The sequence below is a fragment of the Diaphorina citri genome, unplaced genomic scaffold (assembly GCF_000475195.1).
Source record: "Diaphorina citri unplaced genomic scaffold, Diaci psyllid genome assembly version 1.1 scaffold805, whole genome shotgun sequence".
NCBI lineage: Eukaryota > Metazoa > Arthropoda > Insecta > Hemiptera > Psyllidae > Diaphorina > Diaphorina citri.
Window position 1 is genome coordinate 72,538 of NW_007378237.1, and position 62,611 is coordinate 135,148.

At 37.8% G+C, this 62,611-nt stretch overlaps 5 protein-coding genes across 6 annotated transcripts in view; 1 reads left to right on the forward strand and 4 right to left on the reverse strand.

Moving 5' to 3' along the window:
* Window positions 1-2,828, reverse strand: part of LOC103512178 (Bardet-Biedl syndrome 7 protein homolog) — a 13,586-nt gene extending 10,758 nt beyond the window's left edge. Inside the window, exons 1-4 of the mRNA XM_026825741.1 lie at window positions 2,712-2,828; window positions 2,052-2,166; window positions 1,159-1,288; window positions 382-578 (exon numbers count right to left, since the gene is read on the reverse strand). Of these exons, the coding sequence (XP_026681542.1) occupies window positions 382-578; window positions 1,159-1,288; window positions 2,052-2,166; window positions 2,712-2,757 (488 nt within the window). The 5' untranslated portion in view covers window positions 2,758-2,828. The remainder of the gene's footprint in view (window positions 1-381; window positions 579-1,158; window positions 1,289-2,051; window positions 2,167-2,711) is intronic.
* Window positions 2,829-5,862: 3,034 nt separating this feature from the next.
* Window positions 5,863-10,384, reverse strand: LOC103512179. The gene is made up of 7 exons (XM_026825738.1): window positions 10,332-10,384; window positions 9,859-9,976; window positions 9,269-9,450; window positions 8,891-9,035; window positions 8,315-8,496; window positions 7,292-7,594; window positions 5,863-6,558 (listed from the first exon to the last, which is right to left on the reverse strand). Exons 2-7 carry the CDS (start codon window positions 9,973-9,975, stop codon window positions 6,465-6,467), a joined length of 1,023 nt encoding a protein of 340 aa, XP_026681539.1. The 5' UTR covers window position 9,976; window positions 10,332-10,384; the 3' UTR covers window positions 5,863-6,464.
* Window positions 10,385-15,265: 4,881 nt separating this feature from the next.
* Window positions 15,266-16,412, forward strand: LOC113468655 (adenine phosphoribosyltransferase 3-like). Its single transcript, XM_026825739.1, has 3 exons — window positions 15,266-15,281; window positions 15,594-15,728; window positions 15,957-16,412. The coding sequence occupies exons 1-3, from the start codon at window positions 15,266-15,268 to the stop codon at window positions 16,091-16,093; spliced, it is 288 nt and encodes a 95-aa protein (XP_026681540.1). The 3' UTR covers window positions 16,094-16,412.
* Window positions 16,413-26,364: 9,952 nt separating this feature from the next.
* LOC103512182 (protein turtle) lies at window positions 26,365-56,228 on the reverse strand. Of its 2 annotated transcripts, none has more exons than XR_003392326.1 (3): window positions 44,689-45,118; window positions 27,316-29,100; window positions 26,365-27,136 (listed from the first exon to the last, which is right to left on the reverse strand). XR_003392326.1 is itself a non-coding variant. In XM_026825742.1 (3 exons), exons 2-3 carry the CDS (start codon window positions 44,808-44,810, stop codon window positions 28,131-28,133), a joined length of 1,092 nt encoding a protein of 363 aa, XP_026681543.1. In that variant the 5' UTR covers window positions 44,811-45,022; window positions 55,479-56,228; the 3' UTR covers window positions 27,152-28,130. The 2 variants fall into 2 exon arrangements, 1 of the variants encoding a protein (XP_026681543.1); XM_026825742.1 differs by lacking the exon at window positions 26,365-27,136 and adding an exon at window positions 55,479-56,228 and having other exon boundaries at window positions 27,152-29,100; window positions 44,689-45,022.
* Window positions 56,229-57,248: 1,020 nt separating this feature from the next.
* Window positions 57,249-59,201, reverse strand: LOC113468656 (protein turtle-like; the record flags this gene model as incomplete). The annotated part of the gene is made up of 5 exons (XM_026825740.1): window positions 57,249-57,430; window positions 57,556-57,635; window positions 58,059-58,244; window positions 58,662-58,742; window positions 59,109-59,201. Coding segments are annotated over 5 exons (596 nt in total), but the record flags the coding sequence as incomplete, so codon positions are not given.
* Window positions 59,202-62,611: the final 3,410 nt, after the last annotated feature.

The following is a 62,611-nucleotide window of genomic DNA, read 5'->3' on the forward strand; positions in this document are numbered from 1 at the left end:
GCAAAATCACCTGTTATTTCACCACATCTAGAATTCTAGAACATCTTAGGAATGTTCCTACCAAATTTCAGCTTTTCAGTGTTGAGGTTCTGGAGATTGAGCGATCAGTGTGTGAATGATTGAATGGATCTCTCTCTTAAATCTTCTTTTACTGCACCTTATCCCTATCTTATTTGGGCTCTTGCTTTTATAAACATAATAGTAAAGAAAAATAATTTAGTAGGTAGTAAACATCAGATAAGATAAAAGTTGAACACCCTGTTTTGTGAGATGAGTGTTTCACCGCCGTATATTTCGGAGCAATGAAACAACTGCTACATTAGACGCATGTGGTCTGTGTCGTAGCATGCCCATCCCGTATAAAAAGACCATTTTACTTACTGAGATATCTGATACAGGGTGACATCCCCATGCATGCTACCAACAAGCAGCAAATCCCCAGTTACGCCGCCATCATTGTTGAACAAATGTAAACACGTAGGTACGCCACCAAGCGGAATAGTCTGAGTAACTTCGGACCTTCTCAGAACTTTCAGCGTTTTGTCTTGGCACGCTACGATAGGAATGAGGAACATCAGCTGAAAAGTGATCCAGAAATGCCAATTGGTAAATATTTAAGCTGAAAATGAATCCAGAAATACTTATCAGTAAATAATTAAACCTGAAATCAATCAGTAAATTCAACTGAACATTAATCCAATAATAAAGGAAGGACGGGCTAATAAATGTATTTAAAAAAGTAAAATTGAAATACGCCAGCGGGAATAGCACGTTGAAGGTCGAGGCTGAGTGATTTCAATGTAAGTAGGCAGGTAGCTTGTAGTCGAATGATGGGCAAAACTCCCATTACTAAAGACCTTACCAGTTATAGAGTGCATTCATAAAGTCCCCCCCCCACCTTAATTTTTGAACCGATGAATTTAGAAACCTGAAATTTTGTATATGAGCCTATCTTTAACTCTAGTTTCTTACAGGCTATGTAAAAATTCAAGGACTTTTTCAGGGCCGGCCCCTGGGGAGCCAACTTTAAAATTCAGGTTTCTAAATTCATCGGTTCAAAAATTAGGGTGGGGGGGGGGACTTTATGAATGCATTGTATGATTTGTATGTACGAGATCGACTTGTATTCTTAGATCGACAAATCCATTGTACACATACCTTGAGTGAGTTAAGTGCGATGATTCCAGTGATGACGTCCGGACACACATAACTACTTCCATCCTTACAGTCGTGGAAATGAGTAAGCACATGATCTCCTGCTATCAATAGGTCACTCCCACTTACATGCCTGAGGAAGTAAGGAAGCATTGGGGTTTGTTAGAATTTAACTTGGTGTGGCCCAGCTTTTGGACCTTCATGGCCTGTATAACCGGATTATAAGTTGACCTCCCTGAAATAAAGACCTGAGGAAGTAAGGAAGCATTGGGGTTTGTTAGAATTTAACTTGGTGTGCCTCAGCTTTTGGACCTTCATGGCCTGTATAACCGGATTAAAGGTTGGCCTCCCCGAAATAAAGTGGGTTTTGGCAATCCAATCGATTGTCATTTAATTAAGGGACTGACCTGATGCTCAAATCGAACCTTATTTAATCCTCTTAGAAGGTTCTATAGTATTCGGAAGGTTCTATATTTATTGTAAAGCCTATGTATACCCTTAAAAATAGTATTCACCACCGGTATTCAAACCCACGCCCTCCAGCTTACCAAACGAGCGATTTGACCAATACGCTAAAGAGACAAGTACTTATTTCATAGCATTTGATGCTCAAATCGAACTTTATTAAAGAGATATCCTCTTAGAAGGTTCTATATTTATTGTAAAGCCTATATGTATAGCCTTAAAAATAGTACCTATTCACTACCGCAGTTGGTATTCAAACCCACGCCCTCCAGCTTACCAAACGAGCGATTTGACCAATACGCTAAAGAGACAAGTACTTATTTCATAGCATTTGAACTCACATGAACTTGATGGGATCGGTAGAACATGTATCAAAATTGAGAAACATTTTGCCTCTAGACAAGTACTTATTTCATAGCATTTGAACTCACATGAACTTGATGGGATCGGTAGAACATGTATCAAAATTGAGAAACATTTTGCCTTTCTTGGTAAATCCGCGGACTTCACTTTTGGAGGCCACGAAGATTTTGTCCTGAATTGTTTCTGTAAAAAATGATTAGAATTGGGAAATGAGATAATTCTGGTTCGAGTTAACTTTGATGGGGCTTTTATATTAATTTGTCATTGACTCACTCGTCACTAAAAACTTTAGTTGCTGTAGAGTCAAGTTGGTTCGAGTTAACTTTGATGGGGCTTTTATATTAATTTGTCATTGACTCACTCGTCACTAAAAACTTTAGTTGCTGTAGAGTCAAGTGACTTTAAACACTGGCTGCCAATGGCATTATTCGGCATTTTAAAAGATAAGTGGGTACAACTGGCCTCAGTCTTCAAACACTGGCTGCCAATGGCATTATTCGGCATTTTAAAAGATGAGTGGGTACAACTGGCCTCAGTCTTGATTGGGTTAGGTGTTTGTCCAAATTATAACCTGATTTGGTTAAATCACCAGTTCTTACTTCAAACTTTGCACCGTCTGCTTCGCGTGCAGCAAAAAATTGACAAACAAAAGGAGTTTTCTTTTTTGACGAGTAGGTATTGAGATTACTAAGTCCTTCTTAGAATAGATCTCTAGTGATATAACTTACCCAAAGCGCCGCCCAGAGTAATACAGGTGATTGTTTTACATGGCATGGACCGGAAGATGTTGACTACTTCTCCTTTCTTGATACTGAACACTTGCAGCAGTCCATCCAAATCTCCAACCACGATGTAGTCAATGTACTCGTCTGAGCTGCTATCATTATCATCTTCATTCATGACCATGATTCACTTTGGACTGATTGAGTAGTTACTGGTAATAAAATTAACAAATAATATATTTGTTTGTTTGTTTGTTACGTTTAACGAGCTATTTAATTACTTGATTTTGAGCTCAAAATAAAGGTTCAGAGATTATGCTTGTCTATTTGCTTAATATTTTAGTTTAGATTTGAGATAGTTTGTTTTTGGCACTGGCACTTAACAAATAATATAAGTAAAAAAAAAAAAAAAAAAAATGACCTTGCAAGTTGTCAGCCTACTGGAGTTCTGACCTTGCAAATGGTCAGACTACTGGAGTTCTGACCTTGCAAGTTGTCAACCTACTGGAGTTCTGACCTTGCAAGTTGTCAACCTACTGGAGTTCTGATCTTGCAAGTTGTCAGCTTGTTGGAGTTCTGACCTCCTTGCAAGTTGTCAGCCTACTGGCCTTGTAAGTTGTTAGCTTACTGAAATTCTGGAGAGTATTTTTGTTCCTAAATATGGTGGGTGTTAAAATATCAACTTTTTTCTAAAAAACCTCAACTGGTCCAAAGTTATTCAATAGGTATTGGAAAAGTTCCACTAATAGTCCAAGTATACGTATGTAAGTTCACACGTTCTTAATTTTGATTGGGTGGCGCACAAAGTTAACATTCCCAAATGGTTCAATCAAAATTGAGACTGAGTTAAAATACTACGTACAAAATACATAATGTCTATAATGAGCTGAAATCAGTGGATAAAATGGAAGGTTAAATATTGAGGAAGTTTAAATATGCATTTGGAACCTTAAATATATGTATTTGCACGCTTAAAATATGCATTTTGAAATATTGGACAAAGTGTTACGCTAACTGTCTTAAAAGCAAAAAAAAGAAACATTTATTGAAAGAACAAAGTGAATTTAAGTTCTAACTCGACGATTATTCATTTAATCAATTTCTTCCATGATATGATAACTCTCGAATAGTCAGCTTCAGAGACCCCAAAGGAATCTTTTTCTGGAAGAGGTCTAGAGTTCATTGAACTGTTTTTTCTTCTTTTTTTTTAATATTCCATCTTGAAAATTTCCTTGTTCTAAGTATCTAAGTGGATGTTTGTTTGTTTGTTTCAACGTTCAACGATTCTTTGTGGTATACTTTTTCTTTTTTCCTCTTCTCCTTCTTTTCTTATTAGCTCATTTCTACCTCTCCTTCCCTTATACCTTTCTCTCTTACGTTTGTCCTTTCATTGTCTTACCTATTTTACTTCCTTAAGTGTTCATACTGCTCATTCACAAAAAGTCTACTCCGAGGCTTAGGTATAGGGGCAAACAGCACCAAAAGATGGGTTAAGCTTATAAGGATTTGGGTTCCTTAAGTACATAGGGTACTTACTTACTTTATTTTCCTAATACCTAGAGTACATTTACTACTGATTTCATGTCTCTTACCTTTCTGTTACTTACCTTTTGTTGTTCTCTAGGTTGATTCGCGGTAGGCAGAGAAGGGGAGGGCAGTATCTTCATACAGTTAGAAGAACAAAGGCTGATGAGTGTATAGTCCACTCTGGAGAGCTCCAACATGACTAGGGTGTTCTTACCGAATATTGTATCAGTAGATTAGTTTGATGAGATATTTACTAAACTCGTGCCACCTTGTTTAAGTTATTTGCTCCCAAAAAGTCCAAGAATTAAAATCATTACCCCACGGAAGGCAGGAAAAAACCAAGTGGAAATTTAAGTAGGTGATTTAAAATTTTAAATCACAAATAAAAAAATCCGGCATTACCAACGTAGACTTTGTTTTTAAACACTTTCGGCTTCAGAATTTTACCAACAAACACCACTCACATAATCGTTTTTCATAGAATAACTAAACAAACAAAAATGTAATGACACAGAACAAAATAATCTACCCTATCACATGGTAAAGCTCCATACGTGTTTGTATTGTGTAACAAATGTTACTATGACAACGGCAAACATAGGTAAGGAGATATACACAAGTACGTACATAGGTAGGTAATTATGTACTTCGGTAGGTATGCATAAGGTAATTACTTAGGTAGGTAGGTATGCAAGTAAGTAGGTAATTACTTATGTAGGTGAACGAGAGTGACCCTTACTAATTCATAGGCAAGATTTAGATCGTCTACCTACTTTTTTGTGATTTGTGAGTTCAGATTGTGGTTTGCGGTCTTGTAATTTAAGAGTTAACATTTTCACAACAGGAAACTATCTACTTACACAGTTAAATACTGTGCTACTTTAGGAAAAAAAAGACCATTTTTTTTACATACAAAATCGAAATATTTACAATTTGTTGTATTTACACTAATTTACAGTATGTAATAAATATCATTATTTCTAGAAAACCTTACATTAGCTCATCTTAGTAATGGAATAAAAGCAAGTAAAGTACCTACCCGTAACCTTTCAAGGTGGTTGGAACAAACATTTGAAGTTGAACACACCTTCTTGAAAGTTCAAGATAGAATGTAAAAAAGAAGCCAGCCTTATTAGTTTGGCGGGTAGCGGCGCGCTTGCCACTTAGAAAAGCGCTATGTTTCGGGTTCGATTCCCACCCGGGGTGAACTTATTCCTAAACACATAAGGTGTGTTTCCAGGACCACTGGGTTTCGCCCATCTCAGTGGCGTAGTAGTCAAGACGCTTGCCTGGTAAACAGGAGGGCGTGGGTTCGATCCCAGCCGAGGCATGGAATTTTATCCTCATTTATTTGAGAATTTGACTACTTATGTAGGTAAACAAGAATGACCCTTCTAATCCGTAGGCAAGATTTAGATCGTGTACTTACTTTTTTGTGATTTGTGAGTTTAGAATTTTAGATTGTGGTTTGTGGTCTTGTAATTTAAGAGTTGGGGACCATTTTTTAGACCATTTTTTTACATAGAAAATCGAAATATTTACAATTTATTGTATTTACACTAATTTACAGTAGGTAATAAATATCATCCTTATTTTTACAAAAACTTAAATTAGCGGGAAAATCTCAGTATTTTTAGTAATGGAATAAATGCAAGTAAAGTACCTTTTCAAGCTAGTTGGCACAAACATTTGACACGCCATCTTGAAAGTTCAATTCTCAAAAAAGAAGCCAGCCTAGTAAGCTTGGAGGGTAGGGCGCTTGCCGCTTAGAAAAGCGCTATGTCGCGGGTTCGATTCCCACCCGGGGGGGGAAATTTATCCTAATCCAAGCATTTACAACTTCCATGTGTATGCAGGCCACATGCTACATTGGCAGGTACAGGTGTCGTGGGCCACATACACAGGTTAGGAGGCCTGTATCCAGGATTTTCTTGGGGGCGGGGGATGGATGCTCTACATTTTCGGAGTACACCCCATAGTAAAAAGAAAAAAATGAAGCCCCATGAGGCCCACCCAAAAAGCTTCGCGGGCCACAAAAATGGCCTGGTGGACCACATGTGGCCCATGGGCCGCTAGTTGGAAATCACTGTCGGAAACAGATAGGGTCTATTTTTAGAACCTTTGGGTTTCACCTAGCCTGTCCTTCTCCTTTTTGATTTCGGACAATAAGCCCTCAGTAGGTACAGTTCCCGCGACAAAAAAATCCCATCGAGTTGATCCTGGTTATCATCTTTATCCCAGAGGCCGAGGTCCTGGGATCATATCCTCCACATTGTCCTCTAGGAATGAAGCTGTGCTTACTCCATCATACACTTCATTGCTCTCGCTGAAACAATTGCATCCTTGGTGGTTACTTTGTCCTTTCCATTATTTTTCTTTTTCCTCCCATTTTTAACACCCCATATTACGAACAAAATACTGGCTCTCAAGTAGCACTGAATTCCAAACATTTGATTGGTCAAAATTGACTTCAGTCTGACTTGAGAACGATATTTTTTTATTCATAAGTTTGGGCGTTTAATGAGTTAGATTTAGATCCTAAAGATTCTAACTAACTCCCTGTACCCATAGGTAGGTATAGGATAGGCTATAGGGAGTTACTTAGTTGAAGAGCAGAGTGGTTTAAATGTTCTAGAATCCGACTCATTGACTGAGTTGTCCACTGGAAAGAGTAGTTCTTTTTTAGAACTCTCTAACAAATTAGGAACGACCGACATTTATGACAAGCATTAATGCTTAACTTCTTCTTCTTCTTCTTCTTCTTCACCTTTTCCCGTGTACAGACGGGGTCGGCGTTTTTCGTCAGCCTCTCAAATCAGCCCAATCTAGGGTGATTGCTTTGGGCTGACATTTGATTTAGGCTACAAATTTTATGAGTGGATGCCTGCGCACTCAACCTTCGCTATTGATATAGCATAAGGAAATTTGGACTAGTCTATTCCCAGTCCCTATTTGTAGTCCCCTAGTTAGACGCTGATCTACTCTCTGTTTATAGTCCCTCAGCCAGACAGAAGCATTAATGCTCAACATAGAGAAAATTAAAATTATATTTCACTTACCTATCAAGTGAAGGTTCAGCATGGAACATCTCTGGTCTAGCCCCAGGATGTCTCTGCCGTGTGGACTCCAAATGCCTCTCTACCTCCTCTGGAGTCATGTGCCCATCCAGTGAACTCTGCCGTTGAGTGATGGGTTTAACCACAGGCGTTGTAGTAGGGGGCAGATCCTCAGTGGTTTTAGATCTATGAGTGCTGGGAGATTGACTAGAGGAGGGTTTCTTCTTCTTACTGCCACTGGAACTGCTGGGGGTGGAAGGTTTGCTGACCTGCGTGGAAGATGAGGAGGAACTGGAGGACTTTTTCCTGTGGGAAGAGTTATTATTTTAGATTAGATTCATATAAGCTTAACTCAACCTGCGGGCTGTAAGTCCCTTCACCTAAACCTTGGATTTTTTATTTATTTATTAACTATCAAGCTACTAGAAGTGATGTTTTAAGTTATAATATTGTTTTAAGTTATAATGTACCTATGAAGTTAGCCTTTTTGAGTGAGAAAAATTTAACAGGGAACAAGGTACACAATAGGGCTGCCTGGAAGGGACTGAAACACCAACCCTATGTTATAGGTAAGTAGAAAAAGGCTGGGAAGAAGAAAAACCTACTTACCATATTCAGGCCGTGGTTATGAACAGGGCCATCGTAGGCCATCGTCGGCCTTTTTGCGTCTAAAAATGGCGGGAAATTCGAATTTTTGATTTTTTTTTCCGCAACTTGTACAATCTGAATTCATTTTTTACTTTTTATCTTTAGTTGCACGTTTATATTATACTTTTCATTTATATTAGCTATTAAAAACAAGCAAATTACAAAGCAAACAAAAATAAATATAAAATGAATTTTAAAAATTGCCGCCGGGACAGCTATCCACGTTGTCCGAGCTCATCTCAGCCCTGTTCATAAACACACCCTCAGTTAAATTGGAATTATTGTATGAAAATGCCAAGGTACACAGTGCTTTGGAACACATTAGCTTACCCAATTTAATTTATTTACAATTTTGTTAATTAAACTCTTCTCACTAACCGTTTCAAATCAACACGTTTATGTTCTTCATCCGAGGACTCTGTGGCTTCTCCGTCACTTGAATCAGACCATACAGGTTTCTCATACTCCAGCAAGCGGTCCAAGAGAAATGATTTGTCCCGTGAAGCCTTGAGTAACTTCCTCTGACTGCTTTTGAGAACACTTTGGAAACACTCATTTTCCTGAAAGATAAACAACAGAGTCATTTTAGTATTTCATGCTAAATTTACTTATATTGACAACAATTTCATTTAATTTAAAATTGTTTTAGGACTTTTAGGTAAGCTGGCAGCCCCTGGGCCCCTGTAAGACCTTTATTAGCCCAGGAGGTCCCACACTGCAAACATCTGTGTGGGTGATTTTGAATAAATAAATAAATATCTAATTATTCATTTCTTGTACCTATGTAGATACTTACGGTGATAAGGGCTTTCAGCTTCCTCTTGAGAGTTTTATATTGAGCCTTGTAGTCAAGGACCTTTATTAGCCCAGGAGGTCCCACACTGCAAACATCTGTGTGGGTGATTTTGAATAAATATCTAAACATTCATTTCTTGTACCTATGTAGATACTTACGGTGATAAGGGCTTTCAGCTTCCTCTTGAGAGTTTTATATTGAGCCTTGTAGTCAATAGAGAATAGGATAGAATTGATAGAATACACCTTGTATTGGCCTAACATCTGAGGACAGAAGGATAGGTGCTTTAATTTGTACGAAGTGCTTTAAAGTAAAGGTGCTTTAATGCGAAGGTAGTACTTTAAAGTAAAGGTGCTTTAATTCGAAGGTAGTACTTTAAAGTAAGGGTACTTTAATGACTTGTTCTTTGTACGGAAAAGGTCCGTTCCCACTTGTCGTTAGTTTCATTCGATTTTTTCCGAATGTCCTTTAGGCAATGTAATTTAAATGAGAGTATTCCCACTACACTAGTGTCCATTACAATGTTGTCAACTTACCTATAGGTAGCCAATACAGCGTTGCCACTAGCAGGATCACACTCACTCAGGCTAAGGACAGCTGTGTTCTTGTCTACATCTAGCAACTCTATATTGACATCAGATTGTACCAGTACATTATCAATGGGCACGTCTACTTCCATACTGAGTAGATAGGCTTTGTCCTCGACGTCTATAATGAGCTGAAATCAGTGGATAAAATGGAAGGTTAAATATTGAGGAAGTTTAAATATGCATTTGGAAGCTTAAAAATATGTATTTGCACGCTTAAAATATGCATTTTGAAATATTGGACAAAGTCTTACGCTAACTGTCTAAAAGCGAAAAAAAGAAGCACTTATTGAAAGAACGAAGTGAATTAAAGTTTTTATTCGAAGATTATTCAATCAATTTCTTCCATGATATGATAACTCTCGAATAGTCAGCTTCAGAGACCCCAAAGGAACCTTCTTCTGGAAGAGGTCTAGAGTTCATTGAACTGATTTTTTATTTTAATTTTATATTCCATCTTGAAAAAATTTCCTTGTTTTAAGTGGATGTTTGCTTATTTCACCGTTTAACCAAGAGTCGAACCAAGGACCTCGGCTCACCTTATCATTAATATTGAGCGAGGGCAGAGTGGAAAGTCCGGCAGAGTCTTCCTGAGTGAGTTGTTCATATTGTTGCCTTTCTTTTGCCACTGCCAGCTCTAGACTGTCTATCTCCATTCTGAAAGAAACATAACACCGGATCCATTTGACATTTCATGTAGGACTAGAAAAGTGCAAAGAGTGGGTTATAAAAAAGAATTAGGTACTCTTTTTAGTGGAATACTCAGTCAATGAGTCAAATCCGAACTCCCCATGCTTATAGAATTATTTTTTAGAACTCACTTTAGATATGTACATATGTATCTCTGTGTAAGGCGTGTTACAACATTAACTACCTGACTAGTCAGTATTGTAAACACAGGTTGGAATCCAGTGAAATTTAATAACATGAAATTTAATGGTCTCTGTATTTCTGGGTCTTCATGTCGGTCTTCGGACGTAAAAAAGGTACAAAACTGTATTATTTGACTCACTTGAGTTTGGAAATCCTGATCTTATCATCTGTGGCTGGACTAATGTTGGCATTCAGTTCCTCAGTCTTGATTGGGTTAGGTGTTTGCCCAAATTATAACCTAATTTGGTTAAATCACAAGTTCTTACTTCAAACTTTGCACTGTCTGCTTCGCGTGCAGCAAAAAATTGACAAACAAAGGAGTTTTCTTTTTTGACGAGTAGGTATTGAGATTAATAAGTCCTTCTTAGAATAGATCTCTAGTGATATAATTATAAGTTAACTTACCCAAAGCGCCGCCCAGAGTAATACAGGTGATTGTCTTACATGGCATGGACCGGAAGATGTTGACTACTTCTCCTTTCTTGTCTCAGTCTTGATTGGGTTAGGTGTTTGCCCAAATTATAACCTGATTTGGTTAAATCACAAGTTCTTACTTCAAACTTTGCACTGTCTGCTTCGCGTGCAGCAAAAAATTGACAAACAAAAGGAGTTTTCTTTTTTGACGAGTAGGTATTGAGATTAATAAGTCCTTCTTAGAAATCTTAGAATAGATCTCTAGTGATATAACTTACCCAAAGCGCCGCCCAGAGTAATACAGGTGATTGTCTTACATGGCATGGACCGGAAGATGTTGACTACTTCTCCTTTCTTGGAAAATTATAGAAAGAAAGTAAAAACAGAACTTACTTGGACTCATCCAGAACTCTATGTGTCCGCACATGCAAGCAAAGAGGCCTCAGTTCTCTATATAAAACAACCCACCTGTACAGCTACAGCTGTACACCTATACTAAGTATTTCTACAATAGAGGGGAGACTCTCCTGGGCACAGCTATTATCGGGTATAGAGTATACCTACCTACTTATTCCAGCTTCCTTTCCCTTGGGTTGTGTATGCGGCGTTATGAATGCTTGCAGAGTACCGCATGTACCTTCATCCGAGCGGAATTTGAACTCTAACCGTGTGGTGTTGGCTTGACATCTGAAAACAGAAGTGTAGGATAGAAGGAGAATAATAATAATAATAATAATAATAGACCCTTGAGTGGAAGGCAACCACTAGGCGAGGTTAACGCCTTAGGCGTTCTCTACCACCTAACCCTTAGAGCTCCATTATTATGTGGTCATGGGTTCGAATCCCGTCTGAATCAACATAACTTCATATTCTTCATAACATGCTGTTAAATCACACATCCATAATAAAATGCAGCAGTTCGATATCTCCATAATATTTCGTATATTAAAGTATTATAACTTTTGTCCATCTCAATTTCTTTGAGGGATAGGTACACTTTTTTGATCGATTCTTTGTGATATCCTTTTTTCTTTTTTCCTCTTCTCCTTCTTTTCTTATTAGCTCATTTCTACCTCTGCTTCCTTTATACCTTTCTCTTACGTTTGTTTGTTTGTTTTTTTTTTAATTTTTTTATCTAGCCTATTTTACTTCCCTTATGTACCTAGGGTATATTTCTACTAGATACTGATTTCATGTCTCTTACCTCTCTGTTACTTACCTTCTGTTGTTCTCTAGGTTGATTCGCGGTAGGCAGAGAAGGGGAGGGCAGTATCTTCATACAGTTAGAAGAACAAAGGCTGATGAGTGTGTAGTCCACTCTTGAGAGCTCCAACATGACTAGGGTGTTCTTACCGAATATTGTATCAGTAGATTAGTTTGATGAAATATTTACTAAATTCGTGCCACCTTGTTTAAGTTATTTGCTCCCAAAAAGTCCAAGAATTAAAATCATTACCCCACGGAAGGCAGGAAAAAACCAAGTGGATTAGGTAATCACAATAAAAAGTCAGGCCCGGAGTTAGTGAGGGGTAAAAATGGGAGACCACGGGCGTTGTAGGTCCTCCAAGCAAGGGGGAAAATATCAGTGTACACGGCACATTTTTTAAGGTGCAGTTTTTTCCAAGGGCGACATTATTTTATAAGTTCGGAGCTTAACATTCCAAAATAAGGTCAAATCTAAAGCTTGGCCCCGCGTTCAGATTGGTAGGCTCCGACTCAAATTTGTCTCACCTATAATCTCCTCCTCTCACAATCAGACCGTCTGACACACCCAGGTTCAGGTGTGTCAGGCAGCCTGAGCGTGATTGGCAGGCATAACTTCAGCCCTGATGAAGTCTGAATACATGAGCACGTTGTATTCATTGCTCAGTTCTTCTCCATCTGCTCAACTATAGGTTCGGAGCTTAACATTCTAAAATAAGGTCAAATCTAAAGCTTGACCCCGCGTTTAGATTGGTAGGCTCCGACTCAAATTTGTCTCACCCATAATCCCCTCCTCTCACAATCAGACCGTCTGACACACCCAGGTTCAGGTGTGTCAGGTAGCCTGAGCGTGATTGGTGGGCATAACTTCAGCCCTGATGAAGTCTGAATACATGAGCACGTTGTATTCATTGCTCAGTTCTTCTCCATCTGCTCAACACTCAGCAGTTATTAAACCTTAACTAGACGGAATACCAATAACTGTGCGAGTTGTGTTGTGTCAGTCCTTATCTTAGTGTGATACGACGAACGAATGTGTAGGTATTGTGATAAAATATAGGCAGAAACCGTACCATATAGGTACTAATTTGAATAATTTTCCGATTATAAAAATGATATAAGTAAAGCTTGTTGTTGTTAGCTAAATCCCCTTTAAAGGTGAGCTATTCATTTCTAACGAAAGTCATTTTTCTTCTTTTTTTTTTTTTTTTTTTTTTTTTTGTAAAAATGGTAATTTGAATGAGCGACAGGCCGCAATCAAGTGCCACCACACAGACCGCTGGACCGACATTCTCCCCACGGTACTACTCGGCATCCGAGCAGCCTGGCGAGATGATTTCAAGGCATCCAGTGCAGAACTTGTCTATGGTGAACCACTCCGACTCCCCGCACATAACATTGGGATCAATAGAGTTTGATAGAGGGATGATAATAGGAGGGCAGCATAAGAGAAAGCCATCCGCCTACCGAACGAACCTTTTCTGTTAAAGGTTAAACCTTTTCTTTTAAGATAAAGTTCGCCCCGACTGAAATCGAACTCGCGACCTAGCGCTTACAAGACTGGCGCGCTACCCTCCAAGCTAACTAGGTTAGCATTCCCCATTTTAATGACACCATTATTCTCTTTTTTGCAGGAAGTTTGGCAGCATCCTGTCAACTATTGACCACCCTAGGAGTGGACGTAGTGGAGTGTTTTGCAGTCATGGAGCTTAAAGACATCTATGGACAATAGTGTCATGAAGTTTCAATCAATGAAATGTCAAATGGACCCCACCTCCCGAAGAATTAAATAAATGTTCTTCATTCTTTTAATACTGATAATGGATAATTTTTGTTGTTGTATGATTGTCATTCTTTTTACAATTTCTGAAAAAATGTCTGTATGTTTTGTCATGTAGCCCTATAAAAAAGCTGCTTATTCTGGACCAAAAAAGGGGACAAAGGACTGCACCTAAAGATGCACGTTGGTCAATCATTGAGAATGCTTATTGGTTATCGGAAATTTGAGGCCAACTGTCAAAACAGGGGTTGTCTCTATAACTGAAAATAGCGAGTTCAGGGTCTTATCCCTGTAATTTTAATGATATAGAATGCTGCTTTACTGAAATCAGAAGAAAAACCTTTGAAAACTTACCAGAAAGTGGGTTTTTCAGGTTTTTCTTCAAAAAATTTTAAATTAAATTTTTTAACTTCCAGTTTGGGAATTTGAAATTTCCCTCCCAAATTTCCAAAACGAAGTGTTGCCGGCAGATGACGCATGACGGCAACATGCATAAGTTGCCGACGTTACTTTTTTTTTGGCGGGCTTTTAAAAAAAAAACTCATATTAGGCCAAAAACGTTCGCTTTGAAAGTTGTACACTTGACTGCGATTTTTATGATGATTCAATTCAGATTTTATAATTTTATCTAAGTAGGTAGGTATAGGATATAGGTACCTACCTACATATATTGTCATCTTATATTATAAGAACGAGATCCATTCACAGTTCACAGTTCACATTTCATAGTTCACACACTGATCGCTCTATCTCGAGATACCAACATGTAAGTGTTAATAAAATAGGTGTACAATACCTAATATTTACAAAATATAGGTGTAATACGTGTATTAGGTACATATAGGTACCTTTTTCAGTTATCTGCGATATAACGTAAAATAAATACAGAGGGGTAAATTTTCTACCTCATTTATCTCTGCAATACCTATATTGTTATGTCTATTATATAAAACAACCCACCTGTACACCTATACTAAGTATTTCTACAATAGAGGGGAGACTCTCCTGGGCACAGCTATTATCGGGTATAGAGTATTCCAGCTTCCTTTGATAATGCTTAGGTAATCACAATACAAAGTCAGGCCCGGAGTTAGTGAGGGGTAAAAACGGGAGACCACGGGTCCTCCAAGCAAGGGGGAAAATATCAGTGTACACGGCACATTTTTTAAGCTGCAGTTTTTTCTAAGGACCACTGCACGGGAATTTTTTTTTCCAAGTGCAGTGGTTTCTAGGGGCGACATTCATATGTTCGGAGCTTAACATTCCAAAATAAGGTCAAATCTAAAGCTTGACCCCGCGTTTAGATTGGTAGGCTCCGACTCAAATTTGTCTCACCTATAATCCCCTCCTCTCACAATCAGACCGTCTGACACACCCAGGTTCAGGTGTGTCAGGCAGCCTGAGCGTGATTGGCAGGCATAACTTCAGCCCTGATGAAGTCTGAATACATGAGCACGTTGTATTCATTGCTCAGTTCTTCTCCAATCTCCATCTGCTCAACACTCAGCAGTTATTAAACCTTAACTGGACGGAATACCAATAACTGCAACTGTGCGAGTTGTGTTGTGTCAGTCCTTATCTTAGTGTGATACGACGAACGAATGTGTATGTATTGTGATAAAACATAGGCAGAAACCGTACCATATACTAATTTAAATAATTTTCCGATTATAAAAATGATTAAGGAGCGCGGTAGCGCTCCGCCCCGCCAAGTCAAGAAAGTTTGACCGCGCTACTAGAGATATTATACGCGACAGGGAAAGCGCTACTGGGGGTAAGTACATAGCATTGAGATCAATAGAGTTTGATAGAGGGAAGATAATAGGAGGGCAGCATAAGAGAAAGCCATCCGTATACCGAACGAACCTTTTCTGTTTAAGATAAAGTTCGCCCCGACGGAAATCGAACTCGCGACCTAGCGCTTACAAGACTGGCGCGCTACCCTCCAAGCTAACTAGGTTAGCATTCCCCATTTTAATGACACCATTATTCTCTTTCCTGCAGGAAGTTTGGCAGCATCCTGTCAACTATTGACCACCCTAGGAGTGGACGTAGTGGAGTGTTTTGCAGTCATGGAGCTTAAAGATTGCAAAGCAAGCAAGAAAGCTCTTATTGTGGATGACCTCATCGCTACTGGGGGTAAGTACATAACATTGAGATCAATAGAGTTTGATAGAGGGAAGATAATAGGAGGGCAGCATAAGAGAAAGCCATCCGCCTACCGAACGAACCTTATCTGTTTAGGATAAAGCCGTCCGACGGAAATCGAACTCGCGACCTAGCGCTTACAAGACTGGCGCGCTACCCTCCAAGCTAACTAGGTTAGCATTCCCCATTTTAATGACACCATTATTCTCTTTCTTGCAGGAAGTTTGGCAGCATCCTGTCAACTATTGACCACCCTAGGAGTGGACGTAGTGGAGTGTTTTGCAGTCATGGAGCTTAAAGATTTGAACGGGAGACAGAAAGTTCCATCTAAAGTAGTCAGTTTGCTGGAGTTCTGACCTTGCAAGTTGTCAGCTTGTTGGAGTTCTGACCTTGCAAGTTGTCAGCTTGTTGGAGTTCTGACCTTGCAAGTTGTCAGCCTACTGGGGTTCTGACCTTGCAAGTTGTCAACCTACTGGAGTTCTGACCTTGCAAATGGTCAGACTACTGGAGTTCTGACCTTGCAAGTTGTCAACCTACTGGAGTTCCGACCTTGCAAGTTGTCAACCTACTGGAGTTCTGATCTTGCAAGTTGTCAGCTTGTTGGAGTTCTGACCTCCTTGCAAGTTGTCAGCCTACTGGCCTTGTAAGTTGACAGCTTATTGAAATTCTGGAGAGTATTTTTGTTCCTAAATATGGTGGGTGTTAAAATATCAACTTTTTCCTAAAAAACCTCAACTGGTATCTCCATCTGCTCAACACTCAGCAGTTATTAAACCTTAACTGGACGGAATACCAATAACTGTGCGAGAGCACGTTGTATTCATTGCTCAGTTCTTCTCCATCTGCTCAACACTCAGCAGTTATTAAACCTTAACTGGACGGAATACCAATAACTGTGCGAGTTGTGTTGTGTCAGTGTCAGTCCTTATCTTAGTGTGATACGACGAACGAATGTGTAGGTATTGTGATAAAATATAGGCAGAAACCGTGCCATATACTAATTTAAATAATTTTCCGATTATAAAAATGATAAGTAAAGCTTCTTGTTGTTAGCTAAATCCCCTTTAACGGTGAGCTATTCATTTCTAACGAATTTTACGTGAACAGTACCAAATAGGTAAGTAACAGGCGAGGTTAACGCCTTAGGCGTTCTCTACCACCAAACCCTTAGAGCTCCATTATTATGTGGTCAAATTCTCAAATAAATGAGGATATAATTCCATACCTCGGCTGGGATCGAACTCACGCCCTCCTGATTACCAGGCTTTTTTTACTTTTTTTTCTTGATTTTTTGAAGAGGTTTGACAGAGGGAACTGTAACTACTAAAGTCTTATCGTCCTGAAATCGAAGAAAGACCGGATAGGGGAAAGCCAGCCGTTCCGAGGTACGAGCCTTATCCCTTCAGGATAAAATCCGCCCTGGGCGGGAATCGAACCCGCGACCTGCTAGCACTTACAAGGCAGCCACCAACCAAGCTGACTAGGCTGGCCAATTGCGTAAGTAACAGACAACGTAAATTTATTTTGGAAACAAGCATTGGCTTAAAATTTAAACCTCGACGGCCAGCGGCTATTGAAAATAGAAATTGAGGCATCACTGATTTTATTTGTGTAAATTTTCCATTAGGTTCCCAAGCTGAAAATTGATCCGTCTGAACATGGAGTTTGTAGCAGACTGTGCTGATTTAGACCACGTAAATGTGAAATTATTTTGGAAACAAGCATTGGCTTAAAATTTAAACCCCGACGGCTAGCGGGTATTGAAAATTGAGGTATCATTGATTTTATTTGTGTAAATTTTCCATTAGGTTCCCAAGCTGAAAATTGATCCGTCTGAACATGGAGTTTGTAGCAGACTGTGCTGATTATACCTACTCCTTATTGGACTCACGAGGGCTTTTTCTTGTCAAAAAATAATAAGAAAGGTACTTGAACATTTGTAAGAGATTTCAGTTTGCAAAATAAGTAGGTAGCTAAAGGGAAATAATAATAATAACTGACTGATCTTTTTTTTTTGTTCTAGAACCAGTTTTCAAAAGCTGTAGAGTGTAGACTTGGAATCAATAAATCAGCTGATTGGTAATTATAATTATAAACAAACAAAGTAGTCATTTGTCATTTCAAAACTTCATGTAACTTCATGACTATCAGTGATTTATAAATTCTAGGTACCTAAAGTGAGAAATTTATACATCATATTCATCTATTGTACATCTAAAGGAGTTTTTGCTACTTTGAGTGATAGTTTAAAGGTGAGTAAGAGATAAGTTCTAATCTTCTTGGGCAACACAACTAAAGATTTCATAATAAGTACATAACATTGAGATCAATAGAGTTTGATAGAGGGAAGTTAATAGGAGGGCAGCATAAGAGAAAGCCATCCGCCTACCGAACGAACCTTTTCTGTTTAGGATAAAGTTCGCCCCCGACGGAAATCGAACTCGCGACCTAGCGCTTACAAGACTGGCGCGCTACCCTCCAAGCTAACTAGGTTAGCATTCCCCATTTTAATGACACCATTATTGTCTTTCCTGCAGGAAGTTTGGCAGCATCCTGTCAGTTATTGACTACCCTAGGAGTGGACGTAGTGGAGTGTTTTGCAGTCATGGAGCTTAAAGATTTGAACGGGAGACAGAAAGTTCCATCTAAAGTAGTCAGTTTGCTGGAGTTCTGACCTTGCAAGTTGTCAGCTTGTTGGAGTTCTGACCTTGCAAGTTGTCAGCTTGTTGGAATTCTGACCTTGCAAGTTGTCAGCCTACTGGAGTTCTGACCTTGCAAATGGTCAGCCTACTGGAGTTCTGACCTTGCAAGTTGTCAGCCTACTGGAGTTCTGACCTTGCAAGTTGTCAGCCTCTTGGAGTTCTGACCTTGCAAATGGTCAGCCTACTGGAGTTCTGACCTTGCAAGTTGTCAGCCTACTGGAGTTCTGATCTTGCAAGTTGTCAGCTTACTGAAATTCTGGAGAGTATTTTTGTTCCTAAATATGGGGGGTGTTAAAATATCAACTTCTTCCAAGAAAACCTCAACTGGTCTAAAGTTATTTAATATTGGAAAAGTTCCACTCATAGTCCAAGTATACGTAGTTCACACGTACTTAATTTTGATTGGGTGGTACATAAAGCTAACATTCCCAAATGGTTCAATCAAAATTGAGACTGAGTTAAAATACTACGTACAAAATAGATAATTACAGACTGCTCCATTTATCCATTGTGTTGCAATGCTGTATGATTATTGATTCTTTTCAAAAGAGGTTGGAAGTTGAAAGAAATCAAAAACGGAAATAAAAACCGCCTACGGCAATATTTTTTACATTTATATTTTAAAGTTTTTTCTCTCTTCATGTTTTCAACTTTTTTTTTAATTGTTCTGGCCTTGCAAGTTGTCAGCCTACTGGAGTTCTGACCTTGCAAATGGTCAGACTACAGGAGTTCTGACCTTGCAAGTTGTCAACCTACTGGAGTTCTGACCTTGCAAGTTGTCAACCTACTGGAGTTCTGATCTTGCAAGTTGTCAGCTTGTTGGAGTTCTGACCTCCTTGCAAGTTGTCAGCTTATTGAAATTCTGGAGAGTATTTTTGTTCCTAAATATGGTGGGTGTTAAAATATCAACTTTTTCCTAAAAAACCTCAACTTGTCTAAAGTTATTTAATATTGGAAAAGTTCCACTGATAGTCCAAGTATACGTATGTAAGTTCACACGTTCTTAATATTGATTGGGTGGCGCACAAAGTTAACATTCCCAAATGGGTAAATCAAAATTGAGACTGAGTTAAAATACTACGTACAAATCTACAAATACATAATTTCAGACTGCTCCATTTATCCATTGTGTTGCAATTCTAAAGAGGTTGGAAGTTGAAAGAAATCAAAAACGGAAAATAAAAACCGCCTACGGCAATATTTTTTACATTTATATTTTAAAGTTTTTTCTCTCTTCATGTTTTCAACTTTTTTTTTAATTGTTTAGAATATTGCTCAATATTTTTTTTTTCTATACAAATATATAATAATTATTTTTTAATATAGTTTTTTTTTCAATTTTCTAAAATAAAAAGAAAATGACAAATAATAAATTAATTTAATTAATAGGGTATTTGAGAGAATGTTAAAGACAATTTGCACAGTGATATTCTACACGCTTTCATTCAGAAGGTCATCCAAACACATAACCATCAGATATAAATGAGTTACTCGTATCAATCGGAGATCAAAGGGTACCTACCTATTACAAAGAGTTGAGACAACTTTTGATGGATATTTATTTAAATCCTTTATTATTTTATTTAAATCCTTTCTTGATAGAAATGTCCATTTTTTCCTCATTGGAGACTTTTAGAATTTTCGGCCTATTACCAAAGAAGTGTTTATATGTAGTTCCCTCTTTCCAACGGATGTAATTCTAGTTATTTCAACTGATGTCAATTCTAGTTATTCTAGTCAAATTTTAGGTTGGAGATCATTGATGAGCATCAATTTTTCCTCACTTTTGAAAGCAAGAATATCAGTGTGCAAAACTTTATACTGAGGTAACTGAGAAACGTGAGGAAACAAAAAACAGAGAACATTACAATAAAAGATCTTTACACATTATATCAACACAACAAAGAGAGAGGGAGGGAGAGATGTGCATGGTCTAAGCATGCCTTGTCTATAAGAAACACGCTGGTGGGGGGGACACCACTTATATCTTTACACTAAAATCAATCCTATTCGTAAAGTATTTAAGGCTGAAACTCGTATAAATCGACTATCACCCAAAATCAATTAAAGGTGTTTCACAAAGAAACTTTACGAAACTTTTGCTCACAATTTAGACCGAGATCATCCTTCCCCCAAAATTTCAGAGAGCCATCTTTTTTTATATACATACAGGGTGCAAAAAAGTAGGTTTTAGGGACCCTACTTCTGTGGTGATACACCAGGTTATAACAGACCTAAATGGACATGGGTGCCATATATTGTCCGTCTCCATAACACAAGTAAGTACTTAACGATAAAAAAGTGTGGGAAAGTGTAAATGAACTTTGGGATACTATGATAGTGGTACACTGGAAATACGCAAGTCTTGAGGCATAAACTTCGTGTCAAGTTGAGAGCTGTTCAAATCAGGACTGAAAGTGTTAGATTCGATTCCTAGTCAAAGAAAATTAAATTGTACTCGAATTTTCATTCAAATAATACGTTTTTTGACCTCAATAGGGCTTTTAATCATCTGAAAATGATCCATCCATTTTGTCAGCTGTTTCATTGTCTATGCAACTTCATAAACGATAAAACAGTCTGTAAAGTGGTGTTCAGAGTGAGTGACCTCTTCATATCCATCGGATCATGATAGGTTTACATTCAGTCCTGATTCAAACAAGGCCCTCAAGGATCCGTCCTCAGACCACCGAGTAAACGGCGGTAAATACTTATACAATTAAAACCCGTCAAAACAAAATCGTTCACCAGATTTTCCAAATTCTCTATTTCCTTTTGATTAAATAAACTAGATTAAATATCTCACATGTACCACTTCAACGATATCGCCAAGGAAAAATAAATAAATAAACCGTACAAATAAAAAATGAAATAAATTAAACTCTGATATGAAATTAAAATAAATAAAAACAAAATAGGAACATACGCCAATTGTACACAAGTGTTGACCAATCGAAAAAAAACAAGGAAATGGGAGGGAGGTTATTAAAATACACTAAAGAGTAGAATGGTTCAATACCTAAAGGTATATTATGTGGGCTGTTTTTCACATTTTAGGAGAATTTGTCGTTATTACAGATTTCGTTTGCTCTTAAAATATTACAGTGGAGAATTTCCCAGATTATACAGCCTTTTAGGTGAAGATGACCCAGTATTTTATACTTTTTAGGTATTTTAACTACTGAAAAAGTGATGATGAACTTCAAAAGATTTCATTGAAGTTTTCCGGGGTACGAGCAATCGTGCTAGATAAAATTTAGCAACTCGATAGAAACGAGTTAAACTCGATAGAAACGAGTTAAATATACGTCAAAGATTACTTCAATAGAATTCGGGACATCAATAAATAAAAAAATAAAAGTGAATTATCTAAAAGAGAAAATATGTTCGAGAGCCACATTAAAATACGTAGATTACAAAATAATAAATAAATAAACGACAAAACATAAAGTAAACAATACAGGGGACAATATAACTACACAAATAAAAACGAGTATTCCATCAGGTTTAACACTTAAACTAAAAATAGTTATGGCGACTTGCAAATGAACAAAATGAAAATCAGAATAAAATAGAAAAAAGATCTGAAACGAAACAATTTAGTGACAAAAAATGTCAACGTCAGGAAATGAAACCAAACTATTTGACTATTTCTTCGTAATATTGGGAGATCAAAATTTGAATTAGTTAAGTTGCAAATGTACAAGATAAATTGCACATCTGCAAGTTCATCTACTTAAGAGTTGTGCCTTCCTTTGATTCCCATATTTGCAAAAATGAACTCAGCTAAATTCTAATTCATTCTCCAGTTAACAGAGTGTCAAGGGTTTTCCTTGACGTCACCCATTTGATTTACACAGGCCAGTATTTCTTAAACTATTGATTAACAGCTAAAAACTCTCTGTGGTAAGATGGGGTATAATAGGTGTATTTTTATTGTCTTTTCGAGAAAATGACCACTAACGCACTGAGCACTGACAGGTAAATTGACCACTGTTCCAATGGGAAATGAATGGAGCAGTGGTCAAATTTCCAGTGGTCAGTGTTCAGTTTCCCGAAAGGCAAATACACTCCATTTGAAACAGTGGTCAATAGAAAATTATACTGTGTGAAACAATGATCAAAGTCATATATTTGAAGGAAGAACATTTTCGACAGTCTGGCTATTGGCAGGTTCATAAGTTGGAAAAGAAACAGCAATAATTAACAGTTGGGTAGGGTAAGGCTAAAAGCAAATTGGAGCGGAGAGCAAAGAGCATAGATTTGCTCTCAGTTCTATGCGGTTTGAAGCCGTCGCTTCCCTTCATCGTGACCTGCTCGATGTTCTATGCAGAACTATGCTCTCCACTCCACTCTGCTCTTAACCAAAGTTTTAACCCAAGTTGGGGTATCATTATGCCCAAGGACAGCATTGTCTATCCCTTTCCCCACATTTAATCATGAGACAAAGCTGTCTTCAAGGTATAACAATGCTTCAATTTACATTTACACATTAATGTCTCTTCAGGGCAACATTGTCAGATTGTTGAATATGGGGAAAGTAGGGATGGAAAATGATGACCCAGCACGTAAATCATAAAAAGGACTAGATATAATGCAGAAACTACCCTAGGGATAAAACTATGATTAATATCGTCCAGTGAATCGCTTAAAAGTAGGAAAGATGGGATGGAAAATGAAACCCCAGCACGTAAATCATAAAAAGGACTAGATATAATGCAGAAACTACCCTAGGGACAAAACTATGATTAATATCGTCCAGTGAATCGCTTTATATTCAAAAGGTACAAGCTCGAGCTTGTATCTGAAGTGTTCTCCGGTTATCTTTATATGAATAGGTAATAAATAATAATAGTATATTAATGGATAGTTGTTTTAAGTTACAAACTCATAAAATAGGCATGTTAAATTACAATAATTACATTCTATCCCCTTTGAACCCTCGACCTTTGGACTGGAAAGACGTGGGAGACCATGGGAACCCTTTAAGTGCAGCCCTAGTGTCAAAGCAAGTTTATGACTCGACTGTAACTCAATAAACCAATGGCAGTAAACTTGTGTTTTATATTTAAATCTTAAAAGCTCCCGGGCAAAATAGTTCACCGCGCTTGGCTGAGAGGTATCGGGAGCAGCCAGCTTCTAGATAATAATGCTATGCAAGACTTTCTTTCACCGATGCTTGCATGTGAAATGATAAGGGCTCAGGTACTGTCCCTGCCTTGATTCAGACTTATTGGATCTAGCAGTTTTGTTGGACTACTTTAGCAGTCTTTGATTTAATACTTTTAGTAGGGGTTGTGTCCGTTTTGAGATCCCCATACCCTTAAAAGTCCAACACAAATTTAGTTAGACGGCTTACAATTTTCATTAGCCTTCATTTTCAATCCACTCGGATCCTGAGAGTACGACTCTATTGCAAATCTAAAAGATTGGCAAAGATCTAAAGGATTTGGAATCATTATAGCATTTGTTGGTAGACTCTTGGCGGACCACTGAAGCTAAGAAACATTATGCTTGGTTAATTAATTCGACCTGATGACCATCACATCAGGTCGAATTACATGGTATCGTTGGGAATTTTTCGAGTGCTTAATTGCTTATGAACGTTTCATAGCCTCTTCCACAAAGGGCAAGCCTGTTGCAAATGTTGATAGTATGCTGAAAGTGCTCTTTAGCATGCCTCCAACGATAGTATGACTGATGTTCTATTCTGAACAAAGCGTACTATACAATAAAAGAAAAAGAATATTAGTGTTCAAATAATTTCGCGGTTAACGAACCTGCTGGTGCTGAAGTTGTCTCTATTCTTCAATATGTTTATTAGGACTTCTTCGATATGTGAGGACTGCTCCTTCGATGTGTTATTGGGTATTCTTCGATGTGTTATTGGGTATTCTTCGATGTGTTATTGGGTATTCTTCGATGTGTTATTGGGTATTCTTCGATGTGTTATTGGGTATTCTTCGATGTGTTATTGGGTATTCTTCGATGTGTTATTGGGTATTCTTCGATGTGTTATTGGGTATTCTTCGATGTGTTATTGGGTATTCTTCGATGTGTTATTGGGTATTCTTCGATGTGTTATTGGGTATTCTTCGATGTGTTATTGGGTATTCTTCGATGTGTTATTGGGTATTCTTCGATGTGTTATTGGGTATTCTTCGATGAGTTATTGGGTATTCTTTGATATTCTATTTCATTAGGTACCTATTCTATTAGTTTCTCCTGTTGAAGCCACATCTTGTTCTGAGTAAGGAAGACCAGCTAACCAAAGTACCAGAGGATACCTACCAAAGTACTAGGGGATATCTACCAAAGAACCTACAAGTAGAGCAGGTATGGATGAAACCGCACGATGTAACAGACACCACTTTGTGTTCATTATGTGGGAAATTGTAACTTAATGTGGGAAATTGGATACGTCCGGTTTTGTTCGGATACCGGATATCCCTTCGGTTGTCCAGAAGACAGAACTATTTCCCTACAGTCATCAGACAGACGACCATAATGAGGAAAGTTCCCACAGGAAAGACAGCTCATGTGTAAACACATATCCAAGAACTCTAAAAGTATCTATGCTTATTTTAAGCGTAAAGTAAGTAAGTGTACATATTTTCCTGACTAAAAAATGTAAGTGCATAATTTCATTGCATAATAAATAGATTGAAAAAATCTACATATATGTAATATTACATTGTAAAAATCAAGTTTCCCATAGCGGACTAATAAGTCAAATGGCAAGTGATGGCTGAGTGCCTGTGAATTCTTATGGTAATTGGCGATTTTCTTGGTTTATATTCTTATTAGATGATTCTTTATAACAGAATGTATATACGTAATTTTAACACTTTGATAGAGGAATTGGGGAACACTTTAAAAATGTAACAACTGAGGTATTATTGTCCCGAAATCGCTCTTAACCACCTGGTAAGTGGTAGGTAGGTAGGTACTCATGTATTTCCTTTCACATTCGCCATATAAAGTGCAAACAATTTTTAGAACGAAAATAAAAATATGCAAGCACCAACGCTTTTATTAGTTGACATTGACACACCCTCGTAGTTTAATTTTATCAAATACTGTTAAAATCCGCGCATGCTTTAATAAATAGAGATTATGTTGAAAAGACAACATAATTTAGACAAATAGCTACCAATCAGTATTAAATCAACAAAACCAAATACCTCTTGCATGAAGTAAAATGAGAAATAAAGTAAACCTTGCCAATTAAAATCACTATAATTAAGCATTAAAAATACCTTCTCATTCCAGGAGTCAATGTGCAGCGATTGCGCCGGTAATTTCCTTCCAACTTATCGTGCAAAAAATTACCTCAGTGCATAGAAGCGATTCGGAATGTGCAAAAAAAATAGCTCAGTGTATAGAATCAATTCGGAATGCAGACGTCATTAAGTACTCAATTCAAAGGAAAACGAAATGGAGACGGTTCGCGGTATTTTGTTCGATGATTACATAAACAATCAACATGCACGGATATTAATCTATGCAAATGTAACGGACGAATGGCCATCTGTACGTACGGTTTTCAAGTTTAATAATAAGGTACCGCGGGATGGGTAAAGTCGTGCTCACTGCGGACCGCCAGGGCATGTACTGAAGCCTCTTCTTCGTAATATTGGGAGATCAAATTTTGAATTAGTTAAGTTGCAAATGTACAAGATAAATTGCACATCTGCAAGTTCATCTACTTAAGAGTTGTGCCTTACTTTGATTCCCATATTTGCAAAAATGAACTCAATGAATTTCAACATTGGCTTTCTCCAAATATGTATTCTTAACTCGGTCTCGCGTCAACATTGAACTTAGAGGAACAGAAAATCGGTTGTCAGTTTCATTTTCTGCGTTGTCAGTTCATGTCACTAATCACAGAGTTAACAGAATCACGAGTTGTGGAACCATTTGTACAAGATAAATTGCACATCTGCAAGTTCATCTACTTAAGAGTTGTGCCTTCCTTTGATTCCCATATTTGCAAAAATGAACTCAGTGAATTTCAACATTGGCTTTCTCCAAATATGTATTCTTAACTCGGTCTCGCGTCAACATTAAACTTAGAGGGATAGAAAATCGGTTGTCAGTTTCATTTTTTGCGTTGTCAGTTCATGTCACTAATCACAGAGTTAACAGAATCACGAGTTGTGGAACCATTACAAGGATACAAATATTGATGACTTGGCGGGGCGGAGCGCTACCGCACTCCTTAATCTGGTGGCTGAATGAAGTTTTAACGTTAATCCAAACTCACCCTAATAGCTGTAACATGCATTAAGTAGGCAATTTTAAAGTACCTAGATACAAACAAATAATTCCGAACATTTCTTTCCCATAAAATTTGCCTTATGAAGTATTGCGTCCGTAAAGACGAGACAAAGGTAATTATTTACAAATCTAAGTAATGATTCACACGTGAAAATTAAATAATACATTACATAATATTTAGGACGGTTATCCTTTTAAAGTTTAAAACATATAGAATTTAGATTTTATTTAAAAATTTCATAGTTTTTTTTTCTTTGAATTCATTAAAAAAATCTACAAAAAATGATCAAGTTACAAGAAAGATATCTACTTTGACAGTTTTAGGTATTTAAGAAAAAAAGGTAAAATGTGTTTCTCAATAAGTTTCTTTTTTGAACAGAAGAGCTTTTGCAGTAAAGACTTGTTCAATGATACGACCTAAATTTTTGAGTGCTTTGAATTCATTAAAAAAATCTACAAAAAATGATCAAGTTACAAGAAAGATATCTACTTTGACAGTTTTAGGTATTTAAGAAAAAAAGGTAAATGTGTTTCTCAATAAGTTTCTTTTTTGAAGAGAAGAGCTTTTGCAGTAAAGACTTGTTCAATGATACGACCTAAATTTTTGAGTGATGAGTGAAAACTGTCAAAATACATATTCGAGAGTGTTTTATTTGAAATCTATCGTAAATTTATAGTATGTATAATATAGGTAAGTATATAATATATTTATAAAAATCTCTAATCACTGTAAATATTATAACTTAATTTTATAAAAACACTAATTGAATTTATTATTTATTTTTTAACAATAAATTATTTTACCATTAATTATTATTTTAGAATTTATGTCAGAATGTTTTTTGTAATTCCTCCTCTTTTTGGCCCGGTATAGCTACCGGTTACGTGGGGAGAATGAAAAGTAGGTAGATGCCGTCAATTAGTTTACATTTTGATTTTGTTAACGTCATCTTTAGTTTCTTGAGGTATCTATCCATAAAATGGATCAACTAATTTTCAACTTGGAAACTGTAAGAAATATGATTTCCTCTTGCCTACTGACGGCATGAAAACACAAAGAGGAAGAAACGAAATGTATCAATAATTGTCACCTACATAATATTTAATGAACGAGATCAGATAGTGTTTGTACAGAGTGTATAAAAAAAGAGAAAGATGAATGGAAATTATAATGTAAAAGACATGGTGTGAAGTGAGGGGGCATGCGACACCGAATGATGTCTCCAAATCCTCTTTCAAGTCCTTTTCCAGCAGATCAGTTTGTGTAGGTAAAACTGAGACTGAGATCTTTTCTAGAAATGTTGTCCCATTCACAATGGAAGAGAGGAGACATACAGCAGTGTCGCATGCCAAGTATACAAACTATACAACATGACGAGATCTGGTACAAACTATACAACATGGCACAGTGTCAGCAGGCGCTTTCCAAGATTTGTGTTTGGCGTCTAGCTGCCTGCTCTGCCTGGCGCTTCTTGTAAGCATAGAACTCTTCCTTCATCGCTTGAACGCGCGCCTCTATGTTGTCAAACTTGGGCGAGCGCATGCGCAGTGGTGTTCTAGGTCTAGAGTGAGAGTAGGAGTGGGGGGTCAACTCCGTAGGGGTGGGTGTGGAGGGGAAGAGTGTATCAAACTCATAGTGGTCATCCACACTGATTGGTTTACTAAGGACAGAGTGAGAGGGGGAGGGCGTGAACTCTGCCCAGTACTGAATGATGGGAGGTGGGGGAGGAGGAGGACGATAGGGAGGTAGTCGCCACTCCCCTGTACTTCCTGTCTGTTGAGAAGTGTTCTTAGAACCGAAACCACTCGAGCTGGATCTGCTCTCTGGTGAGGTTTCTGTTAACTCAGGAGCACTCCTAGCATACTTGACATGGCGCGGGGGTAGTCTCCCTACCTTACCCAGTCTATGAGCAGAGTGACGAGGACTAAGGACCCTCTGGTTCTCTTCATGGATGGCTCTCAAGGATGGTAACTCCTGACTGTATTGTTCATGTACACTACGTAATGTTCTTTCAGCTGAACTGATCTGAGGGACAGAGCTGAGGTCACTGAAGTATACAGGGGACTGTAGGGTGGAGGTAGGGGAGGATGCTTTGAATGGGGTCTGAGGGGCTGCCAGGGCCGGCGATACAGGACAATCCTCCATGGACTGCAAGCTCAGGTCACTCGGGCATCGAACCAGCGGTCTCCGCCATGAGGCGCGATTCCTGAAGTAGGGACGTGAGAGGAATCCTCCGTCATCACTGGAGCTACTGACACTACTTGCTCGGGAACTAGCCACCACAAAGCGACCATCTGCTGTTCTGGATATGAAGCTTAGACCAGGCCAACCCCCAGTACTGCCACTTGTACCTACACCTGGTACTCTGCCTTCTCCACTCCTGCAAAACAAAACACAACATTATGATTTAAAACATTGGATACAGAGCAACTTAAGGTATATACTAGGAATAGATAACAAAGGTATTATTATCTCTAAAACCCCATTCAAATACTCTTTAATCTCCATTAGAAAAGTACGTAAATACTTCTAATAAACCAAAACCAGTGACCAAAGTTTGATTCAATTCCATATGTCGTACATATTTGATACTATTCCCAAACCCAAAGGGTTGGAAGCAACCAACTCAACCAATAACCATAAAAAAATAAAACAACACCGATTAAACAATAAAAATGAAACACACACTCGAAAATAAACCAAAACAAAAAAGAAACACAAATAAATACTACAAAAGTAACACAAAATAAAACAATAATAAGTAAAAACATTACACACAAAGAACAGGACGTAAATGTAGGGACCGAAGTATTTAAAAGAAACAAGAGGAATTTCTTCAGGAAAAGGTCAAAAGTATGTAGGTAAAAAAATACCTATCAATGGTTAGTTGGGTAGGTAACACAAAAGTAATAAAGTTGGACCCTAAAAAGAAGACATACAAGGACGCATGCTAGATAACGTAAAACTGGATGATAGTTGGGTAGGTAACACAAAAGTAATAAAGTTGGACCCTAAAAAGAAGACATACAAGGACGCATGCTAGATAACGTAAAACTGGATGAATAACAAAAAGGATGGTCATAAAATTCCCAAAGTGTTAAACAACACTAGATGATCGAGATGCCCCTTTCCTTAACCTTTTCATGTCATTCATGTATAAACCAATTCATGGTAAGTTGAAAAGATCTTTACACATTATATCAACACAACAAAGAGAGAGGGAGGGAGAGATGTGCATGGTCTAAGCATGCCTTGTCTATAAGAAACACGCTGGTGGGGGGGACACCACATATATCTTTACACTAAAATCAATCCTATTCGTAAAGTATTTAAGGCTGAAACTCGTATAAATTGTTGACTATTACCCAAAAGCAATTAATGGTGTTTCACAAAGAAACTTTACGAAACTTTTGCTCACAATTTAGACCGAGATCATCCTTCCCCCAAAATTTCAGAGAGCCATCTTTTTTTATATACATACAGGGTGCAAAAAAGTAGGTTTTAGGGACCCTACTTCTGTGGTGATACACCAGGTTATAACAGACCTAAATGGACATGGGTGCCATATATTGTCCGTCTCCATAACACAAGTAAGTACTTAACGATAAAAAAGTGTGGGAAAGTGTAAATGAACTTTGGGATACTATGATAGTGGTACACTGGAAATACGCAAGTCTTGAGGCATAAACTTCGTGTCAAGTTGAGAGCTGTTCCGACTATCACCCAAAATCAATTAAAGGTGTTTCACAAAGAAACTTTACGAAACTTTTGCTCACAATTTAGACTGAGATCATCCTTCCCCCAAAAATTTAGAGAGCCATCTTCTTTTATATACATACAGGGTGCAAAAAACTAAGTTTTAGGGACCCTACTTCTGTGGTGATACACCAGGTTGTAACAGACCTAAATGGACATGGGTGCCATATATTGTCCGTCTCCATAACACAAGTAAGTACTTAACGATAAAAAAGTGTTACAAAATTAAAATAATAAATGAACTTTGGGATACTATGATAGTGGTACACTGGAAATACGCAAGTCTTGAGGCATAAACTTCGTGTCAAGTTGAGAGCTGTTCAAATCAGGACTGAAAGTGTTAGATTCGATTCCTAGTCAAAGAAAATTAAATTGTACTCGAATTTTCATTCAAATAATACGTTTTTTGACCTCAATAGGGCTTTTAATCATCTGAAAATGATCCATCCATTTTGTCAGCTGTTTCATTGTCTATGCAACTTCATAAACGATAAAACAGTCTGTAAAGTGGTGTTCAGAGTGAGTGACCTCTTCATATCCATCGGATCATGATAGGTTTACATTCAGTCCTGATTCAAACAAGGCCCTCAAGGATCCGTCCTCAGACCACCGAGTAAACGGCGGTAAATACTTATACAATTAAAACCCGTCAAAACAAAATCGTTCACTAGATTTCCCAAATTCTCTAATTCCTTTTGATTAAATAAACTAGATTAAACATCTCATATGTACCACTTCAACGATATCGCCAAGGAAAAAAATAAATAAATAAACCGTACAAATAAAAAATGAAATAAATTAAACTCTGATATGAAATTAAAATAAATAAAAACAAAATAGGAACCAAAAGGGAATTTAGAGGAAAAAAAAAAGAAAAAACAATATAGGTAATAATAAAAACAAGGTAAGGAAAATCATGCAGTGCACAATTCAGAGGTCGCAAGAACGTGTCAGTGGGGGATCGTGCAAGGTTTTTAGTGTTTATACCAATATTATGTGTGTGATTTCAACACTCTCAACACCTGCCCATGTCATCACCTGATATTCTGTTTGGGTTAGCCGTGAAAACAGGTGCGCAGAACAGAGAGAAAAGAAACAGACAAAGAAACATGATGGGATTAGTAAAACATGTACCCGGATAAACCATTAATGGCCAATCTTACCACTGAGAGTTAACAGAGTCAATATTTTTCAAACGGGATACTTTGTCAAGTAGCATTATAACTGGAGAATGAATTAGAAAACATAGGTAGGTACTTTGTCTTCACTTGACTAGGACAAGGTCAAGTGAAGACTAACACCCATATTAATTATGAACAAAATGCTGGCTCTTAAGTTCGTGCTAAGCATAGTCTCAAGGCATTTGATTGGTCAATTTTGACTTGAGACTGATTATTTTCCAAACGGGTTACTCTATCAAGTAGCCTGTAGCATTATAACTGGAGAATGAATTAGAATACATAGGTACTTTGTCTTCACTTGACTAGGACAAGGTCTAGTTAACCGAGTGTCAAGGGATTTCCTTGACGTCACCCATTTGATTTACACAGGCCAGTATTTCTTAAACTCTGGATTAACAGCTAAAAACTCTCTGTGGTAAGATAGGGCATAAAAGGTGTATTTTTATTGTCTTTTCGAAGAAGAAAATGACCACTAACGCACTGAGCACTGACAGGTAAATTGACCACTGCTCCAATGGCAACTGAATGGAGCAGTGGTCAAATTTCCAGTGGTCAGTGTTCAGTTTCCCGAAACGCAAATACACTCGATTTGAAACAGTGGTCAATAAAAAATTATACTGTGTGAAACAATGATCAAAGTCATATATTTGAAGGAAGAACATTTTCGACAGACTGGCTATTGGCAGGTTCATAAGTTGGAAGTCCCGGATAAACCAATAATGGCCGATCTTACCACTGAAAGTTAACAGAGTCAATATTTTTCAAACGGGATACTCTATCAAGTAGCATTATAACTGGAGAATGAAAACTTTGTCTTCACTTGACTAGGACAAGGTCAAGTGAAGACTAGTATTCTAAATTCTAATTCATTCTCCAGTTAACAGAGTGTCAAGGGTTTTCCTTGACGTCACCCATTTGATTTACATAGGCCAGTATTTCTTAAACTATGGATTAACAGCTAAAAACTCTCTGTGGTAAGTTCGGGCATAATAGGTGTATTTTTATTGTCTTTTCGAGAAAATGACCACTAACGCACTGAGCACTGACAGGTAAATTAACCACTGCTCCAACGGGAAATGAATGGAGCAGTGGTCAAATTTCCAGTGGTCAGTGTTCAGTTTCCCGAAAGGCAAATACACTCCATTTGAAACAGTGGTCAATAAAAAAAAATTATACTGTGTGAAACAATGATCAAAGTCATATATTTGAAGGAAGAACATGTTCGACAGTCTGGCTATTGGCAGGTTCATAAGTTGGAAAAGAAACAGCAATAATTAACAGTTGGGTAGGGTAAGGTTAAAAGCAAATTGGAGCGGAGAGTATAGAGCTTTCTGCTCTCAGTTCTATGCGGTTTGAAGTCGTCGCTTCCCTTCATCGTGACCTGCTCGTTGTTCTATGCCTATGCTGCCTCGTCTACCTGCCTCGGTGGTGTAGTGGTCAAGGCGCTCGCCTGGCAAACAGGAGGGCGTGGGTTTAATCCCAGCCGAGGTATGGAATTTTATCCTCAATATAATTTGAGAATTTGACCACAATAATAGTAGTACAGTAGAATGGTTCAATACCTAAAGGTATTTTATGTGGGCTATTTTTCACATTTTAGGAGAAATTGTCATTATTACATATTTCGTTTGCTCTTAAAATTTCCCAGATTACACCGCCTTTCAGGTGAAGATGACCCAGTATTTTACACTTTTTAGGCATTTTAACTACCACCCTACTGAAAAAGTGTTGATGAACTTCAAAAGATTCCATTGAAGATTTCCGGGGTACGAGCAATCGTGCTAGATAAAATTTAGCAACTCGATAGAAACGAGTTAAATATACATACGTCAAAGATAATAGAATTCGGGACATCAATAAATAAAAAAAACAAAACTGAATTATCTAAAAGAGAAAATATGTACGAGAGCCACATTAAAATACGTAGATTACAAAATAATAAATAAATAAACGACAAAACATAAAGTAAACAATACAGGGGACAATATAACGTAGTAGTAGCCTACTGCTGGAGTAAAGGGACTTTTGAGTCCTATGCGAGCAGTATAAATAAGCACTATTATTATTATTATGCTCTCCACTCCACTCTGCTTTTAACCCAAGTTGGGGTATCATTATGCCAAAGGACAGCATTGTCCCTTTCCCCATATTTAATCACGAGACAAAGCTGTCTTCAAGGTATAACAATGCTTCAATTTACATTTACACATTAATGTCTCTTCAGGGCAACATTGTCAGATTGTTGAATTTGGGAAAAGTAGGGAAGATGGGATGGAAAATGATGCCCCAGCACAGCACGTAAATCATAAAAAGGACTAGATATAATGCAGAAACTACCCTAGGGATAAAACTATGATTAATATCGTCCAGTGAATCGCTTTATATTCAAAAGGTACAAGCTCGAGCTTGTATCTGAAGTGTTCTCCGGTTATCTTTATAATCTTTATATGAATAGGTAATAAATAATAATAGTATATTAATGGATAGTTGTTTTAAGTTACAAACTCATAAAATAGGCATGTTAAATTACAATAATTACATTCTATCCCCTTTGAACCCTCGACCTTTGGACTGTAAAGAAGTGGGAGACCATGGGAACCCTTTAAGTGCAGCCCTGGTGTCAAAGCAAGCTTATAACTCGACTGTAACTCAATAAACCAATGGCAGTAAACTTGTGTTTTATATTTAAATCTTAAAAGCTCCCGGGCAAAATAGTTCACCGCGAGAACTTTTATTTTTTAGCGGTTTACCAACGGTTACCTAGTTTTTAAAGTAAATGGCATTCTATTTGGAGCCAAGGCTAAGTGCACAGTGCATTCCATGTATGCAACTAATGCAAGCCTGGTTGCTTTTAATGCCAACTTTTTGTGTTTAGTATTTTAAGTGTAATGCTTATTATCATTATTCCCGTGTTCTAATGAATCAATGACACAGATTGGTGTTCTACGGGGTCCAAAGTTTCAGTTTGCTGTTTTAACAGTGATCTTGGGGGATTTTTAGGTCTACCCAACCTCTTTTTCGGAGTTCTTTTTGAAGGTACCCATTGCACTCATACGAACACATCCTCATGGGAGAAATGAGAAAATTCCAATATGAGGAGATATTTGCATGAATGCAATCATAGGATTTCTCTCATTATTGCAAATTAGGGAGCTATGTACCTCCTATTTCCCATATTTTTCGTGTTCAAATTCCTCGTCTTGAAGATCATTGATCACCATGCCTTTGTTTGAACCCTGTCAACATGACTGCATTTTACTTTCTACAAGTGCATATGGCATATGGAACCCTCTTCAGAGTCTTCAGGTACATGTTACGACTAGGGTTGCCAGACGTCCCGTATTTCCCGGGACGTCCCGTATTTTGGGCACTTTTCAAAATGTCCCGTACGGGACACGCGTGTCCCGTGTTTAGTATTTTAAGTGTAATGCTTATTATCATTATTCCCGTGTTCTAATGAATCAATGACACAGATTGGTGTACTACAGGGTCCAAAGTTTCAGTTTGCTGTTTTACCAGTGATCTTGGGGGATTTTTAGGTCTACCCAACCTCTTTTTCGGAGTTCTTTTTGAAGGTACCCATTGCACTCATACGAACACATTCTCATGGGGGAAATGGGAAATTTCCAACATGAGGAGGTATTTGCATGCGTGCAATCATGGGATTTCTCTCATTATTGCAAATTAGGGAACTATTGTACCTCCTATTCCCCATATTTTCCATGTTCAAATTCCTCTTCTTGAAGATCATTGATCACCATGCCTTTGTTTGAACCCTGTCAACATGACTGCATTTTACTTTCTACAAGTGCATATGGCATATATTATGGAGCCCTCTTCAGAGTCTTCAGGTACATGTTACGACGGATACTATGCCACTCAGATTGGTTAATATGTATCTAGATTCTAGAAGGTACCACCTACTAACTTCGGGTATACTTGACACCTGATGAGCACAGACACTATCAGATAGACTTGACAGGTACGGCTGAAGAGTTCTGTCTGTCAGGTCTATCTGATACCTGATGAGTACACAGTTATACACACACTATCAGGTAGATCTGATAGGTGTACCTGTCGTCAGGTCTAACTAATAGTGAGGGCTGGCCTTAGTCTCCTAATATCAGGGTAGATGTCAATATTCTTTTGTCTCCCGATAAGGTGCCCGGGATCTGAAGAAGTAGACCTTCGGTACCAAACCCGGGGTGGTGGTTTGGGTCAAGGATGTGTTAGGAGTCTGGGACCCGCCCTTCCAATCTGTAAGGTACCCAATAGTCACTAGTCATAGAGATTAGATCTATAGGTCTCTTGGGTGCTCCGTATATCCTTTTCCATTCTCATCCTCCTGAGACCTAGAGTGCCCTTGCACTTTTAATATCTTCGTGAATGATGCATATCGTAATTGTTTTCATGGAGTTTTATCTTTTACAATAGAATAGTTGATAGATGCGTAGGTAAGTGACGAAGTACTTGACAAAAAGAAGAGGAAGGAGGAGGAGGAGGAGGAGGTGAAGGTGAAAAAGAAGCAGCAGCAACACGGGAAGCAGAAAAAATATGTGGGTTATCTTCTATTTATGCAATGCTCCGAGTAAAGTTCATGGCATAACTGCAAACAAATAAGTAGTGAGCTTTTATTTACGAGCATCTCCTAATAGGGCAATTACCAAGGATTTTGCTAACTTTGAGTAAAAATATTATGTAGATTTGATGTAGCTCTAATTTAGATAAGTTGCAAAGTACAGCATCTTTAATATGTATTTTTCTTTCCAGGAGAATTCCTGGGGCCAAAGAGTCTTTTTAAGAGCCAAAAGTTCCAGACATGGTAGTTCTTGGCTTCTTGGTAGATAGGACTCAAGCTCAGAACTATGTATGTAGTTCAGTTAGAGCTCTTAGAGATTCAAAACCGGTGCTATTCCTCGAGACATGTGACAATGAGTCGTAAAAACGAATGGGCTTGAAGAATTTGAAAATTCCAAAAAAAAACCAGCAGGACACCGAAGAATCCACTCAAAATAACAGCATGTACCAAAACATTAGATTGGAGCCCAGATACTATTAGATCAGCTTTAGCTGCATGATACTTGCTTTGCTCAAATTACAACATACAAAAATCATTAAAAATGTGGGTAGGTAGGTACTTATCTAATAAAGTAGGTACCCAGTTCCCGAGTAATACAAATATGTACCTAGCCAGAAGCCTCTTGACTTAATGGCTGAATCAGGCAAAGCCAGTAGGCAGTCCAGCTACTGGACTTGTGTAAACACCACTGGCGTCTGATATTCCAGTCCAGTTTGGTTAGTTTTAAGCTGTGTACAGAAGTGCATTTTGTCCAACTGGACAGAATTTCAAGTTCCTAATCTAATCCTACCTTTGGAGGCTGATGTATCTTATCTAATGTACCTACCTACAAATCTATCCTATGTGACAGTGATATACGGTTCTAAACTTTTAAACACCAAAGATTCATTTAATGCATGGCATCTCAGCGTTTCAACTCATTTGTGACCTATGTGTGTGTTTAAACAAACTCACCGAAACAAAAAGTGCATCTACCGACTCCAAATTAAAATACACATCCCACTTCTGAGTACCTAAATCCTAATCAAGACTCAGGCATGACGATTCCTTATAACGTACCATGGGCATAACGTAGCATAAAGTCGTAGAGGTGTGGGAATCTATTGGAATTGGAACCTTAATTCATCATGGAGCTAGACCGAGAAGTAAATTAACATCTATTTTGATTCTGAAGATAGAAGATATATAGCATATACTAATAAAGCAACCTGTTTTCTTCTTTCTTCTGCTCCTGCTTCTTCTTATTCTTCTAACCTGGCCGGGTACAATGGACTACGGGTTTCCGAAGCGTGGGGAAGTCTCGTGTACGTGACACCTGTATAGCTCTGACTTCTCTCGGTCCTTGGTTCTTATCCCGGAGATACAAAACATATTGTCTGCCTACTCTATGCTTGATAAAGATCTTCGTTTCGGAATATAAACCTAGATTTTTTAAAGCGCTCTTCGCTTTTGTAGTAATATACCTGTATGCAGTTTGCTAGGATTTGATTTATGCTTTTTTCCCATCCACATTTTCAAATACGATTTCGACTATTTGGATTGTTCGACTCTCTGTGTACTGCCACTACTGTGTAGACAGGTTGACCAAAATTGTTGTTCACCACACCTGTTAGCAGAAAGTTATTCTCGTGGAAGTAATCCAGTTCACGAGGATCTACAAGAGCTAACCAAAGTACCAGAGGATACCTACCAAAGTACTAGGGGATATCTACCAAAGAACCTAAAAGTAGAGCAGGTATGGATGAAACCGCACGATGTAACAGACACCACTTTGTGTTCATTATGTGGGAAATTCAGTGCAATAGTCCTAAACTAAAATGGACGCGGCACATCAGGGATCAGGAGGAGACCGCCTTATGTGGGAAATTGTAACTTAATGTGGGAAATTGGATACGTCCGGTTTTGTTCGGATACCGGATATCCCTTCGGTTGTCCAGAAGACAGAACTATTTCCCTACAGTCATCAGACAGACGACCATAATGAGGAAAGTTCCCACAGGAAAGACAGCTCATGTGTAAACACATATCCAAGAACTCTAGAAGTATCTATGCTTATTTTAAGCGTAAAGTAAGTAAGTGTACATATTTTCCTGACTAAAAAATGTAAGTGCATAATTTCATTGCATAATAAATAGATTGAAAAAATCTACATATATGTAATATTACATTGTAAAAATCAAGTTTCCCATAGCGGACTAATAAGTCAAATGGCAAGTTGGCAAGTGATGGCTGAGAGCCTGTGAATTCTTATGGTAATTAGCGATTTTCTTGGTTTATATTCTTATTAGATGATTCTTTATTACAGAATGCATATAACGTAATTTTAACACTTTGATAGAGGAATTGGGGGAACACTTTAAAAATGTAACAACTGAGGTATTATCGTCCCGAAATCGCTCTTAACCACCTGGTAAGTGGTAGGTAGGTAGGTACTTATGTATTTCCTTTCACATTCGCCATATAAAGTGCAAACAATTTTTAGAACGAAAATAAAAATATGCAAGCACCAACGCTTTTATTAGTTGACATTGACACACCCTCGTAGTTTAATTTTATCAAAGACTGTTAAAATCCGCGCATGCTTTAATAGTTATAATGTTGAAAAAGCAACATATAATTTAGACAAATGGCTACCGATCAGTATTAAATCAACAAAACCAAATACCTCTTGTATGAAGCAAAATAAGAAATAAGTAAACATTGCCAATTAAAATCACTATAATAATTAATATTAAAAATACCTTCTCATTCCAGGAGTCAATGTGCAACTGCGCCGGTAATTTCCTTCCAACTTATCGTGCAAAAAATTACCTCAGTGCATAGAAGCGATTCGGAATGTGCAAAAAAATTAGCTCAGTGTATAGAATCAATTCGGAATGCAGACGTCATTAAGTACTACTCAATTCAAAGGAAAACGAAATGGAGACGGTTCGCGGTATTTTGTTCGACGATTACATAAACAATCAACATGCACGGATATTAATCTATGCAAATGTAACGGACGAATGGCCATCTGCACGTACGGTTTTCAAGTTTTTCATTAAGTACTCAATTCAAAGGAAAACGAAATGGAGACGGTTCGCGGTATTTTGTTCGATTACATAAACAATCAACATGCACGGATATTAATCTATGCAAATGTAACGGACGAATGGCCATCTGCACGTACGGTTTTCAAGTTTAATAATAAGGTACCGCGGGATGGGTAAAGTCGTGCTCACTGCGGACCGCCAGGGCATGTACTGAAGCCTGGTGGCTTTGACATGTGATTAATTAGTAGTACTTGGTACTTGGCTGAGAGGTATCGGGAGCAGCCAGCTTCTAGATAATAATGCTATGCAAGACTTTCTTTCACCGATGCTTGCATGTGAAATGATAAGGGCTCAGGTACTGTCCCTGCCTTGATTCAAACTTATTGGATCCAGCAGTTTTGTTGGACTACTTTAGCAGTCTTTGATTTAATACTTTTAGTAGGGGTTGTGTCCGTTTTGAGATCCCTATACCCTTAAAAGTCCAACACAAATTTAGTTAGACGGTTTACAATTTTCATTAGCCTTCATTTTCCATCCACTCGGATCCTGAGAGTACGACTCTATTGCAAATCTAAAAGATTGGCAAAGATCTAAAGGATTTGGAATCATTATAGCATTTGTTGGTAGACTCTTGGCGGACCACTGAAGCTAAGAAACATTATGCTTGGTTAATTAATTCGACCTGATGACCATCACATCAGGTCGAATTACATGGTATCGTTGGGAATTTTTCGAGTGCTTATGAACGTTTCAAAGCCTCTTCCACAAAGGGCAAGCCTGTTGCAAATGTTGATAGTATGCTGAAAGTGCTCTTTAGCATGCCTCCAACGATAGTATGACTGATGTTCTATTCTGAACAAAGCGTACTATACAATAAAAGAAAAAGAATATTAGTGTTCAAATAATTTCGCGGTTAACGAACCTGCTGGTGCTGAAGTTGTCTCTATTCTTCAATATGTTTATTAGGACTTCTTCGATATGTGAGGACTGCTCCTTCGATGTGTTATTGGGTATTCTTCGATGTGTTATTGGGTATTCTTCGATGTGTTATTGGGTATTCTTCGATGTGTTATTGGGTATTCTTCGATGTGTTATTGGGTATTCTTCGATGTGTTATTGGGTATTCTTCGATGTGTTATTGGGTATTCTTCGATGTGTTATTGGGTATTCTTCGATGTGTTATTGGGTATTCTTCGATGTGTTATTGGGTATTCTTCGATGAGTTATTGGGTATTCTTTGATATTCTATTTCATTAGGTACCTATTCTATTAGTTTCTCCTGTTGAAGCCACATCTTGTTCTGAGTAAGGAAGACCCATTTATAATTATCTACACCTCTATTGATGATATCATAATTTTGTACAAAGCCAACTTGGAAACTGTCTCTTCCTGGCCTCCTTCTTTATCTTTCTCATTTCCACAGTAATTATAGGTCCGTTTACCGGGAAATTCTGTGAGTAATGCTGGTGGTTGGGCAATATTCCATTGATAAATCATACCATTGATAAATCATACCTACCCTTCCTAGTACTAAAGTACGGGTCTGAGCCCTATACATGTGGTGTGTGTGTGTGTGTGTGTGTGTGTGTGTGTTTTAGTGTTTTTATTTCCACAGTAACTCTAGTTCCGTTTACCGGGAAATTCTGTGAGTAATGCTGGTGGTTGGGCAATATTCCATTGATAAATCATACCTACTCGTACATCATACACCTACATAGGTAAATTATTAACGCCGGTGATACGACAGAACTGATGTCAACCCATAGGTAGGTATCGATTCGTAGAGGTGTATTTTTCTAGGAGAGTGTCAACATCAACAGCTCAACAGCTTATTAGATGGATTGAAATCATCATCCTGACCATTAAATTTGATCCAGTTACAATCCAGAAAGTTCACATGAAGTTGGCCTGTCAGGTAACTATGTTAAAAGTCTCCCCGTATAGGGACATTTCGTAGACACATACATTTCTTCTTAATCACATTACGAACTTTCAACCATCATTACACAATGAACTCTATGAATTTTTTGCTATACCTCGCTCCTCACACTCCAATCTATCTCCGATCTATAGAGCTCTTACTGAGTATAACAAATACCACTCAGATGCCATTGACATAGACCTATCTGTCCCATATAGGTAATCAAGTCTTAAAAACTTTAAAAAATATTCTGTACAATAACTAATATAGATGTAGGTAGGTAGGTAGGTAGGCAGGCATTTTTTCATCCCCCCCCCTCTTTTTTTAAAAAATATCAAATGTAATACCTATGTAAATTGTATGTAATGAGTTTATCAATACAATAAATATTAATTGAAAATTGAATTAAGGAGCGCGGTAGCGCTCCGCCCCGCCAAGTCAAGAAAGTTTGACCGCGCTACTAGAGATATTATACGTCTAATTCTAATTCTAATTCTAATACATCATACACCTACATAGGTAAATTATTAACGCCGGTGATACGAAAGAAGTGATGTCAACCCATAGGTAGGTATCGATTCGTAGAGGTGTATTTTTCTAGGAGAGTGTCAGCATCAACAGCTCAACAGCTTATTAGATGGATTGAAATCATCACCCTGATCATTAAATTTGATCCAGTTACAATCCAGAAAGTTCACATGAAGTTGGGCTGTCAGGTAACTAAGTTAAAAGTCTCCCCGTATAGGGACATTTCGTAGACACATACATTTCTTCTTAATCACATTCCGAACTTTCAAACATCATTACACATTTATTATATTAGCTCCCTATACTCCTATAGTCCTTATCATACAGTTTACGATACATAGTAGGTGTCTACCGTAACCAATCTGGTATTTCTTGCCTTCACGACTATACGGAGTAGGTAATTTATTGACACAGAGCCAAAGTTGAGCATAAACCCCGTTAAATTGTGTGCCCGTTGGGTTTTATCTTAATTATATTAGCTCCCTATACTCCTATAGTCCTTATCATACAGTTTACGATACATAGTAGGTGTCTACCGTAACCAATCTGGTATTTATATTAGCTCCCTATACTCCTATAGTCCTTATCATACAGTTTACGATACATAGTAGGTGTCTACCGTAACCAATCTGGTATTTCTTGCCTTCACGACTATACGGAGTAGGTAATTTATTGACACAGAGCCAAAGTTGAGCATAAACCCCGTTAAATTGTGTGCCCGTTGGGTTTTATCTTGGTTCTGAGTCAACACTCGCGACTCTGGCTTATTTAGAGTACAATCTACACTACTCTACGGTGCAACAGTGCTTAACGGCTAGCTCCTACCTCTACCTCCAGTAGCTACGTACACTATCAGAGGGTTTTATCTTGGTTCTGAGTCAACACTCGCGACTCTGGCTTATTTTGAGTACAATCTACACTACTCTACGGTGCAACAGTGCTTAACGGCTAGCTCCTACCTCTACCTCCAGTAGCTACGTACACTATCAGAGGATAAAAATTTACATTTTGCAAGTTATGATGCTTTTGCTGATAGTACAGTCAATAAGGAACTATTTGGTGCGTTTGGAAACTCTACCGTTGACACAAAGAAAGCTTTTAAAACAGGGTTGTCCAACCTTAGGGCACCCGAGGGCCGCAAGAGACCAAGGTAGAGAGTTGGCGGGCCGCAAAAACTCAACTCACCCAGCAGGACACCGAAGAATCCACTCAAAATAACAGCATGTACCAAAACATTAGATTGGAGCCCAGATACTATTAGATCAGCTTTAGCTGCATGATACTTGCTTTGCTCAAATTACAACATACAAAAATCATTAAAAATGTGGGTGGGTAGGTAGGTACTTATCTAATAAAGTAGGTACCCAGTTCCCAAGTAATACAAATATGTACCTAGCCAGAAGCCTCTTGACTTAATGGCTGAATTAGGCAAATCCAGTAGGCAGTCCAGCTACTGGACTTTTCCAGTCCAGTTTGGTTAGTTTTAACTGGATTTGTACATTTGTAGCTGTGTACAGAAGTGCATTTTGTCCAACTGGACAGAATTTCAAGTTCCTAATCTAATCTTACCTTTGGAGGCTGATGTATCTTATCTAATGTACCTACCTACAAATCTATCCTATGTGACAGTGATATACGGTTCTAAACTTTTAAAATTTGGTGCGTTTGGAAACTCTACCGTTGACAAAAAAAGCTTTTAAAACCTCGTTTTAGTGTGGGACATCATCCGTCAGTTTCAATATTGATTTTTAAAATGAAGATGATATGGTCATAATAAGATTTGGGATATGTTTTTATCATTTTCCAATAGGGCCGTCAACAATCGTACCTACCACCCTGACCTGTCCTTCTGAAAGGCGTCAAAGTCGATACTAAACGTATACCACCAAAATTAGGCTCATTGGTCACATGATACATCACTGATTGTTTACCTAAAACTTGTCAATCTTATAGCTTCTTTTAAGACCAATTTGTCGACATTCTTAACGAAAACCTCAAAATTGCACCCAACTGACTGGACTATTAAAAAATATGTGAACCCAAGCGTGCTATAATATGAAGCGATCTTTTTAATGTAGTTTCTATGTTCGAGAATAAAATTATAAAAAAACAACATTAAAATGTTGGTAGATTAAAAATTCCTGCCTTGACATAATGGATGTAGAACGCTGGGCAAATGTATTGGAAGCACGAGTGAAAAACATAAAGTCAGAGGATATGGGAGATATTGCAGTAAAGGGCACACAAATCAAATTGGAGGTAGGTACTTATCTAATAAAGTAGGTACCCAGTTCCCAAGTAATACAAATTTGTACCTAGCCAGAAGCCTCTTGACTTAATGGCTGAATCAGGCAAAGCCAGTAGGCAGTCCAGCTACTGGACTTGTGTAAACACCACTGGCGTCTGATATTCCAGTCCAGTTTGGTTAGTTTTAAGCTGTGTACAGAAGTGCATTTTGTCCAACTGGACAGAATTTCAAGTTCCTAATCTAATCCTACCTTTGGAGGCTGATGTATCTTATCTAATGTACCTACCTACAAATCTATCCTATGTGACAGTGATATACGGTTCTAAACTTTTAAAGGATTCTATTACCCAGCATGTTCCTGAGTTGAGAGATACCTGTCTTGGTTCAAGTCATTGTAATACGACTTACAGGATAACGAGATTCTATGGTTTAATTTGGGGTGAAGGAATGATTTGAGATGAAGGAATTTTGAGGGGACATAATTATCTAGGCCTTTTCCTATCTGTAGAACTTTACAGCCCGAAAAATTACCAGCCGTTTCCTCAAAGTTCACGTCAAAGTACTCCACCTCTACCCTACTCACCTCCCAATAAATTGACAAACTTCAACCCATTCACCTCCTAATACACCGTCGATATACTACCCCAGTCCTCCTCCTAATACACTGCCAATATACTACCCCAGTCATCCTCTTGATACACTGCCAAATACTATCCCACTCACCTATAGTCATATCGATGGTCACGGGGAGGCGCAGTTCTGAGCATACTGTCCGTGGAGTCTTTATTGGTGAAAAAGAAACACACCGTGTTCAGAATCTGACTGAAATGCTCGCAGTTCACCATGGAAGCTCTCGGTGAAACAGGCCACGGCTCAGTGAAACACCAGGTCACTGTGGTGTAAGACTCATTGGGGATGGTTTCGAACAGTCTTTGTATCCTAGCGATTTGGGGTTCGACCGAACGAGGAGAGTAGCACTTAGGTTCTTATGGTTTCCATTATTAGTGTCATAACATCATTCATTGTATAAAAGTTAAATAATTTCGAATATTAATTACTGAAAGACTATAAAACCATAAAATGATGATACAAGGCGGCTCAAGAGTTAGAAATACGTTATGACCGGACATCCGGACTCATACATGTTACCTACTAATTAAATTTGTGGTTACAAAAGTGTGGTTACTTTATCTTAATAATACCTGTTGTAAAAGAAGAAATATTCAAAATAATAGAAGTAAAAATTACTGTTTAATCTTATGATCCTAATATTCCTAACTAGGACTATGTATACCTCAGATAAATTGATTATCATTAGAATTAATCTAAGATTAAGTGCAATAAAACACTACATTCGAGAGACTCACATTCGATTTATACGTTATACCTACCAGTTACTCTGATCCATGATGATCTAGCAGTTTAAGAAATGTAGTAAAACTTTAATGAGAGTATCATTAAATGAGCCCAAAAATCCAAACAGGTACATAAAATTTTACAATTCAAATTTTCGAAAGGAATTTAGTGGTTCCATAGGTAATAAATTGGTACCACAATACCCATAAAATTATTAAAAAGTAGGAGAGTAAAAGAAGCCCTCACTCGGTACTAATTAAATTTGTGGTTACAAAAGTGTGGTTACTTTATTTTAATAATACCTGTTGTAAAAGAAGAAATATTCAAAATAATAGAAAGTAAAAATTACTGTTTAATCTTATGATCCTAATATTCCTAACAAGGACTATGTATACCTCAGATAAATTGATTATCATTAGACTAAATCTAAGATTAAGTGCAATAAAACACTACATTCGAGAGACTCACATTCGATTTATACCTACCAGTTACTATGATCCATGATGATCTAGCAGTTTAAGAAATGTAGTAAAACTTTAATGAGATTATCATTAAATGAGCCCAAAAATTCAAACAGGTACATAAAATTTTACAATTCAAATTTTCGAATGGAATTTAGTGTTCCATAGGTAATAAATTGGTACCACAATACCCATAAAATTATTAAAAAGTAGGAGAGTAAAAGAAGCCCTCACTCCCCCATTAAATAAACGCAAATAAGATAAACATAAAATAATAATAGAGGCAACTAAAGACATAGTAAGTTATACCTTATACAAACATCTTTGTATGAAAAGCACAAGGGTAGAATAATGAAAAGTCAACTGAAGGAAATAAAGAAGATAAAGAACAAGATTATAGGAAAATTACAAGAAATAAAAGTGGTTGTAGTCAAACATAATGCATACAATATTTATACAGATAATGCTCGATTTGGAGAGCTTCCAAAGCTTTTTCAAAAGCCTTTTGTGAAGAGGAGAACTAAGATGAAGAAGCGGATACGGAGTAGATTGATGAACACTTCTGATAGCAGATTCAAATAAACGTTTAATAAAGAAATAGTAGTTATATCAGCTATAATTTCTTAGGCCGTAGTGTCGGTCGAATAAACGCAAATAAGATAAACATAAAATAATAATAGAGGCAACTAAAGACATAGTAAGTTATACAAACATCTTTGTATGAAAAGCACAAGGGTAGAAAATGAAAAGTCAACTGAAGGAAATAAAGAAGATAAAGAACAAGATTGTAGGAAAATTACAAAAAGTGGTTGTAGTCAAACATAATCCATACAATATTTATACAGATAATGCTCGATTTGGAGAGCTTCCAAAGCTTTTTCAAAAGCCTTTTGTGAAGAGGAAAACTAAGATGAAGAAGCGGATACGGAGTAGATTGATGAACACAAGAACACTTCTGATAGAAGATTCAAATAAATGTTTAATAAAGAAATAGTAGTTATATGAGCTATAATTTCTTAGGCCGTAGTGTCGGTCCTGTGGGGAACCTTCACCGTAATGAACTTAATTTGAAATCTGAAGATGGAAACACAGCAGATTCAAATAAACGTTTAATAAAGAAATAGTAGTTATATCAGCTATAATTTCTTAGGCCGTAGTGTCGGTCTACGACGGATACTATGCCACTCAGATTGGTTAATATGTATCTAGATTCTAGAAGGTACCACCAACTAACTTTGGGTATACTTGACACCTGATGAGCACAGACACTATCAGATAGACTTGACAGGTACGGCTGAAGAGTTCTGTCTGTCAGGTCTATCTGATACCTGATGGGTACACAGTTACACACACACTATCAGGTAGATCTGATAGGTGTACCTGTCGTCAGGTCTAACTGATAGTGAGGGCTGGCCTTAGTCTCCTAATATCAGGGTAGATGTCAATATTCTTTTGTGTCCCGATAAGGTGCCCGGGATCTGAAGAAGTAGACCTTCGGTACCAAACCCTGGGTGGTGGTTTGGGTCAAGGATGTGTTAGGAGTCTGGGACCCGCCCTTCCAATCTGTAAGGTACCTAATAGTCAGTCACTAGTCATAGAGATTAGATCTATAGGTCTCTTGGGTGCTCCGTCTATCCTTTTCCATTCTCATCCTCCTGAGACCTAGAGTGCCCTTGCACTTTTAATATCTTCGTGAATGATGCATATCGTAATTGTTTTCATGGAGTTTTATCTTTTACATTAGTTGATAGATGCGTAGGTAAGTAACAAAGTACTTGACGAAAAGAAGAGGAAGGAGGAGGTGAAGAAGAAGCAGCAGAAGCAGAAAAAATATGTGGGTTATCTTCTATTTATGCAATGCTCCGAGTAAAGTTCATGGCATAACTGCAAACAAATAAGTAGTGAGCTTTTATTTACGAGCATCTCCTAATAGGATAGGCAATTACCAAGGATTATGCTAACTTTGAGTAAAAATATTAGGTAGATTTGATGTAGCTCTAATTTAGATAAGTTGCAAAGTACAGCATCTTTAATATGTATATTTCTTTCCAGGAGAATTCCTGGAGCCAAGAGTGTTTTTAAGAGCCAAAAGTTCCGGACATGGTAGTTCTTGGCTTCTTGGTAGATAGGACTCAAGCTCAGAACTATGTATGTAGTTCAGTTAGAGATTCAAAACCGGTGCTATTCCTCGAGACATGTGACAATGAGTCGTAAAAACGAATGGGCTTGAAGAATTTGAAAATTCCAAAAAAAAACCAGCAGGACACCGAAGAATCCACTCAAAATAACAGCATGTACCAAAACATTAGATTGGAGCCCAGATACTATTAGATCAGCTTTAGCTGCATGATACTTGCTTTGCTCAAATTACAACATACAAAAATCATTAAAAATGTGGGTAGGTAGGTACTTATCTAATAAAGTAGGTACCCAGTTCCCGAGTAATACAAATATGTACCTAGCCAGAAGCCTCTTGACTTAATGGCTGAATCAGGCAAAGCCAGTAGGCAGTCCAGCTACTGGACTTGTGTAAACACCACTGGCGTCTGATATTCCAGTCCAGTTTGGTTAGTTTTAAGCTGTGTACAGAAGTGCATTTTGTCCAACTGGACAGAATTTCAAGTTCCTAATCTAATCCTACCTTTGGAGGCTGATGTATCTTATCTAATGTACCTACCTACAAATCTATCCTATGTGACAGTGATATACGGTTCTAAACTTTTAAACACCAAAGATTCATTTAATGCATGGCATCTCAGCGTTTCAACTCATTTGTGACCTATGTGTGTGTTTAAACAAACTCACCGAAACAAAAAGTGCATCTACCGACTCCAAATTAAAATACACATCCCACTTCTGAGTACCTAAATCCTAATCAAGACTCAGGCATGACGATTCCTTATAACGTACCATGGGCATAACGTAGCATAAAGTCGTAGAGGTGTGGGAATCTATTGGAATTGGAACCTTAATTCATCATGGAGCTAGACCGAGAAGTAAATTAATCTAATCAAGACTCGGGCATGACGATTCCTTATAACGTAGCATAAAGTCGTAGAGGTGTGGGAATCTATTGGAATTGGAACCTTAATTCATCATGGAGCTAGACCGAGAAGTAAATTAACATCTATTTTGATTCTGAAGATAGAAGATATATAGCATATACTAATAAAGCAACCTGTTTTCTTCTTTCTTCTGCTCCTGCTTCTTCTTATTCTTCTAACCTGGCCGGGTACAATGGACTACGGGTTTCCGAAGCGTGGGGAAGTCTCGTGTACGTGACACCTGTATAGCTCTGACTTCTCTCGGTCCTTGGTTCTTATCCCGGAGATACAAAACATATTGTCTGCCTACTCTATGCTTGATAAAGATCTTCGTTTCGGAATATGAACCTAGATTTTTTAAAGCGCTCTTCGCTTTTGTAGTAATATATCTGTATGCAGTTTGCTAGGATTTGATTTATGCTTTTTCCCCATCCACATTTTCAAATACGATTTCAACTATTTGGATTGTTCAACTCTCTGTGTACTGCCACTACTGTGTAGACAGGTTGACCAAAATTGTTGTTCACCACACCTGTTAGCAGATTTTCCCATCCACATTTTCAAATACGATTTCGACTATTTGGATTGTTCGACTCTCTGTGTACTGCCACTACTGTGTAGACAGGTTGACCAAAATTGTTGTTCACCACACCTGTTAGCAGATCTAATTTAGGAGAACAAGATATTAAGGATTGGAAATACGAGACCTAAGAACAGCAAATAAATTGTAAACAAAAATATAGCGGAAAACGGGGTAAGGGGGATTTTTAAGAACACAAAATAACTAAAACAAAATGGCACACACACAAACAGGGAAAAGAGGGAAGCATAATAAAAACAGGGGTAGGAAAAATGGCCATGGAGACATATAGAGGAGGAAAATCTCTTTTGCAGCCAAAACTAGTGTCCTGTCAACTGAACTGTTTAACGTTATTGGACGAAAACTCGTTTTTGCGCATGTGCAGAATTCCAAGTTAAAAAGTTTAATTAACGGGACGGGACGGGACGCTAATTTTGGTTGCAAAAACTCTCTAATAGCCTGCTAAAGGGAATTTTTTCTTCTTCTTCTTTGTGTGTCATGTCCATTACTGGACGTTGGCGATCAAATTGGCTTATTTAGGGGCTAATAGGGGCAAAAGGGAAGGTATGGATGAAACCGCACGATGTAACAGACACCACTTTGTGTTCATTATGTGGGAAATTGTAACTTAATGTGGGAAATTGGATACGTCCGGTTTTGTTCGGATACCGGATATCCCTTCGGTTGTCCAGAAGACATACGAGATGCAATCAATAGGAAATCAATCAAAACAAGTTTACATCCTCGCTCAACTATTTCATTGGAAAGACGAAGATTTTTCCACAAATTGTCCAAACAGACGCCATTGTGCTCTGAATTTGGTGTGGTACGAGATGCAATCAATAGGAAATCAATCAAAACAAGTTCACATCCTCGCTCAACTATTTCATTGGAAAGACGAAGATTTTTCCACAAATTGTCCAAACAGACGCCATTGTGCTCTGAATTTGGTGTGGACGGTTCGATGGTACCAATCATAAGGACTTCAGACCACATCCTAGGGTAATGACACCAGACAATATCTCCAATAGTGACTAGATGAGTGTACCACAAGAGTGCCTGATACTCAACACTACATCATATTGGTAAGATGGCCTGTCATGCATGGAACATATAGCAACACATGTCAAACACACATTTAGACACGGACTTCATCTTATGCCTGGATTCTATTACCCAGCATGTTCCTGAGTTGAGAGATACCTGTCTTGGTTCAAGTCATTGTAATACGACTTACAGGATAACGAGATTCTATGGTTTAATTTGGGGTGAAGGAATGATTTGAGATGAAGGAATTTTGAGGGGACATAATTATCTAGGCCTTTTCCTATCTGTAGAACTTTACAGCCCGAAAAATTACCAGCCGTTTCCTCAAAGTTCACGTCAAAGTACTCCACCTCTACCCTACTCACCTCCCAATAAATTGACAAACTTCAACCCATTCACCTCCTAATACACCGTCGATATACTACCCCAGTCCTCCTCCTAATACACTGCCAATATACTACCTCAGTCATCCTCTTGATACACTGCCAAATACTATCCCACTCACCTATAGTCATATCGATGGTCACGGGGAGGCGCAGTTCTGAGCATACTGTCCGTGGAGTCTTTATTGGTGAAAAAGAAACACACCGTGTTCAGAATCTGACTGAAATGCTCGCAGTTCACCATGGAAGCTCTCGGTGAAACAGGCCACGGCTCTCCCAAACTCACCAAACCTTACCAAATTATGTTACTATGCCTATTGTCTTTGTACTTTGTTGCGCTACGCTCATACGTCATATTATGCTAAGTTTCTGCAAAAAGTTATGAGATCCGACTTATTGGATCTAGCAGTTTTGTTGGACTACTTTAGCAGTCTTTGATTTAATACTTTTAGTAGGGGTTGTGTCCGTTTTGAGATCCCCATACCCTTAAAAGTCCAACACAAATTTAGTTAGACGGCTTACAATTTTCATTAGCCTTCATTTTCAATCCACTCGGATCCTGAGAGTACGACTCTATTGCAAATCTAAAAGATTGGCAAAGATCTAAAGGATTTGGAATCATTATAGCATTTGTTGGTAGACTCTTGGCGGACCACTGAAGCTAAGAAACATTATGCTTGGTTAATTAATTCGACCTGATGACCATCACATCAGGTCGAATTACATGGTATCGTTGGGAATTTTTCGAGTGCTTATGAACGTTTCAAAGCCTCTTCCACAAAGGGCAAGCCTGTTGCAAGTGTTGATAGTATGCTGAAAGTGCTCTCTAGCATGCCTCTAACGATAGTATGACTGATGTTCTATTCTGAACAAAGCGTACTATACAATAAAAGAAAAAGAATATTAGTGTTCAAATAATTTCGCGGTATTGCTTATGAACGTTTCATAGCCTCTTCCACAAAGGGCAAGCCTGTTGCAAATGTTGATAGTATGCTGAAAGTGCTCTTTAGCATGCCTCCAACGATAGTATGACTGATGTTCTATTCTGAACAAAGCGTACTATACAATAAAAGAAAAAGAATATTAGTGTTCAAATAATTTCGCGGTTAACGAACCTGCTGGTGCTGAAGTTGTCTCTATTCTTCAATATGTTTATTAGGACTTCTTCGATATGTGAGGACTGCTCCTTCGATGTGTTAGTGGGTATTCTTAGATGTGTTATTGGGTATTCTTCGATGTGTTATTGGGTATTCTTCGATGTGTTATTGGGTATTCTTCGATGAGTTATTGGGTATTCTTTGATATTCTATTTCATTAGGTACCTATTCTATTAGTTTCTCCTGTTGAAGCCACATCTTGTTCTGAGTAAGGAAGACCTAATTTATAATTATCTACACCTCTATTGATGATATCATAATTTTGTACAAAGCCAACTTGGAAACTGTCTCTTCCTGGCCTCCTTCTTTATCTTTTTTATTTCCATGAACCTGCTGGTGCTGAAGTTGTCTCTATTCTTCATCTTCAATATGTTTATTAGGACTTCTTCGATATGTGAGGACTGCTCCTTCGATGTGTTATTGGGTATTCTTCGATGTGTTATTGGGTATTCTTAGATCAGGTATTGAATATTCTTCGATGAGTTATTGGGTATTCTTTGATATTCTATTTCATTAGGTACCTATTCTATTAGTTTCTCCTGTTGAAGCCACATCTTGGAAACACAGAAAGCAGATAAAACCACAAGAGATCTCTATCTTGACCAATATGGTAATAGCATAATATGGTAAAGGTATGATATGGTAATAGTAATAGCAGATCAAACTGGCCAGTGGATAGTCAGACTTGCGGGGGACGAGAGTTCGTCAGACGTATCATGGGGCTGTCGATTATTATCAGAATGGTTGTCAGATAAATCAGAAATCAGACAAGTTTCACGATTCATCAGCAAGACTGTCAAGCAAATGTTTTACTTGGTTCGAAACTTGCCAAATCGGGGCACAGCACTCTTGAAATGCTTTGAACATGGCGTACATATCCTTGGAATGTTTCAAGGTATTATAAATGTTAAAAGCGTTGGCAATAACCTCGGCGATGAATTAATTTTCAAGCAGAATCGAATAGGTAATTGGCAAGCGCATCATCATTCTACTCGTGATAGTAGAACACATCGTATCACGTAATTCATGTAGGTTCAGCGATACCCAAGCTAAACACAATAATTTTGGCAACCTCCAATAAAATGGCAAGACAGTCAGTCAGGAGGCGTGAATCTCACACGTGCAAATATTTTGCATGACTTCATTATTGATATGGAAGTGGCAACCCATTTGAACTTTGACCTGATGCACTCAGCCAAGAGGTTCAAATCTAACACACCTTTGGCTTATAATCTTATAAAAAGTTCGAGCCTTGAGCATACGAGGATATCTTCTGCGATCTGTGAGCTTGCAGAAATTCTTTGAATTCCGACTTTACGTTCAAGGACTTGAAGTCTGGATGAATTTAGCTCTTAGCAAAGGTATTAATGTAACCATAACTCTGCCTCTTTTATACTGTCCCTATCACAATGGCAAAGGTAAAATTATCATGATTCCAAGTAAAGACGAGGTTATAAGTCTAATGAATTAGATAAAGTGTCAGAAATCACAATGGAGAAGAAGACAATGTGTATGGTCAGGATGGAAGAAAAACGGATAGAGAAGCAGAGATTATCGTTTTGAACAGAGAAGAATCAAGTACCCATACAGAGAAAGCTATTGTTAACCGAACAAGGTAATAAAAGAGATAACTACAAAGATATTCCCAAGTTCTTAACAATATGGCTAAAGGAAATGGATCACATAGAATCTAAAGAAAAGTTGGGTTTCCTTGGTGAATCAAATTCAACACAAAAGAAAACATCACAGAGACGACCACTTTAGAAGGAAAGAAAGTTACTGGAACAATGATCTACGATAGGACCAACAGGTAGACAAGATCACCCGAAATGACTAGAGCCTAGATTTAGATAGATCATTTCTCATCTCTTCTATTTTCTGGGTAATGAGATTCGTGATGAGACGAGAGCGGTGCTTATTATGAAACCTTTTGATGCACCTACTGAACTGATTATTTGACATCAAAGTGTTTCTAGCCGGATACCCTGAACAACTTATCGTTAGAATCTCAATTAGAAGCTGTAGGCTCAGATTGGTATCAGGTTCGTTTGTTAGCACCACTGTATACTTGTATAGTATCTATCAGTATCTAGAATAATTTTGAAGAACTCATGGAGCTACTTTAGGAGATTCTCGGTAAGAAAGTGATAAAAAAAATCGCCCAAAAGTTCAAAACTCCTACAGGTGCTTACTACCGACACTTTTCGCTGACAATAGTTGTCTCAAAGATCCGTTATGGTTAAGCATTAATTCTATTAATATCAAAAGATTCAAAAGTAATTTTTGTTATTCTCGATAATCGGTTATTGTTAACGAGTACTTCAAGGAATAGGTATGGATATCATTTAAAAAAAATCTGGTGTGAACATCACACGACTTTCTATTACATTTGCGGAATACGTATTTGAAAAAAAAAAAAAAATTCTAAGTCCCGAGTTTGAGCCGCCTACGGCGGCCAATTTTCGACCAAAAATTTTCTATCTTAAAATACTCCCCTGTAATGAGGGATCATTAAAAAGTGTCCAAAAATTGAACTTTTTTTTGAAAATTTTTCTAAGTCAAAAATCGACCGCCTACGGCGGCCAATTTTCGACCAAAAATTTCCTATCTTAAAATACTCCCCGTGTAATGAGGGATCATTAAAAAGTGTCCAAAAATTAAACTTCCTTTTTTTAAATTTTTCTAAGTCCAAAATCGACCGCCTACGGCGGTCAATTTTCGACCAAAAATTTCCTGTCTTAAAATACTCCCCGTGTGATAAGGAATCATATAAAGTATGAAAAAAATTGATTTTTTTTTTTTTAAAAATTTTTCTAAGTCCGAAGTTTGAAGCAACATTGACTTTGGTTGATATCTGGATGAGTGACTGTCCGATTTTTACCAAATTGTTACAGTCGCGTCCTTGGACCATACCGGGATAGCATACCAAATTTCATCGCTCTACGACAAACCGTTCTTGAGATATTTTGTTCACAACAAGATTCTATTACCCAGCATGTTCCTGAGTTGAGAGATACCTGTCTTGGTTCAAGTCATTGTAATACGACTTACAGGATCCACAGAGAATCTGTAAGTCGAAAACGAGATTCTATGGTTTAATTTGGGGTCAAGGAATGATTTGAGATGAAGGAATTTTGAGGGGACATAGGCCTTTTCCTATCTGTAGAACTTTACAGCCCGAACTTACAGGATCCACAGAGAATCTGTAAGTCGAAAACGAGATTCTAGGGTTTAATTTGGGGTCAAGGAATGATTTGAGATGAAGGAATTTTGAGGGGACATAGGCCTTTTCCTATCTGTAGAACTTTACAGCCCGAAAAATTACCAGCCGTTTCCTCAAAGTTCACGTCAAAGTACTCCACCTCTACCTTATTAATATTTATTATAGTGTGCCAACAATAGATTTAAATATTTACATATTAAAAGTCAAAATAATAAAATTATTCACTTGAAGCAGATATATTGAGCTAAAAATAAATACCCACTGAATTAAACAGCAACACAACAAAACACCACTAAACAATAAAAGATAATAAAATTATTAAAAAATTAAAAACGTTTAAAAACAATTTTGAAAAATAACGTCTTCCATACACTGAAAGCAACACTGGACAACCGATGATCCATACACTGTGAAGTGGTCTGCACTAGTGGTCGTTGAAACTCAACTGCATTCAAACCAAGAGCAGCACAAGAACCAAAAGGTACCAAAGCATACCACAAGCCAGGACTCCAGGACAACTCCTTAGACCTGCTAAGCCGGTCTAAGAGAGAAAGAGATAGAGCGAGACGGAGGGGTGAATTGATTGATTTACAAGAACTATCTGATTTTTTTTTTTCTTTTTTACATAATTGTTTCCATTTTATTTGTTTTAATTAAATGGTTTGTTCGGGTTGAACGGGAACCCATTTCTTCAGAAGTGGAACCATTTGTTTACTTAATTAAAACCAGACAAGTTGGTTTTCGTTTTACATGTGAACTAGTGCGTTATCTTCTACACAGGTGAGTTCATTTGAATATGTACTCCGATGAGTCTGATGCATAGTGTACCTTCCTCTGCATGCACCATCACCATCTTCAGGCGAATAATCTGTGGTTCCTTCTGTAATCTGTATGATTCATTATTGTTAGATCACAATTGCTATTATCAGTATATCGCCTATTCGGCGGAGTTATGTTAGATGAATTTTTCACAATACTGATCATTACTCTTCTGTTTTAGAATGTTTAGATTTCCGTTTGACCTGGTATACATATCACTTTTATCAATAGAAATACATAGAAATCCATTTATGCTGGTGAGTTTGAGTCCCAATTTAAGCAGAAGTGTAGAACAATTAGGCGGTATATGTTTCACACCAACCCGCACTAATGACCTCTCAACCTTCTCATATCCCAAATGAATTTAATCTCCCATTATTAATTTGTCTTGATTTAATTTTTTTTTATCGACCTGGCCAGACAAACCTACACAATGTCAAAGTTAATGGTCTTAATTCACGTATCAATTTTATAGATCAAAGTAAACCATAACTAATGGCGAGCTAGACTAGAGGTGTACCCATTTACCTATGCATGATATTGGAGTATAAAGTATATATTCCTATAATTTAGTCTTTAGTCAGTGGAGTGGTCGGAACGAAAAGTTGCTTTAGATGAGGCATTTAGTTCAAGACCAAACCTCAGAATAAAATACATAACTCAGGGGAGGACAATGTATAGGCAGGAACCCCCAAATGTTCCTGAGGGCCTCCTAAATGCCCGGGGGTAGGAATGTAGGATATAGGTACGCCAGTGATGGAAGAAAGTACTTTGGTGCTATTTAAAACATTTTCCCTTTGGCTACGCCACGAGATTTGAGGTTTCCGATATCTAAATAGATCTAAATGCAGATAAGGTACCCTATGTTCATTTATGGTCCTAATTCAACATATTTTATGGTCCTAATTCAACATATCTGACAAGTTTATGAAGTGCAACATTGGTGTTAGGACTGTTAGGTAATAAAGCGGATCTTCTAATGCAATTCATAAATCCATTAATAGATTTGGATGGTAGATAAATTCACTAGATATTAGCAGAACTGGATCAACTTATCAATCCCTAAATCTACGAGTAGATATGTAGGTGATAGTTAATTCTCACCCAAATGGTTTTGAAGGGGTGTCCACACATAGTTGACGGCCGTCTACGGCTATGTATGGATACACCTTAACCCTTCAGTCCCGAGAGGTCACTCTACTTCCCTTACCCCTATTCACTCCCGAGAATTCCGAGAAATCACTCACCTTTCTCCTGTCTCCGTCGTTTTCTCTTGTTGCAAATCTTGACGAAACACACAGACAGGATGATGGCCACAATGAAGAAGAGAATGCCACCCACCACGCCGGCCGTGATGGCTTTGTGCTTTACGCGGGCGGGGACGGCAAATTTGGCCTCTTCAGACAAATCTTGACGAAACACACAGACAGGATGATGGCAACAATGAAGAAGAGAATGCCACCCACCACGCCGGCCGTGATGGCTTTGTGCTTTACGCGGGCGGGGACGGCAAATTTGGCCTCTTCAGACGATTCGAAACTGCCCACGGAGTAGGCCAGGACTCGGAAGTGATAGGTACGGCCTCCCACCAGACTTTTAACTGTGAATTAAGAGAGATCAATTATTTAGTTTAGTTTCTCTTCTCGTCGATTAACTTCATAACTTTGCAATACTTTGCATTTAATTTGCTTGTTTCATCTGTCAAACTGTTTATTTACTTTTGAAGAAATTTAAAGAAAAATGTTCTCAATTCATAGAAGAAATTTATTGATTAGTTTTTGGCCTCAATCAGTCTCTCCGTGCCTCGCAGGAGTCCTTCTTTTAGAGAAGTCTACAGTTCATTGAAAGCAGAAGCATTCTGCAGTGTAATTATGTAGTCTTCGTCTTTATCTTCTTCTCTTTGCCTTTTCCCGTGTTCAGAAGGGGTCGGCGTTTTTCGTCAGCCTCTCAATCAGTCCTAACTAGGTGATTGCTTTGGGCTGTGTATATGTAGTACGCTAATACGGTAATAATATTGACTCACCTAAATAGGAATTTTCCTCGGGCCGAATCTGACCCTTGTTGAGAGTTTTCCAACTGCCGTCCGTCCGATATTTTATGAGGTAATATTGAATGAGACTAGCCCGCTCTAGGGGCGGTTGCCATGAGATCACAAACCCGTTGTTCACTTCGGTGACACTTACATTTCGAGGAGGTCCTGGTTTGGGCCCTGGAGATAGCAAAGGTTGCAGGTTAGTCTTGTCTACACAGGTAATTATTATCGGGTTGGTTAAAGACTAAATAGTCAGTATTATTGGAGGCTCAAAAATAGCCTAAAAAAAACTTCAGTACCTTGATAAAATTTCAATTTCCATGAAGGTGACTTTCTAAACCCCAGATACAGACTACTCCATTGCTCATTATGTGAGTTGTTGCCATTTTTCTCGATAATTCCAACCTATAAATTGATGTTTCCTTTGACGAAACTATAATTTCTTTAAATTTTGAAATATAAAAAAATAACAATTAGATATGTGATTTGCTCGTTCACTTTTGCATAGGCATTTTCATGCAATGGTTCTCTAGATGACTTGAAAGTAGTCAGAGTCTATAAAAAGAAACTACGTAAAATGAAAGGAAAACAAACCTTTAGGTCGAAATACAGGAGGTATAAGTGTTACGCCCGTCGAATCGGTGGGAAAAGAAATAAACCGATAATCGGATACGTCTGTAAACAATGAAGTCAAAACAAAAAGAATACCCCGATGTTTTGATTAGTATAAACCAGGTCGCGGGTTCGATTTCTGCCTACTGCGAACTTTACCTTAAATGGAGAAGATTAGTTTTCGGAACGGCTGGCTTTCTCCGTTGGTATAGTTCCCCCTATCAACCCTACCGAACGAATCTCATTGGTCTAGTCACTGGTGGTTAGTAGGGTGGACTCTGGATCTTCGAGTCCAAGTCAAGTCATGAAATTTAGCGTTATTAAGCAAGGGACGACATTTGTGACAAGCATGTACGATCAACACAAGTAAAATTCTTTTTATACTAGTCCCCACCAACGAGATTTCGTTCTTTCACAATGAACCATTACTGGGGGATTGTGGGGCGATCCAAGACGAGGCACATCTCTTGTGTCCAAATTTCCCTGAACCATGATAGGTACGGCCTCCCACCAGACTTTTAACTGAGAATTAAGAGAGATCAATTATTTAGTTTAGTTTGTCTTCTCGTCGATCAACTTCATAACTTTGCAATACTTTGCATTTAATTTGCTTGTTTCATCTGTCAAACTGTTATTTACTTTTGAAGAAATTTAAAGAAAAATGTTCTCAATTCATAGAAGAAATTTATTGATTAGTTTTTGGCCTCAATCAGTCTCTCCGTGCCTCGCAGGAGTCCTTCTTTTAGAGAAGTCTACATTTCATTGAAAGCAGAAGCACCCGCCTGAGACAAGATATACCTTGTACAGTCCACGTCAACTGGGAAGTCCGATGGAAGCGCATGGAGGGGAACCGCAACTTCTCAACTGTAAGTCGGACAGTTCTAAAATTCAGCTCTGGAGACCACGTAAATATTTGTACCCTCCTAATAGCTCAAAGTTACCTGGGAGTATATCAAGTTATCTACTGTTATCTTTCATAGGCTTGAGTTTTATTCAGGCCACCTAGGATTTTTTTCGATGTTTAGTTAGAATTAATATTTGCTTCTCATTTTTGTTTCATAAATTGGTATTCATACCATTAATCATAATAGAAATAAATAAATATTGAGATAAATATCGAGATAGAAAAGATGAAGTTGAAGTCTGAATTAAGATCAACAACACATTATCTAAGCTGAATTATTTATTAAAACATGGAAATTTTCGTGCTATTCTGTGGGATTGAAGATAATAATTTGGATGTTATAATAATTACTTCGAAATCTTCTTAATCTCATGCATAGGTATCTTTTTATCAAGTTTTAAAATTATTCGGTATTTGTAGGATCTGTTTTCTCTGAGCATAATGCGGCCCCTGTCGACTCTCGATTCTTCAAAGATGTAATATGTAGGGGTATTCAGAAAACGTGGGAAAATTTACATATATCTGAGTCCTGACATCACCTTTCAAGATATTGCGCGATTTTGAATGAGCAGAGGGTGTACTTCAAGGGTTTTATAACATGGTCATCATAAATGTTGGCGTTTTTGCGTTTTCACAATATATCTTATAGATGGGGAAAAGTGCACCTAAAATATTTGAAGGATGCCGAACTTTGTATTCAGCAACATTGGTGAAAAATTAAAAGAGGTTGTCACTTGACAATGAAAACCCATGAAATTGTTATTTTGTTAAAGATTTTGTGCTCTATTTACAAAAAAAAGCAAGCAAAACACAAAGCATGTCTCCCTCAAGCCATCACAAAGTTAGGAGCTTTTTCAAAAGATAGTTTATGCAGAAACAAAGTGGAAAACTTTGGTGATACAAAAAGAGAAAAACAGTGAGTGAGCAAAGAGCAATCAAATTGGTGCGATAAGTGAAGTGAGAACATTTGAGTTTTGCTTACTTTTTTTACTTTCTCACACGAGTTCTAAGTTGTAAGAACAGTTTCCTCGCCTAAAAGTGGAATGAAAACAAAAACCAGAGTGAATTTCTTTTGTTCAGGTTTAAATGCAGGAAAAATCATCACATTTCCTATAAATTAATATTCAGGGCACATAGGTTTTTGCTGAGATCTTTTTCGTAGCAAAGGCTGCAAAGGTTAGAGTAAAATTAAGATAATTGCTGACACCAAATTTCTAGATGCATTAAAAACGTTCATAGATTACATGCATGTTTTGTGATACATGATGTTGAAAATGTGGAAGGTTGTCATCTGAAATGTTTTTAGACTGTGTAAAATGGGTTACATGGGACTGTGTAAGATGAGTCACAAAGTGCATATAATCTTTGAACCCAGATGGAAAATGGGACAGCAGTAATTTTGGCCTCAAGTTCATCTTTAAAATGGGTGTTGGAACTTGTCTTTTTCAACCAGGAACCTTAAATTTAAGTATAGTAGATAAAAAAAAGATCACTTACTTTTTCAAAGGCACTTGACAAGGTCCTGGTATTTGTCCCCCATTTCTGGCGTCTGTTATCCTACACGCCACCATGTTGTAAGCTAAAATCAAAAAGGAAAGGACAAAGGGTCTAACTAAAATATTTTCAAATCCTCACATGACTGCAGTAACAACCTTGCAACAAATCATGTCAGTTGGGGTAGTAGGTATGAATTTGGTGGAATACCTTTTGGCTTCAGTAGGTATAGCAAGTGTAAAAAAAGGCTCTCAACAGTCTCAATCAACAGAAGCTATTATTTTCAACTTATTTATTTATTTTTTTTTTTTCATTTTATTATTTTTTTTTTTATCATTAATATTTATTAGAGTGTTTTCTAACTATTGTTTATTACAAATTTTCATCAGGACCTTATAACGAGTATCGGTCATTATCCCAGGCCTATAAAGTCTCTTTACTCAGGGGTGTTCTACCAAAATTGAAAAATAAAATTCCATCTGAAGGCCAGTCTAGTTACGCTTAGTTTGGTAGTGCATCTGCCTTGTAAGGCGCTAGGCCGCGGGTTCGAATTCCCGCCGGGGCGGATTTTATCCTGATGGGATAATGTTCGTTCTCGGGAACGGCTGGCTTTCTCCTATCCTGTCTTCCTTCTCTCCTTCGATTTCGGGACGATAAGACCATAGCAGTTACAGTTCCCTCTGTCAAACCTCTAAAAAAAAAAAAAAAAAAAAAAAAAAAATTCACTGACTTTTCTCGGTTTTCCAGTCCATTTTTTCCAAATTTCCAGTCTACTTTTTCAAGATTTTCCACCCTATTCCCACTGCGCCACAACAGATTTTTTTTTTTCAAGTAATGTTCCCATCCCAAGCCTGTTCAACATTAATTTTCCAATCTTTTTTCATCCCACTAGGGTAAGGGCTTAAGCCATTTGCACATGAAATAACTGCAACGCATTTTTTTTGTAATTTTTCGGTCTACACATTCACACATCCTGGGGGATGAAGAACACGAAAAGAATGAGGAACAGCGCCGCAGGCAAAAATTGTGAGCTATACAATCTATAGAAACTAAAATTTTTAGGATGGGCCGCAGGCGAAAATTTTGGTTTCATCAATTATTTGCGGTAAAAAAAGAGCTGAAAAAAATCTGCGTTTGCCTGAGATCAAACCCATAACTGCGAATATCGCGAACAAACCGCGGATACCGCGAACAAACCGCGAATACCGCGAACAAGCCGCGGATACCGCGAACAAACCGCGGATACCGCGAACAAACCGCGGATACCGCGAACAAACCGCGGATACCGCGAACAAACCGCGGATACCGCGAACAAACCGCGGATACCGCGAACAAACCGCGAATACCGCGAACAAACCGCGGATACCGCGAACAAACCGCGGATACCGCGAGCAAACCGCGAATACCGCGAACAACCGCAGATACCGCGAATAGGTGACTTATCACAGAAGAATCGATGAGGACCTTCCACTTATGAAGTGTCGGTCCTGTGGGGAACCTTCACCGTAATGAACTTAATTTGAAATCTGAAGAT

Excerpts from the sequence above, each read along its gene's own strand:
- LOC103512179 (XM_026825738.1), bottom strand. The coding sequence starts at position 9,975 with ATGGAGATAGACAGTCTAGAGCTGGCAGTGGCAAAAGAAAGGCAACAA. Across the intron at positions 9,451-9,858 it reads CGCTCAATATTAATGATAAG|CTCATTATAGACGTCGAGGA; the intron begins GTGAGCCGAGGT and ends CACTGATTTCAG. Across the intron at positions 6,559-7,291 it reads GCTGAACCTTCACTTGATAG|CGAGAGCAATGAAGTGTATG; the intron begins GTAAGTGAAATA and ends CAATTGTTTCAG.
- LOC113468655 (XM_026825739.1), top strand. Across the intron at positions 15,729-15,956 it reads TGACCTCATCGCTACTGGGG|GAAGTTTGGCAGCATCCTGT; the intron begins GTAAGTACATAA and ends TCTTTCTTGCAG.
- LOC103512182 (XM_026825742.1), bottom strand. The coding sequence starts at position 44,810 with ATGGTGAACTGCGAGCATTTCAGTCAGATTCTGAACACGGTGTGTTTC. Across the intron at positions 29,101-44,688 it reads GACCATCGATATGACTATAG|GAGTGGAGAAGGCAGAGTAC; the intron begins GTGAGTGGGATA and ends TTTGTTTTGCAG.